General features: G+C 38.3%; 1 protein-coding gene across 1 annotated transcript; it reads right to left on the reverse strand.

Moving 5' to 3' along the window:
- Nucleotides 1–649: 649 nt before the first annotated feature.
- Nucleotides 650–46,406, reverse strand: LOC124155069 (carbonic anhydrase 2-like). Its single transcript, XM_046528811.1, has 7 exons — nucleotides 46,213–46,406; nucleotides 24,713–24,910; nucleotides 10,619–10,755; nucleotides 8,501–8,596; nucleotides 5,326–5,440; nucleotides 2,539–2,645; nucleotides 650–1,334 (listed from the first exon to the last, which is right to left on the reverse strand). Exons 1-7 carry the CDS (start codon nucleotides 46,244–46,246, stop codon nucleotides 1,161–1,163), a joined length of 861 nt encoding a protein of 286 aa, XP_046384767.1. The 5' UTR covers nucleotides 46,247–46,406; the 3' UTR covers nucleotides 650–1,160.
- Between the last annotated feature and the right edge of the window lie 25,683 nt (nucleotides 46,407–72,089).

A 72,089-nucleotide genomic window follows, 5' to 3' on the forward strand; every position in this document is an offset into this window, starting at 1 on the left:
ACAATGCATGAAGGTCATCTCATTAGTTATTTTCCCAAGAATTACATTTTTAAAACAAATATTTATGAATGTTTTGAATAATTTTCCTCATGGTAAGTTTCTATAATTTTTATGCTTTTATTCCTTATAATAAAAGGTCCTTAGGAAAATTTTTTTATCAGTTTTAGCTTCTCTCCTTTATATATTCGACGAGTGAATAAAATAACCATTTTATCTATTGTGAATTGGATGACCCAGGGGTAATGATGAACAAAAGATAAACCCTACCCCCCACTGGATCCGTCACTTGGTGGCATAATTTTTGACAGCCAAGTCACAGCACCTTCGTAGGCTTAGAGTAAGCTTTCAAATTTATATTTTTAAAATTAAAGTCATTAATTTAATTGTCTCTATTGCTGCAAATTGTCTTTCCCACTTATATCTTGTGTATCCTGTCTCATTTATTTGTAGTGAAACGTGATAAATATCTTTCACCATATACCTCCCTTTAAGACTGTGAATCTGTGTCCAATGGTGGAAATTTTCATAAAGATGCCTACCTTCCGTTCCCTTGTCACTTTGCTATTCATGCAATGGATAAGGTTGATATTACGTGTTGGGAATATAATAACTATGTATGTTGCAACTTTATTTGAATAAAAAATATAACAACCAAAAACATAAAATTTAATTTCAGTATCAAATTCACGTCAGGTACTTTCAAAGTAGATTAAAGACAAAAGGGATTACAATCTTAGTTTTACTTACTCTGGAGAATTGAAAGCACAAAATAAGCTATGAACTATCTCAGTATTATGCTTTTATTTAGTGCAAAATTAGAAGACCACGTGCATGTAGATTTTCCTTTACAAATTGGTCCCAAATCATTGGTCTTCATATTCCTGGGAATAAATAAACTACATGGAAAATATCACAAATATATTACAGTTTTTGCAGTGCACTTTAAAAATTGGTATGATGAGCTCTACTATGATTGGTGAAGTTTATAACACCTAAGAAGAATTACCAAATAAATTATCATTACTTTTTATAAAGTATTTATGACTTTGCACCTGTTGCTCTATACTCTAGAACAAATTGAAGCCTACTGTTGACCAAAGAAAAGTCTATAAATTCACTGTTGATCCACTCAAAAATTTTTCAACTTTGAAGCCAAAAATTTATCCAGAACAGCCACATTCACGGAGTTGCCTTTCACCAAGAGGGACTGTCGGACGGAAGTTCTCTAGAAGTTGACCTCTCTTTACTTGGTTTGTTTCATTTTCTTCTTTGACTGATTCTTCAGAAAGGATGTCACCAGGACAGTGGCAAAGCAATGTTCTACATTCTTCCAACTTCGTTGTTATTTGTGATTGATTAGAAAAAGAAAATATAACAATGCTCTCATTAGCTGTATCATACATAAATAACTTTACTTTTAGTTGAATGATGTTTTTATGTAACCATTGAAGAAGCTTAAAAAATTTCTTATAAACTTCTCAAGGTAAAGTTTAGGAAAGATTTGCATTTTGTAAGTATGGAAAGCATTTTGAAAGGTATCAAATGAAGAAAGTTTTCGAAAATTGTCATATCAAGAGAACCATTTCTTTTTTTGGATGGAAAATAATTACTTCTACCACTTCATATAAGATCTACGAGCTCTGAAACTACTAAAGAAATTCCTTTTGGAAATCGGAGAGGTGTAAGAAATGTGACTGGATTTCAAATGTTGTATAAAACAATTATTGTCACTTTCATTGAGTTTTTGAGAGGGTTTTGGTGAAAAGCTCTGCAATTGCCTTAAAAACTAACCAATTAAGCCTCTTATTAGCCCATGTTTTTCATGAGGGCTAAACTGGTTGATTCTTAAACTCTTATAACCCTAGACCTGGGAATTTTATCTTTAGAACATTATAGAGAGTTGCTGATTTAGTAGATTTGTTCCATAGAAACAATAAGGGCTAATTATGATGTTATCTGGCCTTTCAAGCTATTAATTCAAGGGCTACAATTTTCTGTCATTTTTTTTTCTTTTGCCCATGGTCAATACTAAATAAATAAACACCCTTTGAATATGTTGATAAAGTGAAAATTTCTTCTCTTTAACTCAGCATTGTTACTCATTATGTTTGTCTATGATAGCTATATATTTTTTTAATCATATAGGAAAATGACCTCTTTGGCATTATGATGTCCTGTACTTACCTCCTTGGTGATGATTTAGTTCTTGTCAAATAAATTGTCCTTCTTCCTTAAACATTGACATTTATGATTCAAAATCGTCTCGTTTCCCACTGTGACTCTTTACACTTAGTTCAGGGATGTCATAGCATGTGATGATGATGATGATGATATGGATAGGTAAAGTAGTGAACCTCTATGTTTTGCCAAGTGTAGGAGCTACAGTTCAATGTTTTGCCAAATTTCAATTATATATCAATAGAAGTAGGTTAATAAATATGTAAGTACCTTCTAAATTTGCTCGGGGTAGTTGGGTGCATGCTGTTTGGGTAGAATAAACAGGAAGGAATTAGAGATTAACCGTGATGAAATTCATACCTGTTCTTCTGATACCTCAATGGGCTCCTTAAAGACAATCCATGTTACACTTTCACAGCATGGAGGAGTTGTCAATGAACCCAAATACGTCCAGTACGAAAGGTCACCTGAAAATTGATAATTTTTTGAAGCAAATATAACAAATGCTTACATATATTTTTGTGTGTGAGGAAATATGCAATGAGTCAATTCATTGGCGTTCACTCAATATGTGCCCACAAAGGCTTGAAAACAATGGTCAATATGTTGCTGTCTTGGCCCAGCATGGCAGATTGCATGGTTGGATCAGTGGCGCCGACTCCATGGGGCCTGAGGGGGCCCGAGCCCCCTCAAAGATTCGTTTGGGGGGGCGGAGCCCCCTCAATAATTCAAGAAAATAATTAAGTTATATTATGCTTTGTGAAATCACAAAAATATATTGGTAATTTTTATTTCCCATGTTTGACGATAGTTATCTTTTAAATAAATTCAACAATGTGTGTTGAAACAAATAATTATAAGGTTAAGCAGGTTAACTGAATCAAGTGGTGTGAATCATGGTAGTGTTTCGGTGCTGCGACACACTTTGAGTTTAACCTCTTCCCGGGGCAAGACCTCCGATATGGGCCCCCCCAATATTTTTTATAAGTCGGCGCCCCTGGGTTGGATGGCCTTCGTCAGGTGCCCTGATGCATAGACCTTAATTGTTGGCCCATCGTGCCAGGCTTGGCCAAGCACTACTTGGATCATTTGATTGTGGTGGTATGCAATGGGAGGTAACACATAACACAAACAGTCGATCAGGCATTGTAACAAATTGACCAGAATATAATCTGATTACGCTCAACCATCGTTTGGAACCTGCCTTTGATGGCTCAAGAGCTGTCTCCATTGTGGTTTTATTTTTGCAATTAATGGGAGAAGTAAAGGGGAGCTTCATGTGTTGGAACGGACAAAATTCTTCATAACATTTCTGGTACGTTTCCTCAGGATTAGAAAGGAGATAACTCTTGGTATCAAATTGCTGGGCATTTTTCTGCAGTGGGTTCTTGAACCAATTCCAATGACATCATTGGTGTATGTTTGCAACTTTACTGGGTTGATTTCAGATGGTCATGAAGTTGGCCAACTGTTTAGAAGTCAATGACTGATCATCCACAAACCTCAGTGATATTTTAACATCAACACCCACTTAAACTCCCACCTCTTACTAACGTCCTATTCTTCCCTTACCTGTCTCTCTGCACACATGTTAAAAAGCTGAAGTGATAATAGACTCCCTCTTCTCATACCATGGCCACCCTGATTCTCCATTCTCACTTATGTACTGTCTTTGTCATTCACAGTTTACAGAGTCACTTATGTCTACAATATGCACCTATTTTCTTGAGAATGCCGATTAACTTCAGCCTCTGCACTCTATCAAACGCCTTTTCAAAATCCTTAAAGCAAGCATACAAGTCCTTATTTTTTTTGTCTTCACAACGATCATCCTCATTATTATTGCATCACAGGTTGACTTTCCCTTCCTGAAACCAAACTGATGGCTGTCAATGTAATCCTTTACCCTCACTTCCGTTTGTCTGCTTATAATTGTCGGTACTAATTTTACTGCCTGTGATATGAGACTAACAGTCATCTAGTATCTGCATTGTACAGCTTTCTTCTTTTTCAGCAGTGGAATTCAAACTGTCCTCACAAAATACTCCATCCAAGATGATTCCTCAATCAATACAATGTTCTAGTTAGTTAAAAACCTTTTCCTCCCAGCCCTCCTCTCCATAGTCTTCGGTAGCTTTCTCAGGATAATGGTCTTTTCTTGGAGGCCTCTATACTTTGCCTCGCTTAAAATCCCTTGCTTGAGAACTTCTTCATTCATGCCCTCCTCTATCTTTTAATTTCTTAGACTGTTCCTGCTTTTACACCGGTCCTATATATATTCCTTCCTCCCACACTGAATCCCTAATCACGTCATTTTCATGCCATTGGTCTGATTGTGTGTTGTGCTTGCCCTCTTGGTTTGCTGCCTTTATGTATCTTTTTTTATTTCCCTATACACCCACCCCCATTTTGCCTTGCTTTGTGTCCACGCTCCTCTGCATATTCCTCCAGTACCTACCACCATCCCGCTTCTCTTGTTGAGTCCTCTGCTCCCCTTTCAACCCTCTTCCACCCATTCCTTCAACGTCCGAACGTCCCCTGTGTACTATTTTCCACTATTTCATCATATTCCCTTTTCTTAATTCCTTTTTGTAGCATCCACATATCTGTCTTTTCCTCTCCCTTCTGATTTTTGTAATACTTTTGAACCTTAAAATACATGTCATTAGCACAAAGTTGTGGCCAGAATATGCATTCACCTTATTAGGGAGGCTATTTGAATTTTTCAGGAATATGAAATCTATCTGCTATCTCATTGGTAAATTTGCTATCAAATAATTATTTAATTTCATTAGCCAATGATTGAAAAAAAAGTCTTGATACATAGTGTGCGTGCGAGCAGTATTTCAGAAGAATACATTGCTTTTGGATAAAGATGGTAGGATAAGGCCTCAAATACAAGATGAAACAATATTGCTTTTTTAAGATACTACTGCAGCTACTTCTTCATGACAGATTTTATCCCAGCTTAGTGAAAATTTTCTCTCTAAAGGTCGAGTTTTCTCCGACATCTTTGAATGTAATTTCTGCTAGAGGATATTGTGTATTCCAAGGTTTAATAAAAATCCTTAGGGCAGTTTCTGAGGCTGCTAAGCACGTACCAGATGAGATCGTATAAGAGTGCACATAGAAAGGGATAGTACCCACTCGGAAGAAGTTTGGTTGGATCAACAGGTTCTTCAATCTCTGCACTCTCTCCTCTGTGTTTAACCTTTGAAAGAAGTGATGTCACCTTCTGCAGCTCAGGGTGCTCTTTACCGACCTGGGAATAGAATCGCATCATCATTCAATGCTTTAAACATACTATTTTTCTGGAAAAAATTGAAATGTCACCCTCTGATGTTAACACAATTTTTTATGGTCATACTTATCAGAATTTTGTACACTTTTATGTACCTACCAAGAATTGTCATGCTAGCAGGACAGCCATTGAACTAAGCTTCATCCTTTGTTCTTCTATCTAATCTCAATCATGAGATATTAATGGATACATAATTTTTATGAAAATTACAGCATCAATGGTCAAAGTTGAGTAATGGGGTTCTATGCAAAGGGCTAATTCACCAATTTTCTTTTATTTCAATTGTGATATAGAGTGTGTGAAATTATGAGAACAACAATTCCATCTCTTGATGTGTTACCTATTTTTATAGCTATTTGTGAGAAAAATCAATAGCCTTATTCCTTTTGCAGATGCACAAGTTGATGACATCATGGACAAATGCCAAGAGGATCACCACTTCTTATCTACTCCATTCCTTCTCATATTGGTCTCACTAGTTTGTTGTTGTTTATGGATTTTGTGTTCGTTCTAAATGGAAGGTTCTCTATAAGCGAGTAAATGAACTAGACCTTAAATTCCTGCTCTTAAATGAAGTAATTATTCAAGTTTATTCTGGGTACATACAATCAAAGGAATGCTTATTAGATTTTCATACACATTTTAATACTTTTATAAATTAAAAATCATTTTTATAGGCTTTCAAGTTGTTTTTTAAAAACATCTTTACATGCTCGGGACCCAAAATGTTATGCTTGGGTTTGGAAATGAAAATAGGAAAAGTCTTTGGATGAACCACTGACCACTGGCATAGCGAGAGGGGAAAGTCCGGACCCCAAAAAATATAGAAACACAATTACATAGGTACTTTCCTTCATAAAAAGGAAACAAAATATTGAAAATCATGAATTTACAATATATTTCTTTGGAAAATGAATTTTTTTTTCGATTATGAAGGGCGTTAAAATTAGTTTGAAACCCTCTACTTTGTACCCTGTTGTTTAAAAATTTTCACCCCAGGTTTTGGACCCCCCTAACGAAATTCCTGGCTACCCCACTGCCATCGACTAAATTCCTTTTCAAATTTTCCTCACGCCCATTTCCCCCGAATTATGTCACTTTCTAATTGCGTACCGACGTGTGTTTCACCCAAAAATGCTTCACTATGGTGAGGTTGATTTAGCACCTCCTCGCAATAATTTCACGCCACAGTGCACGCACATGGCATACATTGGTTCTCCTTATCTCAATAGAAATGTTTCTACACAATGAAAGACTTTTATATCAGTATATCATTAAATTAAATTAAAACTGTGCAATCAGCAACACAATTAACAGTATTTAAAACAGTATTAACATCACGTGCGACGAGGTGCTCGACCGCTCAGCATGAGGAAGGGGTGGGCAGCAGAAGGATATAAAGGAGAGGTGGAGGGGAAGGAGCGCGCTCCCTCCTTATTTCAAGCAATGAGGATAGAGATGAGGGAGTCAAGGACGAACATGTCAGATCTTACTTCAGTGACGTCATTGCCTTCAAAGCGAAGTCGGGCGTGCTACGTGATATATGCAGTTGGCGTTTCCAATCCGTCTCTACTTGCTTGAGGGGTTAATGCTGCGCTTGTTTCTTAGAAAATTGTGCTGTTTGGACAATGTTGCATATTAGTATAGTCTAATTGTAAATAGAAAACTTAGTGGCAAATCAATTAGAGCTGAAAAATAAACAGAAATATCTTGAGGAATGCTTCACGTTTGGTCAAATTCTTTTTTAAATCTTGTGCATGTCATCTAATTTTCGAATCTTTTCTGTCGAATTCGGGCCCAGAAAGTCACTCACCAAGCATTTGTCGTCTAGAAACGGAGAATTGAAGCAGGTAGGTCAAAAAAGGTCAGTTGGTGAGACCGGGTAGGGATGAAACACGATTTAATAGTTTATGTGTAATTTGAAATTTTCATTAGAAGACAATGATTTATGGTCCGTGTGATTTAAGAAAAAACAGAGGCACGGGCTGATGGACGGCCGAGGGTGGTTTTCTGAAATTGCGACATAGTTACTTTTGAAGTGGTTATTATCCTATGATGCTGAGATTACCCCGATGATTGTTCAATCTCTTGGGAAGAGTCACACTATGTGCCAGTTGTATTTTGCCTTTTTTTTATTTTCCACGGCTGAAATTCTGCTACGTAACCTCTGCGAGAGCTTTCAAACAAAATGGTTCATGAGTAGGACAAGAATCGCATGCAACGGCACATTCGAAGAAAGAATTAGAACTCTTTCTATCCTACTCACTGAACTCACTGAAGATATTATTTATAATTTCGGATCCAGATCCGATATCTTCTGCGACTTTGGATCCGATGAAGGGATCCTCGGATCCAAATATCCGCGACTTTGGATCCGATTCGACCATCCGTACTGATATTAATTACAAAGTTTTTCTCAGATAAATGAAATTAGCATATTTTTTTCGTTTAATTGCTTATTTGATTTAAATCTCTACCTATTACAATTATGTAATTCCTGACATGATAGAGATTTATTGATGGAATGTTCATCTTTTGAATCAGTTCAGAATCCAGGCGAAAGGGATGTGATTTCATTGCTAATATTGTTGGGGATGTGTTAAATTCAGGAGAAAGAAAGGTGAAAAATGTACATGATTTGGTGATGACGAGTGAATTAACCCTTGTAGTGCCCTAGTGCCTCTTTTACCCTATGCCATGCCGAAGAATGCTGTTTTTGGTGAATCTGTAGGTTTGCGCTTAAAAATTTACATAAAGCCTAATACGCATTTTCAGAAACATTAAAAAAAAAATTAATTTGCTCCCAAAACTTACGTGCATGTTAAAACATGGCAGGTACTAAAAATAGTTACCAAAGCTACAGGAAACACAATAAATAAAAGGCGTAAGTGTAAAAAATACCCGCCGATAGACTGGCTCTTGGCTCTCTTCACACATACCCCCCGGGCCAATGGAATCGCACTATAAGGGTTGAATGATTAGAACTTGTTGATTATGAATGAACAGTTCCCTTGAACTCACTTTGAGGAATATACCCAAAACAGCCAGGCCATTATCACAAGTAGCTGCTTCTGAGAATTTGGAGAAGGCGCATTTGTTCCAGTGTACCAAATGAAGCTGAGGAGAAAAATAAAATAAAGATAAATTACAGAGGTACTTACATAACTCCTTTAGCTGTGAAAATATTTAAATAGGATATAATGTAATTAAACATAGTATCTCTGAAGAGAAATGGGTAATAATGGGTGTAGGGGAGAGTGGGGCAAAACTGACCAGGCGGGTCAAACCGACCCCTTTAATATTCCCCAGTAGGTGTTGTTATCCAGCGGCAAAATATGAACTAGTTGAAGAGGCCGCCATTTTGTGCAGATCGAGCTTGGTTTCATTGGAATGCTTGACGATGTTGGGGTTATGAAGTTTTAACCAGTTTCATTTACAACTTTAATGTCATATTTATTTTGATTTGAGAAGTGTAACAACAACCTGGTTTACCGAAGGTGAGTACATGTGTTTACTTACTGTGTTGACTTATATGTTAACGTACGAGTAGCTTAGCTAATGATTTTGGATAACCTCAAATTGCCATATTTGTTTCACTGTGTACCTAGGGGCAAAACTGTCAACAGAAAGCGGGGCAGAACCGACCGGGGTCGGTTTTGCCCCACGATATTTCAACTTATCAGCTGTGCTTCACTATACCTAATAAAATAATACAACCCAATTTATTAAGTTCTAGCTGTACCCGTTGCGGCTTTGCCCTCATTAAATTGAGTTTTTAAACTGCCATATTACATTTTATATAATATTTTTTATTATTTTACATTTTATACAATGTACTTTTTCCCCCCGTATTATTATCTATTATATATCGGCGTCAAGTTCTCTCCAACCCCTTCCAATGGAAAAAAGTGTGTGGAAACAAATTTCACCCAAACCACTCATGCCACCTCCACAAGAAAAGGAAAGAGTTAAAAAGAAAGGAGGCTGTATGTCGTAACCTTATAAATTAGAACTGGAGGAAGACGAGAAAAAAAGGAGGAGAAAAAGAATATTAAAAAAGAAAGAATGAAAGCTAAAAACAAAGGAACAGTGGCGAAGAATGATAAAAATAAAAAGGGTCCTAAAAGAAAGCTTGCTTTCCAAGCCACAGCCCCCCAAATGTACAAAGTGAAGTCGAAGAAAATGAAAACCAATGCTTTCGAAGATGAGGAAGAATGTGAAGAAGACGAGGCGGCATGCATTTTTTTTTGCAATGAATTATATTCAAGATCTAAAGAGAGGGAGGGGTGGATTCTGTGTTTGAAATGTAAAGGATGGGCTCATGAGGCGTGCGCTAATTGTGAAGAAGAAGATGACAATTTCATATGTGACTTTTGTTCCTAAAATGTTAATCTAAACTTACACAGTGTTAATTTCTTATTTTTAATTAATAAATATTGCTGTACATTGTAAAAACGGTGAGTTTTGTAGTATAAATTCCCAAAAATAGCATTATAAACCTTTTTTAATGTAAAACATAAGGGTGTCGGTTTTGCCCCACCAGAGGGGCAAAAACGTCATTTTGTCAGTATTAGAAAAAAAATTCATATAAATTTAACCTGTATCAGTAAAGAATAATGCATCAGTACTTTATTTCTTTAAATAGTAAATATTGCAATTACGCTAATTTTGTGTAAATATTTGTAGCAGAAAGCCAAATTTCTCATGAAAAAGCTTAGCAGGTCAGTTTTGCCCCACTCTCCCCTAGTATAAGATATTTCTCTAATTATTGCCATGATATTTCTACGTATGCTTTAATCCTATGAGAACTAAATTGGTGGATACAAATGTCAGCTGTGGAATACTTGGAGATTTATGAAAATCAATTTGATTTCAGTTATTATTCTCTACCTATGTACAAATAGCTTAAAATTTTGGTAATTATGTAATTGTGAAATTATGAATTATAATAATGAAAAGGCCATTAAATCCAATAGGTTTTGTATGAAGTAACAAATTTGAGTGCTTTAAGATTGTACATATAATTTTCCAGAATTGTGCATGTACTTCAATTATGCCCCTAATGCTTACATTTATAATTGCTAGAATGTCAAATGCTTATTTTCTTTCCAGTCGTGAATTATACAATTTAACTTTTACCTCTCCAGCATATGGTACTCCGTCGACTGTGTGTTCAGAGCCCATGGTTGAATCACGCCCCCAGTGGCAGTGAAACTGCTCCAGGAAATATGTAGATTTCCCCAGCGGACCACCTCTTAGTTCCGTTACTGGGTGAGCTGCAAGAATTGGAGATCATATAAAGTGTGCTACAAAAATTATATATTTAAGGAGGTATATTAAATAATGAAACTTAAATATAAACTAAGATTCGCTGCATGGTTAGATAAATGAAGTACAGAATTTGAATGCCAAAAATTAAACTTATCGATCAGCAAATACTCTTGTCATGCTCAGATGTTGACTATATTATAAAATTGTCTCATTTGAAAAGCAAAATGAAACAGTCACTCACAGAAGAGTTGCCAACTACCATTACTGTTTATTGCATCCAGCGCTGCTAGCGGCCTTTGCCTCCTTTGCCTTTCTCAGTGCCACATTTTTTTGGAGAGTATTGTACATATTTTCTTCGAACGAACAATTGAGATTGAAGTTTGTATGCAACCCGTGATACACGTACGTATTGATTGTCATATAACGTTGAGGATTGTGAATAAGGTCATCAAATCGACTGAAATTTGGAAATTGATTCCCGTAGCGCAAATGCAGCCTTCGCAAATAAAATGCATGTGGCCGCTGTGTAGGTCTCATTTTCCTATGTTGAGTGGCCTTCAATGCTTCGCGTTGCTTCCTACGCAGAGCAATGGGTATGATTCGGAATTTCTTGGAATAGCTGTATATCCACATAAATGGTGAAGCATAGCTGTCTGCATGAGAGGTCACACCACGCTGACCTCAATGCAAGGAAGTTACGGTCATTTAGGAAGTTATATTGACGTGTATGTTTTAATGTATTAGAAAACCCTTAATAACTCGTTAGTCGTAAATTAGTCGTCATGGAAAAGAACCAATAATGGGGAGTTGTTTATGTTTGTTTTATGAGGGAACACGAAAATTTATGTAATCTTTTGTACGAAGGAAAAGAGGAGGAATAAATAAGTTGAAGAAAAGAAGTAAGTAGTGATAAGCTGGTTAATTCTATCGCTACAAGTACGTTAATTGGCGACCGTGACAGGACCGAAGCGCAAGGAGTTGGCGCTCGGAGAAGAAATAGAATCATATGATTGCTGAAATGAAGATCGCCCAGCTGAGGACGGCGCTGGCCCAGCGGGGACTTCTTACGACGGGAAATAAAGGAGATCTGGAAATGCGGCTTCGGCAGGATCTCATTGAATCCGGAGAAGATCACGAGAACTACGAGGTAGGACAAGAAGTAAGTGTAATGTTCATGAAATTAACGGAACAAATGAAGGTTTAATCCGGAAACATTAAATTACAAATCGAAGAAATGAAATCAGATTTAAAAGAAGATGTTAAATTTCAAATTGAATCGCAATCCAAAATAATAGAATCAAGGATTGAAGAACTAAGTGAAAAATTTAGTGCTAGATTTGAAAATCTGGATGAGAGGATTACCGATATTAATCAGAGAGTTGCTAACTTAGAAATTAATGAACTTAACCTTTACACCGACCTTGAAAAGAAAACATCGCGATTAGATGGCTTACAACAAGATGTATCTGAAAGATTATCAAAATTAGAGAATGAAGTCTTAAAAATGGTGATTTCCGAAGCAAATATTCCATCAGCTACTTCGGTAGGGCTGATGCCCGTTGATCCTAAAGTAATTAGGGAAAGCCTACCAGAGTATCGCGGTAGATTAGAAGAAGACCCGAAGGTATTTTTGATCAATTCCGATTCCTTACTTAAACGGACGAATCTGCCGGAAAATATTTATGTGCATTTGGTGGCACAACAACTGAAGGGACCAGCGGCAACATGGTGGAATAACATAAAGGGCCTGGGCCTGAATTGGAATGATTTTGGTAAGGAATTATGCCTCAGATTCGATTCTGATGGCGTAAGGTCTGCTGTTAATAGGAAATTCTTAACCGAAACGCAGCCTACTGGCATGAGGGCTGGCGCATTTATAATACAGAAATACCAACTTTTTAAAAGATTGAATCCTCAAAAGGACAGTGGTACTGCTTTACCCAACATTATTGAATTACTCAATGATAAAATGAGACCGTTAGTGAGAGTGGCTAATCCGAAGACATTTGATGAATTAAGGGAAGTCATTAGGAAACTAGAGGAGGATTACACGAAGATTAAGACTTCAACAGAAGAAAACGCTACTCCTCGAGAGACTGGATCTCAGAGGAGATGTTTTGGTTGTGGGAAAACTGGTCATATACGAGACAATTGCCCGGAAAACTACTAAGGGGCCATTCTGTCCTGGTGGAGGATGTCCCTGGATTCAACGTCACAAAGCCCCAGGTTCCAAGAAGTACAAAAATTAAACACTGGATCACTAAGAATACAATTGGACAGATTGGGATTGACCAGGACAGTTCCCGACCAGCCATAACGATCTGCATCAAAAATAAAACTTATAAAGCTATTTTAGATTCCCAAGCAAGTAACACATTTATCTCGCATAGAATAATGAACGATTTTGATGACATTGAAATTTCTCCTGGCAACAGAGTTATGGGTGCCGCAAATGATGTACTTTACATAGTACAAGGCCGAACATTCCTTAGAGCAAAGTGTTCCAATATAAACATTGATATTCCTGCATTAATTATTAAGGATTTGATCAGCGATGTGATCCTTGGCCATGACTTCTTAACTAAATATGGAGCTGTTTTAGATTATAATACTAATGAGATATTCTTAGGGAAAGGTACCAGGACTAGACTAGCTTGGAGAAACGGAAATTTTTCTAAAAGTACAAACTATTGTGGAATCAATCTGGATGAGTTGAAAGTTGGTCCATTAGCACCCGAACAGAAACAAGTATTGATGAATATTTTAAACCAGTTTCCAGAGGTCATTACAGAGAGCATTGGTTATACTTCCACCGTAAAATATGCAATTATTTGCAAGAGTAATGAACCCATTAAACAGAGACCATATCCCATGAATCCTGACAAGAGAGCATTTATATACAAGAAAATACAGGAAATGGAGAGCGAAGGATTAATTGAACCATCAACTTCTCATTGGGTTTCGCCGGTTGTGCTGCCAAAGAAGAGAAACGGGGATTACAGGCTTTGTGTTGACTTTAGAAAGCTTAATTTTCAGACTGTGAGTGATGCCTATCCCATGCCTGATTTGAAGGACTTGTTGAAGAAAGTTAGTGGTGCTAAGATATTCAGTACTCTCGACTTAAATTCAGGGTTTTGGCAGGTGGAGATGGAAGAAGGCTCAAGAGAAATGACTGCCTTTGCTACTCCTCGTGGTCTCTACCAATTCCGGGTCATGCCATTTGGATTGAAAAATGCTCCCGCCACTTTTATGAGGTTAATGGATGAAGTACTCTCTGGATATATAGGTGATTTTTGTCAAGTTTACCTTGATGACATTCTTGTCTATAGTAGAAACGGATTTGAAGAACATCTGATGCATTTATCCAAAGTACTGGGAAGACTGAAGATTCATGGACTAACTTGCCAGTTGAAGAAATGCCACTTTGTTAACCCCAAGGTGGAATACCTCGGACATGTTTTAACTCCTGAAGGTTTAGAAAGGCAACCAGAAAAGAATAAGGCCATTGAGGAATACAATCAACCAAAAACTAAGAAGCAAGTCCGTCAGTTTTTGGGACTTTGCGGTTGGTACAGTAGTTTTGTACCTCATTTTGAAGTAAAAGCTGCTCCACTGACTGATTTACTCAATAAGACAGCTCCCTTCAAATGGACTGAACGTGAACAAAGAGCCTTTGAACAAATCAAGGAAAGCATTTGTATTGCTCCAAGGTTGGCACACCCAGACCCTCGCAGGAAACTAAATCTACAGACCGATGCTAGCGATCTTGGACTTGGAGCTGTACTATTTCAAGAGACTGAACAAGGTGAGAGGAGGGTTATCGAGTATGCTAGCCGGAAGATGTCACCAACGGAGAGGAATTACTGCACAGCTGAGAAGGAGGCTTTAGCAGTGGTCTGGGCTGTTGGGAAATTTCGAGGCTATCTTGAAGGGAGGGAATTTCAACTCTACACTGACAACTCATCTCTTAAATGGCTAAATGAAGTGGCTGGAACAGTGAAATTAATGCGTTGGTCATTGATACTAGCGGACTTTGACTTTGACATTTGTCATGTCCCTGGATCAAGTAACCAAGCAGCAGATAGCCTATCAAGAAATCCTGTGACTGAACCAAATTCAGACAGGGAATTAGTGGAGAGGGAAGTTCCGGAGTTAAGAAAAAGGAAAGAAGACTTACCTGTTCTTTTGGCTGCTACTTGCGAAAGGAAACCTCTCGATATGGACATTATTAGGAGATGGCAGAATAATGATAGGGCCTGTAAGAAGATGAAATCTTGGATTGGCCAACGTTGTGCTGATAGCAGAAGTGTTCCTGCTACTTTCAAGATGTGTTATAAGAATCTTCGTCTCGAGAACGATGTTCTTTTATATGTCTCCCGTAATTCGGACCAGCCACCGGTGCCTTTGGTTCCAAGATCTGAAGCTAGGACCATATTAGAGAAGTTCCATAATGAGCCGGAAGCTGGGCATCCAGGACAGGAGGAAACATTCTTATCAATTCGTCGGCGATTCTTCTGGGTGCATTTGCGCCAAGACGTAAAGAGGTATGTACAAGAGTGTCCAGTATGTGCATGCACCAAGGCGAGCAACCAGAAGGCCAGTACCAGTTCAAGAGGAAGACGTCCATATCAACCCTGGGAAGTATTGGCTTTAGACCTGGTGGGACCTTATCCTCGGACGGCACGTGGGAAGACTGGTATCCTGGTTGTCACAGATTTGTTCACTAGGTGGGTAGAAGCCTTTGCTATTCCCGAGGCAACGTCAGAACGAATACTCTATCTTCTGAAGACGGAAGTATTCAGTCGGTATGGTTATCCCAGATGTCTTCTCACCGACAACGGGTCTCAGTTCACTTCAAGGCGATGGTCTCAAGCATTAGAGGCATGGGGAATCGAACACTGGACTACACCTCTTTATCATCCTCAGGCAAACCCAACTGAGAGAAGGAACCAGGAATTGAAGAAGATATTGCGGATACACCTCTTTAACGAGAAACATAACAGATGGGACCAGCACCTGCATGAGTCTCTTTTTGCCATTAGACAGCGAGTCAACCGCGTCATTGGCTACACTCCGGCAGAGTTATTCTTGGGAAGACCGATTCGATGCACTGGCGACTGGGGAATCGAAGCTGTTGAAGATGAAGAGGATATCCCCTATATGGCTTGGGTTGAGAATCATCAGGGAAAAGTTCACCAGATGTACAAAGAAGCAACCATACGCTCTAAAAAGGAAGCTGAAACAGTAGACCAGGTTACTGAAGAAGACTTGCAGCCGGGACAGCTAGTACTGTGGAGGAACCACCAACCTAGCAACAAGCTTCAGGGGTACCATGCTGGTTTAGCTCCAAAATGGATCGGACCTTTCCAGGTGGAAAATAAACTGGGAAATGGAGTCTATTTGATAGGGACAGACCCTCCATCCAAGGTTCACCGATCAGAACTGAAGTTAATACCCCGACAACTACGGAGGGAAGATGGAGTTCCTGAAGAGGTCCAACAAACAATACCTACAGTCACGGCAACGGTCGAACCTAGGTATAACTTAAGGCCTAGGGTTGGCCATTAGTTATTGAGGGTTTTGGGGGGGATGATTGACGTGTATGTTTTAATTTAATAGAAAACCCTTAATAACTCGTTAGTCGTAAATTAGTCGTCATGGAAAAGAACCAATAATGGGGAGTTGTTTATGTTTGTTTTATGAGGGAACACGAAAATTTATGTAATCTTTTATACGAAGGAAAAGAGGAGGAATAAATAAGTTGAAGAAAAGAAGTAAGTAGTGATAAGCTGGTTAATTATATCGCTACAAGTACGTTAATATAACGCTCTAGGCTGCTTGGTATTTTCACTAAGCAATTCTTTGAGAAAAAAAATGGGATACGTATGTTTCATCTTCCGTGAAAAAAATTCCCCTTTGAAGCAATGGACTAATCAGTTATTTGAGGACTCATGATTCCATTAGTATGAGATAGTGAATTACCTCCAGTGGGTGAAGCGGTAAAAATGCAGAGAATGCATGATGTTTGTGAACTAAATCCTAAAAAGATACAATTATTTGTTTCAGGCGTGGCTTTATGGAATCCACGTGGCATGATGAAAGGTGGAATATACTTTGTGATTCCACATAAATATTTAATATAAGACATTAGTTTCGACGTGAAACGTCATTATCTGATACAAATGCGGAGAAGGTATTTGTTAAGAAGGCAGAAGAAGTTAGAAGCAAGAGAATGCATTTGTACCAATAAACGATGACGAGCAATGTCGTAACCTAGGTCGCACATTAAATAATTATGTGGAATTACAAAGTTTTCTTTACTTTTCATGATGAAAAATAAAAATACGCAGTAATTCAATACGTGCTGTTTTCATTAGAAGGATTAACATTCAAGTTTTCACGGGAAAAACATTTGTCACGAGCTTTACATTGTTTAATAAAACGAAAATTAAAAATATTTGCGACTATAATTGCCAAGGATTTTGTTGAATTGATGCGATAATAAATTAATATTAACTGAAATTTTATAGAGATTATTATTCGATCATTACGTCAAAAATCATTGGAAATAATTGTGCCAACAATTATTATTGTATTTACCCATTTTTTTACTGTGTAATCTAGGAAATGATCCCAAAAAATCAATGTTTAAGTCGGCGCCCGTGAAAGTGAGTCTAAATGAAATTAAATAAATCGATCGAATGCAACAAAGTTTTTCATTCCATTGATGATAAAATGAACCTCCGCAAAGTTAATCCTGAAACAATGGAGATAGTGATGTACGAGTTCTTCACGCAGAATTCGGTTAGGTCGGCGAAGTCCTTGGGTAAGTCCTCTCCCATGATTGAATTTTCCGACGATTTCGATCGCTTTCTTGATGGGAATGGTGGTAAAGAGTGGTGAGAACTTCTTCAAAACTGACAAGGGAATCATCTCTCGTCACCTTGGTCTTATTCCAGTATCTCCGCGAGATGGGCGGAATTCTTCACGTGGGAATCCGGCGAATGGGAGCTCCGCCTAGGCCTGCTATTGAGTCAACCTTCTAACTGTGGGGGGCGCCGGTTGTGCTCACAATCGGACGCAGTGGTATTCGTGCTTGCGCATTTTTGGTTGACCCATCGAAGCTGATGGTTGAAGACTCGGCTTTTCTTCCTCTGGGATGAATCGGGGTATCATGATGAGCTCCGAAGGGTGATGATTTCGGCCTTGTATGTGAATCTGTGGGTATCGGGACCGTGTCGTTTTACCTGTTCGCTGACAGAATTATCTGCTGGTCATTTTCGCACTTACAATTAGTGCTCGTCTCTCCGCCGCCTTCATGTTGGGTTTCTGTGGTCCAGCATCTCCCCTCTCTCTTCATGAGCGTTTACTATTGGCTGCTTTCTTGCGGTATCTGCCGCCACCACATCGTCCTTCGGTACGGTGCAAGGGGCAATGGCGGCGAAAATCAGACCCGCAGATAGTATGGAGATAGCTATCATCGTTCAGTTGTTTCCCAGTCAAATTGACAATAATGCTGCTATTCGAGCCGTCGCACAGTGGGCGGAAATCGGAAAAAGCCGGACAAAATTACAAAATGGCTTTTTTTGAGTTATAAACTTGAAACTTCGCAGGTATACTCAGAAATGATTGAAATTTATGGATATGTACTTCATTTGACATAAGTCTTACCCGTTACTGAGATACAGAGGCTCAAACGTGAGCAAATTTCCATAAAAACGCCCGTCTTCAATTTTCTCTGAAAATCTTCCAAAGTAAGTGGATGGTGAAGTTATGGGTGGATTCTTGCGAAATAAAATACCACATAATCTGTTGGCATGGTGTTTTTTCTTTAATTTTCCGTAATCTTAAAGAATACCGTCCAGAAATTCTTACCGTGCAGTAACAAAATGGCGGATACTGTTTTTCGACAAAGTTTTACATTTAGGTAGAGTTTCAAATAGGTTTTCGGCAAGGTCGCGCGGAGTAACTTACATGAGAGCATTTGTTGAAGATTTCTTAAGGTTTTTATGCAGTTTTCTTTGAAATAAGTTTGCGTCGCCGGAAATGACATCGATTTTTCGACCGCGCGGCAGGGTTCGTCTCCGCGCGTCGGGAGTTGGATTAGCCGCGACGCGGTAAGGTTATTGAAGCTGTTTTAAGCTGTTTAGGTTATTGAAGGGTTTTAACGCTCACCATTCACCGTTTTTATGTTTTTCTTCAAGACACCGATTCTCAAATGGTCTATGGTGAAGACAGTGGAGGTTTTTCATGCGATGTAATTGCACGTTTCATCGAAGTTGATTCCGTTTTCTTTGGATACGATCGAAGACCATACTTCTATTAAAAGCGTTCAAACCTCGAAAAAGTGAGTTGTTTTCCTGGGACTCATACAAAAAGACCTACCAGAAAGATACCAGCTGAGACCCTTATACCTTCGTCACTCTCCGATCCCTGACCCTCAGGATTCTACTTCGAAAACGGTCGTTTTATGACACCGCGGAGTGGAGCCTTTGACCGTCTTAACGGGGGTATTTCCACGGGAACTTCTAGCTATTTTAAAATGTGTATCATACCCCCAGTTCTACTTTGACTTATAGATTACCATGTCTTTTACACATTTACCATACGTTCTTCCCCGTGTACTCATTAGGACATTGGATAACCATAGGTTCGACAATTTTATTTTTTCTAAAATTTACATAGGCTCCATCCGCCACTCAATAGAAAATGCCAATGAAGTAATGAAATAATATTGGAATTGGGAAAAAAATTATTCAGTCGGAAAAAAATATTTGCTGCATTATTTATCGCGGAGGCTGAGTTTAAGACAAGACCCTGATGCTCTGAAATTTCTCAATGACTTCCTGACATACAAAAGTTGGCTCGCTGAATCCATAACATTTCCAGAATTTGTTATGCATCACTTTCCCGATACTTCAATGACAGCAGGTTGATATTGTATTTTTCTAAAAATATATTCCTCTCAAATTGATTGAATTAAATAAAATTCCCCCTGTAACTTCATGTTACAAAATTCATCTTATATTTGCTATGCATTCCCGGGCGGCCAAAAAAATGTCGCACCACATATATAATATCACGCAGAAGAAAATTCAAACTTTAAAAACTACTGCTACTACTGCTGGGCTTGCTCTCGCGGCATCTGTGAGTTTGAGAGAGAGGGGAGACACTGCAGCAGCTCACCTAATTGCAGAAATAACAACTACGACCCCTACTCGGGCTATGAGAACTCTTTCAAAGTGGAGGACGAGTGAAAAGGTCCACACTGAGATGACAGTGGAAGAGGCACTGTTATTGATGATTGCGTCTGAGTTGACCAAGAGTCAATATCGGTCTTTCTGTAGGACAGCTCTGAGCCATGGGCACGATTTGTATCCCGGATACGACAGAATAGCGCTAACAAAAAAAGGACTTTTATAACGAAAGAATTAAAATAACCGAGACCATGTGCGAAGTAAACCTTCAAGCACCACTGACCCACACCATATCGGGAACAATAGCCTGCTTAGCCACCACTTCCACCTCTCAAGAATTAAAATGTGTGGTGAACCACACATTAATCTCTAAGTACGGTTTTGATGGAAGTTTGGGCCACTCTCAATATAAACAAATGTGGCAACAAGTGGATGCTGTAGACGAATTCCTATTCATGAGTTCCCTTGTATCTCTTAGTTTGATTAACGACGCTACAGGTAACGACTCAAGTCTTATTTCCACTTTCTCTTGGTTAATTACATTTATCTCTAAACTTTTGATAAAAAATTGAACTTCCACCAGAGGCACTTCTCACATCTGGGCTCTACAATTTAGGTGACACTATCTGGGAAAATCCACGGCCGACGTCGACACGATTTTGTCATTCCATCCGCTTTAGGTGAAAAAAAGAGACGAAAGAAGTTACAAAATCAGAGACATTACCTATATTGAAAGGCAAGTGGATGGCGTTAATGATCAGGAATTTACACGATCAAGCTGTTTACTACTGACAATGATCAACGGAAAAGTAATGCTTATATTGCTCACCTTATTTTCATAATTTTTTCTTAATCTTAAAACCCATATAATTTATTATCCTACAGGAAAGTATAGTCATTTCGAAATTAAGAAAAGCGATAGTTTTTAGTTTGCAACACACTGACGGACAGCTGAATCATGAGGTTCTAAGTCTGCGGAGCAAGAGCGTCGGGTATGAATAACTTAGGAGATGTAAAATATCGTACACCTGATATCGATAAATATTCTGTTGGTTTGTGTACGCTGCACTGCCACATACGATTTTCTGAATGCGTATTGTATATAACTAATAACTTCAGGCTTTACTTTGTGAAACCTCTCCACATTGGAAGTAAGGAAATAAAACTTTGTAAGGTTCACTGTTATTTAATTATGGGCACGCCCCGGGTTTTGTTACTTGGTTACATCGTCAGGTCATCGTCAACCTGACGATGTAACCAAGTTACGAAACCCGGTTCGTGCCCATAATTAAATAACAGTGAACCCTACAAAGTTTTATTTCCTTACTTCCAACATATTGTATATGTCGTATCGATTGGAATTTAAACAGTGTCATTTGATAATTCAAGCTTTAATTTATTTTAGTTAGGAAAGGAATGCTAAGACTTTTCAGCAAAAATTAGTAATATAAATTAAAATAACTATTTTGAAAAAGATGTTCGGGGATCTATTCAAAAACGTACTTACAGGCAAGTGGAAGTTTGAAATCTCTACGCTCCACAAACAAATTCAAGTCACTTTCACAAATTCTGCGCACTCAAGAGAACTTAACTTTCCTACACCACAGTCAAAGTAGAACTGAGGGTATGACACATGTTTTAAAAAAGCTAGAAGTTCCGATGAATTGTCTACCTAAACTACCCTATCTTCATCGTATCTGCTTCAACAACTTTCTAGTACTTACTGTAGGTGCCGAACATGAGATTGTCACGCGATCCATAATTTTCGTCCATAAAATTTAGATTATTTAGTTGCCATCAGATGTTATGCCCTAGCTTCATGATTAGTAGTTATGTTAAGTCACTGAACACTGTATTATTAGCCATATTTATGGACATTATTCTCTGCTTCTCAAGAAGAAAACATTTTATGGATATAAAATATAACTGAGGGTATGATACACATTTTAAAAAAGCTAGAAGTTCCCGTGGAAATACCCCCGTTAAGACGGTCAAAGGCTCCACTCCGCGGTGTCATAAAACGACCGTTTTCGAAGTAGAATCCTGAGGGTCAGGGATCGGAGAGTGACGAAGGTATAAGGGTCTCAGCTGGTATCTTTCTGGTAGGTCTTTTTGTATGAGTCCCAGGAAAACAACTCACTTTTTCGAGGTTTGAACGCTTTTAATAGAAGTATGGTCTTCGATCGTATCCAAAGAAAACGGAATCAACTTCGATGAAACGTGCAATTACATCGCATGAAAAACCTCCACTGTCTTCACCATAGACCATTTGAGAATCGGTGTCTTGAAGAAAAACATAAAAACGGTGAATGGTGAGCGTTAAAACCCATACAGCTTCAATAACCTTACCGCGTCGCGGCTAATCCAACTCCCGACGCGCGGAGACGAACCCTGCCGCGCGGTCGAAAAATCGATGTCATTTCCGGCGACGCAAACTTATTTCAAAGAAAACTGCATAAAAACCTTAAGAAATCTTCAACAAATGCTCTCATGTAAGTTACTCCGCGCGACCTTGCCGAAAACCTATTTGAAACTCTACCTAAATGTAAAACTTTGTCGAAAAACAGTATCCGCCATTTTGTTACTGCACGGTAAGAATTTCTGGACGGTATTCTTTAAGATTACGGAAAATTAAAGAAAAAACACCATGCCAACAGATTATGTGGTATTTTATTTCGCAAGAATCCACCCATAACTTCACCATCCACTTACTTTGGAAGATTTTCAGAGAAAATTGAAGACGGGCGTTTTTATGGAAATTTGCTCACGTTTGAGCCTCTGTATCTCAGTAACGGGTAAGACTTATGTCAAATGAAGTACATATCCATAAATTTCAATCATTTCTGAGTATACCTGCGAAGTTTCAAGTTTATAACTCAAAAAAAGCCATTTTGTAATTTTGTCCGGCTTTTTCCGATTTCCGCCCACTGTGCGTCGCGTCGTCATGGCCTCCGTCGTTCGTTTTAGACAAGACTACGCGGAGGAACGCCCGAAAGCCGTTTCCAGCGTGGCGAAACGCCGCGGAAACCTCGGATCCAGAAGGAAATTCAGTGCGGGAGAGCGGGCCGAGGTAATAAGTGAAAATTTCTATATAAAGCAAATATTACCGGAAAATGCAATTGATATTTGATAAAATAGTGTATAATTTCACGTGTTGAGCTCGAAAGCGTGCCGCACGCGATAACTTTTGTATCACATAATATATTTCCTTGCGCGCTCGTTTTATTTCAGCGGCCATGACTTCCCATTACCTATCTTTGAAGGCTCAAGAATGATCTCTTAAAGTGAAAGAAAGGTATCCCATTTCTTCGCTGCGTTGTATCTGCGTCTTTGTTTGTCTGGGAGCAATTTCATGGGATCGTGGTTTGAGTGAAGATGACAGCAAACGATTTTCTCCTTCGAAGTTTTCGCTCAAAATGTGTATTGTGTAGAGAATTTAAGGATGCTCATATCCTCAAAACAATATATTATAGTTGGAATTTGTCTAGAAATTAGGCTAAATGCTCTTCTTCAATCTTTCTCCCATCGGTCCTAAAATTTGACGAAATAATCAATTATAATTTTCCGATGTAACTTTATGCGATTTTCGTCATCATTGTAGCATGTAAGCTCTACTCATCAACTGACCCACGGTGTTAATTAGCATGGTCTGTGGTGCTCTAGTCCCTTTCGCCATGAAGGTCAGATGGATAAAATTTTCTGAAAGATTTTCTGAACGACGGAGTTCGGGAGAAAGGAGATGGGGAATCCGATGCTGCCTACATTTCATTCTCATTTTGTATTATTTCTTATCAATTGATTGTTTCAGAGTAATAATCGTATAATCAGATAGCAAACCATTTAACTCGAATTAGAATCGTAATAGGAAAGGTAATCGTAAATAGAAGAACTAAAATGAAGAGTTTTGCTTTGAATTTCACTAATTTTCACGTTGAAAATGTTTGAACTCCAGTCAAAGAACCCGAATCGTATGCGTTAACCAATCGAATTTCATACAAGCGTTTACATTTTTTTATACGTTTTTCAATCGCGTCTTGATTGTTCTAACCGTAAATTGTGGAAGAAGATTTCTTGGAATGAAAAGGAACGTGGACATTATATGGAACTGAAAAGTGAACTCCTGAAAACATGTTACTAAGAGTATTCAGCCCAACTCAATTTCAGTATGAAATATGAAGCCTTGAAGATAATTTTTTCGTTAATCCTAATTTTTAATTTGCCGGCCTCGGTGGCGACGGCATAAAGTCCTCGCCTGCCAAACAGTCTCCCTTGCCCAGGGCATGTTTGTTCGTGTACTTTTCATTGTTGAGTACCCCGATTTAAAATGGCCTATGAGTTATTTAAGCATACCGGGACTAGCCACGGTGATAACTTTTACGGAGTCACCCGCAGTGCACAAATTGTGCGAAAAATCATTCGCCTTGATCGGGATTCGAACCCGGATCCCTCGATTTCCAGCCGAGTGCTTTATCCAGTTAAGCTTCCGAGGCGTCATTTTCTCCTGTGGAAATTTGTGGACTATACCGGACATGGTGGTATGGACTGCCGAGCATATTATGCGACGAGCAGTCAAAGTCGGAAATCGAGGGATCCGGGTTCGAATCCCGGTCAAGGCGAATGATTTTTCCCCTGTGGATTTTTCGCACAATGGCCTATGAGAGCTGTATCATGGAGCTGGCCTTTAGGTTTCCCGCGGTCAGGAAAGGTCGGATAGCGAGGCAATTTTCCCAGAGCGGTCAAGGCAGTTTGAATGGCACTCACTCACCGTTCCAGTCGACCTTCCATCCGTGGCCCGTGTTGGAGAGGAGGGCCTGGGGCCCTTGGGAGGAGGCGAGGGCCTCAGCTGCGATCGGCGCCTTCTGCAGCGAGGGGTCGGCGTCCGCGCTCCTCGTGTCGATGTCCACTGGGGACTGCCTCTTGCCCGTGGCAGCCACGGGCCAGTGGGCGTGCCATGTGGACGGACCTGCATGAAAATGGCAACATCAGTCTCATCCAGTCTCAGATATTCCACATCCATACGGCCCAACGAATTCAATAATTATATTGACAAAAACCATACCATGTTTCAGCCTAGTTCTTGAGCATTTACGTTGCCAATGGTTGCAAGCATAAATTCGAGACCGATGTGGATATGTTGTGAGAGTGGGTGTTGTATCAAGTGATCCAAATTAACTTCTTTTTCCAAATTTTACAACTCGATGTCATCCTCAACATGCCAACGCTTCTGTGCTGCAGATAATTCAGAAAAAAATTCAGCACGCAGCAGAAGGTTTAATTTGTGATTTCAATCCAGCTAATGGCCTTACTATAATGTTGACACCAATTCCATTTTCTAATACTCTCGCCACTCTTGCCGTCGTTTCCTGCCAGAATCGACAAATGGAATCGACCGGGAGGGCAGACTTGACTCCGCCTTCGACGTGATGGGCGTCAGCGTCTGCAATCTGCTTTTTACAGCTCATCACTTAGATGACAGTGTCTATTACTGCTCGGTGAAGTTCTATATCGCACCATTTGATTGATAGACATTCCTAGTTGGTTTCCTTCTTGACCGCAGTGTTTTTTTGTTCAACTTCCCTTACTCTTTGACAGTTCTATTCTTTTTTACCCATTCTCTGCCTCTCTCCACTAATTCATCTCCCTCAGTCCACTACTCTGTCTAATTCCAAGAGTAGTCATATGAATGCATTCGCAGTTATTCTGCGCTTGGATCGAATAATAAGCATACGAGTTCCCGAGAGAAATCCAACAGCTACGCTCGTCAGATGCATCACTCTCTTCGCATGGAATGGAACTATCACTCAACCTTTCACTCCAATGGGGAGCCTCGTTTACTGTGCGAATGATTTTCCCTTGGAAGATGTCGTTGCAAAGTGAGGAGTGCCTTTTCAGTGAAAAATATCAACCGCAAATACGCAGCCAGCGTGTTTTGTTCCGACGTATTCCTCCGCTGTAAGCTCCGATCGTTCACGGCTATCCCGCGGAACAGTCTTAAGTCATGGCATTGATTTCAGGCTTTTAAAATGATTGGAAGGGAATATCGAACGGGCCATGCTGCTGATCCAACCCCTTTCGGGTACTTGCTGACCTCAAGACGATAAGGAGTTTCCTTTGTAGCGAACACCTATTTCTTTGATCTTAATGCCACCTCCTACGGAGAAGTTACTGCAGCACATTGCCAACTGATGTTGGCACGAATACCTTTAAAAAATTGAATGACGACAGGCAACACCTCTACGACACCCCATTACAAGAATTCGATTTTTCGCTGCTTAGATTCAACTTGGAGTGCGAAATAATGAGCCTCAGTCTCTTAACTTTTCAGTGATGGCAAAATCTGAAATTCATCTAAACTGCTTTCGAGAGATGCGCTAATGTGGGTCTGGATCATCTCTTTAACGTAGCCGAGTTGGAATGTATAGGGATAGAAATTTTTCTGGAAAAAGGTTGTGAAATTGAATTGATAATGCACTCATGGTAAATACACATTAATAATTCCCGTTTATTCCCAGCCGGAAGCTACCTTAATCAAAATATTTATTGATCGATCTATATTTGAATAAATATGTTTAAGGCTTATTTTGACAAAAACGTAAGACGGAACATATTTCCGTCGCGTTGCGGTTGAATGTAGGCCCGAGACTTATAGCATGTACAAAAGAGCTAATGAGACTATTACGTCATTGTGGAAAGTGCAGTAAAATTAATTAACTATGAATTGATTTGCTGGACGGATTCGGAAACATAGCATGTCGTCATATCAGTCCAAACAGCAGTCGATTTTCTTCTCTTTAGGGCTTCGAAGTTGTAAATTGCATTTTTAAAAGCCCGTGTCAATACTTGCTGAAGGGTTAGAGATTTTATACTTAATCTCCTAAATGTAATATATTTCGATTGTATGGTGGGAAGCATCGATCAGATCTATGATTAGAATGGTATTATCTTATATATTATCCTTTTGGTTGTTGGAAAGGTGAGTTTGGAGGTAACTTCGTATTATCCGTTGAAGTTCTGAAAAGAGGTGCTTACAGATTGACTGGGAAGGATTGTTCGAAGGGCGGAGGGAAACTAACTGATTCGTCGTGAGCTGATGTTTAGGGAGGTTGAGGGTCACTTATGACGCGACGGGTCAGTTGCATGCAATCAACAGGCCGCCGGTGGAAGCGCTACCCTTGGGTTCCTCCCCTCCTGCTATCCAGGGAGGAATCGAGATTCTTGTGATAATCTTTGGCGCAGCCTCAAATCGAACTCATGGTTGCCGAGATAGGAAGCTTGGATTTTCATTTATTAGTCACTTTTAAATATTCTCTATTATAAACTCTTCCTCCTTGTGGGTCAGTAATCTGATAGATTTCGTTCGCCAAACACTTTCCTGGAGGCAATACCTCCCCCCGTAGACTCAATATGCATCTCTCCACCTCCTCTTCTCCAACTATCTTCAGATTCACCATTTTCTACTTTTCAATCCATATTTTTTTATTTCATGCCGAATTTTCTGTCAGTAGATATCTTAAATGATCCGTCCCAAGAACTCATCCTTTGTACTTATTGCGAACAAAATATATCTGCTATAGGAGGCATATTGATCTATAGGTATATTAGCTTTGATTTTATCTTGCATGGAACTCTCTGCTAATGCAGTTAACAGGTTCAAACTTTTCCCGAGTAGGTCGCATGACTTTGAAAACTGTCGGGTTTATCATAAAAATCATTCGGGGAAAGGCACGACGATTTTCTGCCTGGGAAACACTGAAAATGGCCGCCACTGCTTTGTTTCAGGTTGATGCAACCATGTGCAACGATAAGTTCTGTCATGTACCCAATTCAAATTAAACTTCCTCACAAAGGTAGGGGTTTACAGTAATGACACTGTTGTAGTTGCTGGTTACGGCTACCGTAGGTCTGAAAACCGTAACCTTCCTCTTCTTATGTTCCCCTTTAATGGCTGTATGAATATACAGTTTAAGTTTTCCTAGATACAGCACAATCACTTCTTTTTTTACAAAGCGCGACCAATGAATTATCATCCAGGAAAATTGAACTACAATTATCGCTTTTACTTTTTTTAATTTTAATTTTTTCCATTTTCATCTAGTTTTGTTGTTGAATCTGGTAAAATAATTCTCACTCAGTATTATTTGTTTCTCATTATAACCAGCGTAAAAATAGTTAGACTTGAAAGCTGTTTACAGTTTATTCTGTCTTCTGTATTCGTGCCACCTATCTAGTACTAAACTAAAAGTGGAAGCGTTCTTTTCTCCTAGGCCTCATCAGCACTTTTCTTCAGTGCTCGCGTGAGGCCGTTAGAGCTCGTCACGCCACTTGCACACTAACGATCGTGCTTCCGACAAGGCCTTCGCCCTCCTAACGATTGAAATTGTCGCGAAAAATCTTCCCTAGCCCGCAGAATCCTTAAAATTAACGTTTATTTAGAAAATCACGCAGCTAGTGTGGTCTCAGTTGCATCGGAATACGCCGCTCATCATCGCTCGTTAAGACCAGTGGAACCGACATCCAGTAATTTCCTTTGAAGTGTCACTTCATTCTACAAATTTGAGAGACCTCTCGGGAAGGCGAAAGCGAAAAGACACTTTGTTGGATGTTGAATTCTTTAATCAAAGAATTTCCCTGTGCCTTTAATGAAATGAATCCGCGATATTTGTCCCTTGTTGAGTTGTAACGCTGGGCGCAAGCAGTTTGTGGCGTAAATTTGGGAGTGTCCTTAGCCAGAGGTCTAAGTGGATCCAGCTCTACAAATATCTTCTCATAAACGTCGTTCGCGTTTAAAGCATGGAGCTGGAAGCATGAAACCCCCTGCATCATTTTCTTATATGAGATTTAGTTCATTGGTTAGTTGTCGTGATGATGACGGCGGATTTTTACTGTTATGAGTTGTTTTTTTTTGTGATTGGATAACTGTTACGTAGAGTCCCCGCCTTGATTGATTTGCACAACCGATTTCAGAGCACGCGCCTCATTATCGATGGAATCCCCTCATTAATTCCCTGCGTGGTTAATGCGTATGTCCGGAATTCCTCTAAGTAATCGGCCAAATCGAGGCAAATTACATCGTGTGCGCACACATTTAACGGGCGTTGTTCACGATGGTGAGGCCATTAAAAAAATTGGTCCTTGGATATTAATTTACAAACGAGTGTCCCATCTGCTGTGGCTGCTCTCTTCCCGTAGCCTTTAGTGATCTGAAGATGAATTATTTTGACACCATTTCTTTCCAATAGTCTTCTCTCCGCTTGTAGAATTCGTTTTCATCTTTCTCGCCGCGAGCGACCTCCACGGCCGAGCTCCTTCCCCGCCCGCTTGCCTGTTGTGAAACCTCTTGGGTCAAATAATGTCGGGAATATATTGAATCAAGCGCCATGAATTAATATAAGCGTTCTACCCTCCCCCCACCCTGAAGTCCCCCTCCCCTACCCAACTGCCTTCCCCTCCTCCCGACTCATCAACTCCAATTGTGCGTGCCCTCATCGACTACATCCTGCCTCCGACAAGACAACGGCTCCCACAATCTCTCGCTGGGCGTGAATTTGGAAGGACGGTATACGTTCCCTAACATGAATATCCAAAGGTACGCTCAAAAGGTGTCCGCAACTCAGTTCCAAGTTAAGTGAGACTTCCCGAAGACCGAAGCGATTGAACTTTTCCCTGGTGTGAAGCCTGGTTAAGGAGGCCGGCCCGAGAAACGAAGAATATGTAATTCTCAAAAGAAAATTGAAAGTATGCTGTCCGATTAGAACCTAATCAAGTGAGGCCCACCAAAAGATGCTTTCTGTGGTGCCTTCTCTTGAAATTGCTTTCTGATTGGCCCATTTTATGCACGCTCTGTTGGCGATATTTCTGCAATACGAAAAATATTGATGAATGCTAGAATGTATGTTTTGCCAATTTTTTTGAAATTATAGAAAAACTTGAGGCGATGAAAGAAAAAGAAAAAAAATAATAAAATCACGATTGCAAATAAACAAATCTTAGCTTGTCACCGGATCACTTTTTGATTTATTGACGAATGAATGCTGTAAATGAAGTAAAACGACGTATTTTCACGTGAAAATTGCGCTATGGTCGGCTCAAATAGGAGGGGAAATGGTGAATTATAAGGATTGAACTATCCACTTTCTCTTTTCCATTATTTAGCTTTTGAACGTTGATGGATGTCGTCTTTGATGGCGAAACATTCTTTGATAGCAAATGCGCAAACTATTTGCTTTGCCTATTTGAGCCTAGCTCTTTGAAAGGTCCATCTTTTTTTTACAACATATCGGTTCCTGACCGAGGCAACGTGCGTCGTCATAGAAGATTCTTCCTTGGTGAGCGTGGGCGAGTAGTGACCAGAAATGGCTTCTTCGCTTGTGGTGCCAACTGGAGAGCGGAAAAAAATATATATCCGATGGTTGTATTGCGCGTTTATGCACGAGCCACGATGAAAAAAATTCTGAGGAAGTTGAGAAATTCTAACGCTCGGCTAAAAATTGAAAGGGAGAATTCAATCCCTCGTTTGGAGAAAAGGGCCTCAGCAGCGGGAATCTCTTGTGTCGCGGAGAGAGGACAAAGGAAAGATGAAAGAAGGTCGGAAGGCAACAGTGCCGAGTTGATGGAGCGAGAATCAAAAAGAAAGAAAGGAAAATAGTTATTAATCGAATATCACACTCTCCTGAAGGTTTTAAAGTATTATAAATTACAATTAATTATTGCGATACAAATAATCATGTTTAATTATTATGATCAGAGGGTAATTGCCACCCTGCCAAGTATGTATCCATATTTCCATTATATTCGCTTACATTCGTGACCGCGAACATTTTTATTACACTAATACCAGATTTATTAAATGAGAGATTAAAGAGCTCCGTGAGTAAATATGCGCTATGAATCATGCATAACGGAAGGAAGAGACTGAAGGAACCTGGATTTACAAGGGCGCGTGTTGACATCAGAGGCCAAGTATTCTTGCTAAGAAGCAAACTAATGGCTTAAGTAGCTGTTCATTCCACCTTGCTCGCGGTAATTTCACTAATGATCAGTCAAATGCGCGTGCGACCTATTGAGTTGCGTAAGCTCAACCTTCTTGAAGATATGCAAATGAGTTAAAAAGGAAAGACAAAGATCGAGTCTAATTTTGGGTACCGTTCAGTCTCTAAACCTCTCAATCACTGGCTGCTTCTTTCTGAATATATTCAAAGAGCTAAGTGTACTTTCCTCAGAAGAGAGCGATGCGCGGAACGCCTATTTATGCTCTTTGTATTTACACGCTGCGAGAAAAATTTCTCTTTGGTCCCGCGGCTGAAAAAGTTTTCAAAAGTGATTGATAGAGATTTCCTTCACCTCACCCTTTTCACTTCCTCTGAGAACTATATTTTGGTACTTATGTGAAATATTATATGACTAAAGGCAAGAGTTAGTCAAATAATTTATTGAAATGAATAATTAAATGAATCAATCATTAATGTAATAACCATACAAGAATAAAGTTGAATAAATTTTACTGTAAAAATCCTACGTATTCGAACTAAGCCATAATAATCAGATCAAAATTTTCATTTGTGTGTATATTTCAAGCGGAATATTTGTTATTCTGAAAAAGTTACCCTGAATACGGGTAGCTTAATATTTAAATGGTAAAACATTCATTGAATTAAATGAGCATGCTGAAAAATGATTTCTATCCGTCTATGACCGAGTATCGCTCTACGTCTAGACGTATGTTTGGCGCGTGAGTTCATGCTATGCGTCTGCTTTGCGTCTATTTTGGACTCAGATGTCAAATGCTTTGCCATCCCTTCATTCATCACAAGAATTGAAATCTTAACGTCTGGTTATCACAGGTGTGCAGACTGATCTTACCCCTGCAGACTGTGGGCCTTGAGAAATTGTCGTCGTTGAGACATTCGTCTGCATTCTGCAGCGATCCGATCCTCCAAGGTTCGTGCGAGGACTTCTTACCTTCCAACGACCAAGACATTTTCCGAGAGAAATTGATGGGACACACTCGTCATACTAGCCTGCCGCGTGATGCTGAGGGCGTTTTCTCTAGATACCTCTCATTATACCGCATTTCTCAATCAATCTAAAAATGGGGTGATTTGCTGGTGAATTCACAGTGCTTTTAGCCAGGCCCCCAAATAGCCCTAATTCTCTCGACTCTTGCTGAGGCAGTGCCTTGGTGCACTCAAATACTCCCTCTTGAGCATCGGGGCGTGTCACCCGCGAAATATTCATTTGAAAATTCGGTCCCTCCGAGAACTTTCGAGATTGTCTTCGTCCTGGAGGCGGAGTGCTAATTACGGAGCCAGCGTTAATGAACAGGTTAAGTGTTTGCTGTGAAGAAGGAATGTTTAGAGGATCAGGATTAATGAAAACAGCGTGAGGAAACTTTTGGTGTAACACCTTGGAAGTTCTTTCCACGTAGAATTATCGCTTCAATTAGCATCTCGGGTATTATGAAAGGAATTATTCATTGGAAAATGAAGCTCTTTCAAACGCCAGCAGTATTTTGCCTCGAAAGCATTGGCCTAGGCCAAGCTAAATATATTTTTTCCTTAAATTTTTACTTTTCTTGAACTCCCCACCCCAAAAAAAAGGAACTATGAATGGGAGACGTTGAGGAAGTAATAAATATACACTATTGCAAAATTTATCCATTTTATTTAAATGTAGAAATTACATGAGTGAAGGAAGTGTTGAAAGAGGGAACTTTTTCATAAACCCTGCACGTCATCAAAAGAATTATTAATTTTCAACAATTTTCAGTGATGCAAATTAGGTAGCCTTCATTACTGAAGGCGATTTGAACGTTTGGTTTCATTTTCAATATTTCGAAGGTGTATAAAAAGCATATTTCCGTAATGGCTCTTGCAAATCGACTTATGGACAGGTAACTCCAGTAGGCGGCGAAAACTATTTTAGCAGCGATTTTACGAGCGGCTCCCTGATTGAGATTTTTATCTAGCTGGGTAGATGCCTACAATAACGAAGAAGTATTAAGATCAGTTTTAACAGTAACCCGTATTTGCCACCTGGATCCTGATAGATGGATAGATTTGCGACAAATATAACACATCAGGTAATAAACGTAAGTCCCGTCGAGGAAATCAGTGACCATACGGTAGTAAAAAATACGTTTTCTTTAAATATTGCAAAACATTTCAAACCAGAACGGCAAGTTTTCATTTTGAAAAGAGCTAATCTGGATGGGTTTAAGAGTCGAAGGAACGACCTTGCTGCTATCCATGCGTGGTGCGATGCGTGGCAGTTAAAATTAAAAAAAAATCGTAGTTATGAATTTCTGGAAAAAGAAGAACTCCCCACAACATAGATATATCATTCGGGGTACCCAATTAGTGACTGTTGAATCCGTGAAATATCTAGGAGTTAGACTCAATAATGATCTATCGTGGAATAAGCATATTCGGCAAAATAACAAGTCAAGCTCATCGTAAAATGGGTTTTGTTAAAAGAATATTAGGAAAGTGCGACGACAAAGTGAGAGAAATTAGCCACTTTTCCCTTGTTACCACATTTAGAATACGCTGCCAGTCTTTGGGGCCCTTATATAAAGGCTTCATAACATAGATAAAACGCGTGCAAAGAAGAGCTGCTGGGTATGTGAAAAGTCGTAACGATAGTCTTGTTATTGATACTGACCTCTTAGATAAACACGGATGGGAATCTCTGTCAGACCGTAGACTGAAAAAAAGACTAAGCATATTATGTAAATTCAAGAGCAGTGTCTTTTATAATGAAGTTAGCCATATCTTACGGACGCCAACGTACTACAGTCGATCAGATCATAAAAATAAAATAAGAGAGACTGTAGAACAGATTGATTCAAATTGTCGTTTTTTCCACTATCAATGCGACACTAATACGGCAACGTTGGAACTTGAAAGTAGGTTAGTTGACTAGTAGGATAGCCTACCAAATTATGTATGCCTTAATGCATATTCCTGAATTTTATTATTATTTCCAACAGCATGTTCTGTGAATTCTAGCGTTCTTATCAGATCGCTTTCATGACTAGTTTGCAAGTTTTGTCTTTGCATGAATGTGGAAGTATAATTTGCTAGTATGCGTAGGAAGGCGTTTGTGTCCATGCGGCGTGTTCGTGTTCTTGCATGCTGCATGTTGGTGATTGATCACCCCCTGCTAAACACCCTGGAGGTGGCTCGAAGGGTATTATGTAGATGTATGTCATTTCATTCGACCGCCTCAAATCACTTTTCCCGCCGAGGCACTTCTCATAATCTCTCGCACTCTTTTGCAGCCGTTGCGAGGGCTTTGGTGTTCGCCTCATTGCAGAACCTTCCGTGAATGAACACTCTTAAGTACTTATGTGAATTTCGTTCCCAAGGACACGAAATCAGAGCATCAGATGTGCCGCTCCCTCGCTCCACTCCCTGTGGGAGAGCTCACGGCGCCTTTTTTAGCTGACCAATCGAAGCTGTCGCAATAGAGTGGCGAGGAATTCTCCTAGAGTTAGGGATCAATGCTGGCCATCATGATGTGTCCCACTCTCGGGTCAGACGGTCTCGAGACGAGTCGCGTGAGGCTACCATCGGCGAGGCCTTTTGAACCAACACAACTAATAACTTGTTAACCGCTTGGATGACAAACGATTCAGTATTTACTATAGTTCTCTCGATTCTTTTAAATGCAATTAATAATTGTATGAGAGAAGAAAACATGTGTTAGAATATAGATATCTGGGAATCGCGATAACGTATGACGGAACGAGTAAAAGGGAAATCGTAGCAGAAAGAGCAAAGAGTGCCTTTCACGGAAAGAAGAATCTGTTTACTTCTAGAAATATAGCTCTTAACAAAAGGAAAAGACTTTGGAAGATTCATGCTTGGAGCGTGGCTATATGTATATGGAAGTGAGGGAAACATGGACAGTCGGAAAGCTGGAAGAGGTGGCTTTCGGGACTTGGTGCTGGAGGAGTATATCGCCTAAGATCAATGGGCTAGATCATGTAATAACGAATGAGGAAGAGTTCAGAAGAGCTGGAGAAAGAAGAGGCTTTATGAATGGTCATAGAAAAAGAAAAGCAAATACGATTGGACATACATAATAACCTATTGGCTAGATTCGTTGAAGGGAAGATAGAAAGAAGGAACACAAGAGGAAAACCACCACTTGTATCAATCAATCAGATCATGAGAGAGAGATGTGATCATTACAGCATCATCACAGTGGCGTAACTAGAAATATGCTTTCGGGGAGGATGGAGGGGCCTTGGGGGAGGTCTACCCCAGGCAACGGGAAATTTTCGAAAAATGACTCATCTCAGTGACTCAAATAACTTACTGGCATGATATTAATAAGCGATCTTTAACTTGAAGGATATGCAGCTATTATATGTCAAAACTACACAAAAGTGTGAATTATTTTGTTTCCCTTCATCCCCCTACAGTTACGCCACTGCATCATAGCATTTCTAGCTGAAGAGGAAGAACAGGGAAGAATGGCGAGGTGCTACAATCCAGTCCCATGGCTGCTGCTAACTGAAGAAAAAAAAAGAATTGCTATATTTATTGACAAGGGTTATAATCGCTTTGTTGTATAAAATACTATCGCAAGCCAAGTGATCGCGTAGTTTTCTTTATTTACTTTCTATTGATAATCCTAACCCACCAAATTTGCAATTCTAAAATCAAAAAGTAAGCATCTCCATAGAAAGTTGATTAGCTCTCGGGCGAGTTGTAACTATTGTCCTTGATATGTATTCACCTTACAGATAGATGTACGTGATCGAATGTGGTAGGAGCGAATTTAAGTTTGAGAAGTATTTAATTCGACTATGACTTTCGCTTGGGTTATAGGCGTTTGGGAGCGATTTTTTTTTTAGTATTGAATGAAAGGTAAAACATATTTAGCTAATGTTGAAAAATTTCTCGCATTGATAAAAGTATTGTTTTACAAGCGAAGAGCTTCAAATTGAAAATCTTGATTGTTTTTTTTCATCGCATCGACGAATGTTACAATTACTCCTGGTTAGGACGATTTACTTCTGCAGAGAATCTACACATCGCTACTAATAGAGGGAGTATTCTGAAGGCATTCACATTCCTTGCCGTCTAAATCATAGTAGCCCTTTCTTAACAGTGATAGGTACTCCATATCTTATAGATATATACTTACAAACGACTCACATGTTTAGGTTCTGCCATGCTAAGGACTTTTTTCTAAATGTAGATAATTGATTGTTATAAATCTGAAGTCTTCTCTTAAACCTCGGAGTCGCTAGGAAAAAAGCGACTTTACTCATTCGTTCAATGACAAAAGATACATTTCTTTAAAACAAATAAGTCTTATTTGCCTGACTGTTAACTCAAGCTCGAGAAATGTGACAAAATTGTCTTTGGTGGGACCCAAGACTTTAACAGATATAGGTTTTTCTCTTCGAAATATTCTTTCGATTATTAATAAAAGAAAGACATGATATGATATAAACTGAAAATAGGATTGTTCCCAGAAAGTTTTAGGAAAATACTGTGTAAAATAATGTGGCAAGAAAGAGGCCAATTGCGATAAATCAAGTGATCTCCAGCAGAGAAATTTTGTGATTTTAAAACTGAAAAAGAAATAATTATCTCCGTAGGAAGCTCATTTTCTTCTGAGCGAGTCGTAATTATTTCCTTAAACAGGCATTCAAGCAATGACCTGGTGAAATATAATTATGTAGTGAATAATCAATGGCGTTATTACATTCTTCATAATATTTGGTTGGTTTTATCTCGAGAAAAAGTGTGTTTCGGCTGGAAAATGAGCTGCTGGTGATTTTACATTGCTGGCCAAGTTATTTATTTGTTGATTGTTATAAAATCTGCTAAAAATCAGTAAATAGGTTAATGGGAAATTGGGTTAAGGTATGTTTCATTCGCCAATAAGCAGCATTTAGTTATAATTATCGCATCAGCTGGCAAATGGTATTTATTCCGAAATTCCATCGCACTAATCCATCTTTATTTCCCTTCAAGAACTCAGACACGCGATCTCTCTTGGAATAGCTCTCGCACCCAGAATTCGGGAATATTTTTGGCTTTTCTTGAAAGAATATCCCGTGAAAGAGTCTAACCGTCTGATCACGATATCTAAATGGAATTGGCGTGGGTTTGTGTCGGCTTTGAGATGTTGAGCTGCTCACTGGTGATGAACTGATTCTCAGAGTCACTTCTTACTTGTCTCCTCACTATCTCATGATTGTTGCGTCGTTCGCAGCAGCACCTGCTAAATGAAGAATCCGAATGTTGTCAATTCCACCACGGGTAAGTTCTTCATGCTGCATCATTCCTCTTCAGTTAAACCCCTTTCCAAGTGCCAGCGTTTGGCAGACCTAAGTTTGTTATGAATATTTTTGCTTCGCATTCTACCGGTCTTGTATGTGTCTTTCGGCCCTTTGCCGGTTCGTTATTCATTTTACGTCTCCACTACATGATTATTTCGCCATCCACGAGGGATTTCGTCTGCTTTTCTATCGCATCGCAGATTTCTAACTTATCCTCTCATGCTTATCGTTCACCATTCCGCCATCTTCTACTTTGAAAATACCGCTTGAAAGCGTAAATGTCTAGCGCTAGAACTAAATATCTTATTCCTTAAAATAATTAACACACGAAAATGTCATTAATGCTCTGCAACTCCAAATTTATTATCTTCGCCTTCTTGGCATAAATAGATTACTGTTACAGTGAAAATTTTGGCAACGCCGAAAATATTCTGGAGGCTGATGTCCCTTCCGACTCCATATCAAGTGTATCAATGCTGTAATTCTTCCACAGTGTCTTATCTTGTTGGTTGAGTTTACTTCCGTCTAAAGTGATAACTTTCTTTTTATGGGAGTTCCTTAAGTCATTTCGGTCGTAAAATTTCAGTATTAAAGTTGCCAACAGTTAGTTTTATGGTTTTGTTTGTGGGCATATTGTAAGTGGCTGTAATTTCAAAATACGTAGTCAGTGGGTATGGATATTTCTATGCCACGTCGGATTCCGATTAGTTGGAATATATTCACGTATCTATGAAATTATGACCTATTTTACCTATGACTGAATTTTTAACTCGTTATTGATATTTGCTCATTTATTTAAGCACGTGCGAGTAAGTTTTCAAATCGTAAAATTTTGGTGTTATTTCTTTGTTTTATGGCAAAACGATTATATTGCACTGCACTTGAAACACTTGTAATCATTAATTCGTCGATATGACGGCAAATTTTCTTCCTGTGGCATTTACTCTTCTGTAATTATCAATTTAGTGAAGGAAAGAAACATGTTAAGGGCTGACTAAAAGTGAGCGATCTGCGATTGGTCAGACACACGAAGCTCTCCTCTCCCGGAGTTCCGGAACCCACTCACATCTTGTTTCCGACGGCAGAGTATGGAAAAGGGAGGAATTAAATCAAAAGGCTGTGTACATCAAGACGCTAGATAAGCTGTGATTTAAAAATGAAGGTTTACTTATCCTAAAGGTTGTTAAACTGAGCTGGCAGATTAGATAAAAAATGTATCCAATCTTATCTTCGGAGAACAAACAATTGAAAAGCAAACCGCACTCGTTTCGTTGAAAACGCTCGTGAACTATTTCACGCGTCACCATTTGTGCTTCAATTGTCAATTTCGAGTTATTCTCCTTCAATTCCAACTCGAAGATATTTAGATCTCTTTCTCTTCCCTTGAGGGAAATATGTAACGATACCGAGCCCGTTTTGAACATCAGTTGCATTTGACATGAAAAAATCAGAAAGGTTACCGCTTTTAACCATTTGCCGACGACTTGGTGTAAAAATAACTATTGAATGTCTTCAAGGTGCGCAAAAAGCTGGAATTTTGTAAATGCTATCAAAATAACTATCCCTCATTATTCAAATGAATATGTTTTTAATGTGTCTTTGTAAATTGTGCCATTATAGCAACACCTCCGTGAACAATGAGTAGGGCCGCTCAGAGATATTTATGGAAAATATTTAAAATTCTGGTACAATGTTTCTTGTAGGTTCTTTTCTTTGTCCCTTTCCAAGTTTTAAGATAAAAAAAACTTTGGGTGGATGTGGGTCTCATTTAGCAGTCAGGAAGTCGTTTGGCTAAGGCAATTACTTCATGATATGCGAGAGGTACGGTATGTACATTTAACGAACAACTAAGGTAACCAAAGATGCAGAAAGTAGCTTCAAATGAAAAATAACCGTCAGAACCACCATCAGATGTGCGCCATCACTACGTAAGAGATTTAATTAAAGATAATATTATTCAGTTTGTTTATTGCATGAGTGAGGACAGTGTGGGTGTTGAAAGCATTAGTAATTGTAAGCATTCTGTACAATTCCAATAGGTTACGGGTCCAGCATCCAATAATAACGGAGCTTAATAAAGATGAAAAAGAATTTCCTATAGCAATATTTACACGAAGACTCTCACATCTCCCGATTACTAAAAAAAAGACGATATCGATAGTACCGCTACCAGAAAAAAAAACTGATGTACAAAACACCCTTTATCAATAAAAAGCTCGTTATTAGTCCAAAATCACCGAAATATGGATTAGAGCTCTCGTCATTCGAAGTATTTGAGCAACTATTGCTTGCAAGTGGGTTCTATGCTTCAAGATCGATTAATCCGGTAGATTCCTATCATATGATTATAATTAATTGTCTAGATGCGAGAAAGACTACTCTAATTAATGATGCAATTGCTGAAAATTTCTCTCCATCTCACCGCCCAGGATTCGAATACCAGCGCAGATTTTCGCAGTGAAGGTAAATAGTGAAATGCATTTGTCAGCTTGTAAGGCTGACGAAGGAGAAGGGAATCTCTCGTCGTAATCAGGGCTGAGACTGAAAAGCTAATCTCATCCAACTAAGCAGTATTGGCCCTGATGGTGACGAGAAGATCATTCTTCGAAACGTAGGCTTAAACAACTTTACACGGCGCTTACCCGAGGAAATTTAACGAATATTAATCGTCGGGAAATCCAACGTTGTTTTATCGAGGAAAACAATAAATCCAGACTGATGGCTCTCATTTTTGGTCAATCATTGTAGAACTCATCTCCCGCAATAGCTCCAAAATATATCTGAGGGGCGCCATGAAACTAATTGCGCGATTTCTTTTATTGCTATTTTATTAATTTGAAGTCTTCATTTGTGCATAAAAATTTAGTTACATTTAGACCACGAAGAATCTGCACGTTAGGCAATATGAATTTGTCCAAATCCATGGTTTATCAAAACCATTCATGCATAATTCGAACCCGCGACCTCCGAGCGATGACTTGACCTCTCCGTCAGCGACACTGGCACTTCATTTAGGAGCCTTTAATTTAGGTTAGTGATGAAAGAGTAGGGACTGGAGTGCACTTATAATGGCCAAATGATATGTTCATAATTGAGAGAAGGCGCGATATTTTTGGAGCGATTCCTGAGGACAAACAGCATTTTGCTATGTTGATGGGTGCCCGTATAAAGTGTTTTTTATCGCAGCTGTCGCACTGCAAACATCTGTCCATCAGATGTGTGTTTCTCGCATTCAGACGAATGTAGGCACGTGGTACATGCATACCAGATATCCTCGCGATGAGTAACCATTTCCAAGCAAAAGCTGTTCAAACATTGAAGCGACCTACAGCGACGTCGATGTAATGATTCCCTCCAACTAATGCTCTTGGAGCTTCAGTCCAATTCGTTGTGCCTGATAGAGGGGATAAAAGAAAATTCATCAGACACTTGATGGCCGGAAAAACCTCGAGATAAGAATTGAACGAGCGGAGGGGGGGGGGGGGGTCCAAATAATACAAGTCGTGAGGATAAGCCGTTATTGGAAAATACATGATTCCACGGAAATCTAACAAAGATCATAACAACTCGTCGATTGGCCTATATTGACAGATCATACAATTCATTTTCCAGCTGGAAGCGCATTAGGGTTAATTAGTAATGCTATTAATATTTGACATTCCAAGGGACTACCTAATTTTCGCCAATATGTACGGTCCCGTCAAAATTTGGTGTCCTCTGAATGCGCAAAACTCCATTTAGGGGAGGAGAAAGTGGGTTTGGAGGGGAGGAGGGGAAGCGATCCGAAGTCAGCGAAGACCTCGGATGGAGTCAAGTTCATAGCAAAAATGGCAATTTTAACCTTCACCCCAAGCACTTACCCTAAATAGACTCGTCTATGCCCAAGACCGACGTCTTCTCAAGGGGTCACACCAATTTTTAAACAGATCGTGCCATCAACACTAGATATCAATGAGATGAACGAATAAGTGAAATTTCTCGCATGAATTATATACACGCAATATAAATGACATACTACCAAACCCACCAATTCCAGTGGTGTTATGCCTTGTGTTACGCTTATATGTAATTCAAATTATCTACAAAACCTATTAATTTAGTACTACGCCACGACCACGAAGTTAGATCATTTGGACGTCAAAAAGACAGCCAATCAGCGGAGTGGGGTACCACAGGGGACCCTTACGAAACAAACATTGTTTTGCTTTTGTTAGCATCAGGTGATTATGTCGACATCGATAAGTGTTCATTGGTTTATTGAGATTGCAAGAGCATTTAGTTTAAAATTCATTAAATTGCTGAAGAAATCAACTTTGCATACGTCTGCTAACTTTAAACAACTGCTTTCACATCCCGATTTACATATTCTGAAGACACCGGACATTGGAATGGTTCCTACCTCTATTCGTTTTATTTACTGTTTTATTAAGAGTTTATCCCTTTACCTGCTATAGTTCCTCATGTATTAATATTCTTGGGTGTGGCGTGAATATCCTTTGCACTAGGATTGTCTTCTTTATAATTTGATAAGTATTAATGCACTCACTTCCGATGGGATGGATATCATCATATTTACTCTCACCCATTAGCATCACATATTCAATGGTTTTTGTCGACATCTAATGAATCCTTCGATTTGAGTAGTTCGGTGCATCGGGCGTGTCCCTTTTTTTGGAACACACGATCAACGGTCAAGGGATTCGCTCACCGCTTCTACGTCACTGTTGATTGTGATCTAAAATGAATGAAAATGGCCCATATTCGTCCGTTGCCTAGTTTTAGAGCTATTTGCGGCGAAGATTCGATGGTCCTTTCGCAGATTAGTTGATGACGTCAGGCGCTCCCATTGACTCTGAGCCGTCCATCGCCTATCAGCTGCGCCCCGCGGTTCGTTTCTGTTTGCTTCTGTTTTTGAGGCATTCCTTCCCCCACAGTAAGCGATTCTACCTCAGGTGTTGTGTGCGATGGTGATTGAAATTCAGATGCTCAGTCGCCGCAGGAAAGAGTGGAGCTTTATGTCGAGAAGAAAGTGTTGCCAGTTGGTTCCCGGGTATTCTATTTGCTGGTGTACGAATGGCATTTTGTTTAGCACTCACGGGGTGAATTAAACTGTGGATATTTAAATGTGGCTAGTGTGTTTGAATGCTTTCTCATGAAGACAAAATATATTGGTGAGGAACACAGAGATCGTCACAAATTCGTGAAAAGTGGGCAGTGGCAACTCTCACGTTGTTTTTTTTAAGAAAAACTGCAATAGCATTGAAGTTGGGGTTTCAATTAAGTGCACAGCTTTTGGCTTCTGCACAACCGTATTGAGCTCTCCATCTATATTCACTATTAGCCTTCATCCATGTCTGAGGGACATGAAAACTGAAATTTCAGGGTTAAATGATAGTTTAACTCGTCAGCTGAGCATTATGCAGGTGCAAGATCAAGGGTGTCGCCGGTTGGAAAAATTATAGCTCTGAAATTATGCTTCCAAAATGTTATATTATTCGGACGCGTGAAAGGTGGTTTTCATATGAAGAGAGATCGGTGTTAAGGTTAGTATTTTAAGATATTTTTTTTTTTAATAAATCACTATAGAATAGTGGAATATCGACAGTTAAAAATAAGTCTCAAATGGCCGTCACGAGAGACAAAAGCACTTGCCGTGTTGGTTAGCGAGAATGGGGATTCCACGACAGAGAGAGACCAACGACCCCGCGCCCTCTCCACCACAATACTCGCCTGCGGTGGCTGACGGGAATGCAGGTGCCAGGGACCACCACAGACACACAATCCGAATAGAAGGCTAATGGGACCTCGCTGAGAACACCTAGGTAATAACCATTCGTGACATTTGAAGGTCGAGAGAACGCTGTCGCAACTTTAATTAGTAGCTTTGGAGAATCGGTTTTTGCTTTCGAGTAATAGATGAATCCAAAACTTTTATTCGTATCACTTTCGGTTTTTGACGGAAAGATTGATGAAAGTATGCGGCCGTGGCTCATAAATTATTCCGAGGAAACCATAGAGAAGGATTCGGTGAAAATGGTACTTCGGTCAATGCTTCTTCATTTACTGCTGATTTGTATCATTGAACCTCCTAGAGAGAATAGGGAGCTATTAGAGCTAGTTGTGATATTTTACACAAGAAGGGAGAGATTATCTCCATCGTGGTAGTCAGAGGAAATGGGCATCGCCTGAGACATGAACATGTTTCTCTTGCTTCCTATTCCACCCTGGAAGTGACCCAGATCTGCCGAGAGCTCCTGTGTGACGCTGCGATGCCTCGCGGCCGTCATATCACTCGAGTGCTCGTATCTTCTGGCACGCGTCATTGCTGTCACAATATTTCATTACCACGACTCTCGTGACTGGTCGTGACACATGCCGTTTAATCTCGAGAAAAACGATGATGGAATTTCTTTTCGTTGAAATTAATATGAGCCTAAAAGAGAGGCCATTAAATGCCACCGTCTACAATCATTCCAAAGAAGAAGCCCATATTACTTGCTTCCAATTATACATTATTCAGCATTCGCTGATGATTTGATTATAATATTTGATCCTCGTGTTTGCACAACCTGCAAAATGTATTTCATTCTGCAGTACTCTTCACTTTTCACATTAGGAATTATTCATTATTTTCGATATAGGTATTGTCGATATTTTTACGCCATAGACTTACGATCAATCGCTGCTAATCGCTGCTGAAATTTAGATTATCGAAACTTTTTCTTGTAGAAATAGCGACTGATATCCTGCTGACGGATTACGCTTCGGGATGAGACCACTGACCAGTCTAGAGTAGCAACGCCTTGGGATTCGACAAGGCTTTTGCAATTTCGTCCAGTTTCAACGGGTTGATGCATGCATACAGAGTGACTCCAAAGAATTAGCTACTTTCGGTTTTTAAACAATAAATTAATGACAAATGAAATCTAAGTCAATCATGAAATTATGTGGATAAATTTTTAGCATTAAAAAATAGAGCAGAAAAAATTGGAAATATCAAATGCATGCCGAGGAGTTGAGCTTTTTTTAACGTTTGATTGCAATTACTATTCTGCAAATGCCTGAAAATCTACGGATAGCTCGCACATAACATTACCATAAATATCACTCATTATTTCTAAGATATTCGAACTTTCAACTGCGGTTGGAATGCCGACGAGCTTCAGGAAAGAATGCCGACGAGCTTCAGGGAAGCACTTGTGTCTGAGGTTTTTCCATTAAGTGGAGCAAAAGACACGTGGAATATCTTTGTTTATCCAATCTTTGGCGACTTTTGATTTCAATGAATCTTATTAAGATTGCCAATAGTGAAGTGTTCCATGCTGAGAGAATTTTATCTCGCCAATGATTCAACGCCGCCGTAGGAAAAGATTTTGAGCCTCGTGGATGAGCGTTATCAGCGAATGAATTCAATGAATGTGAACGATGGAATCGCCCTAAGAGCCGGGAAGAGAGGGGAGGGCCACTTTTAATTAAATTTCACAGGGATTACTCAGTGAATCAAAGAGTGAAAGGAATTTACCTACTTCTATTTTCTAGACGCAGAAACGGAAAAGAACCTCATTTTATGGGACGAAAAAAACTACAACCAGACGCGTAAGATTGGACATTATACTCACCGATCAATAGGCTTAAACAGAGATTTCAACAAAATAAAAGTCACGTATTCGGCACGAAATATACTGTGCGTGTAACGTCCTTCGCTTAAATGATTTTCAACCTGGATATCACACCTTAACAGGGGCGCAGCTAGGAATTAAGGCTGGGGGGGTTTAGGCGTAACTAATACTGGGAGGTCTGGGGGGTATGGAATACCCACCAGGGTAGGTGCGTGGGCCCTCCCATGGAATTTTTTAAAAGATAAATGGTTCGAAATGGTGAGTTTTACGGCTGTGTGAACAGTTATGTGTTTTTTGTGAGTCATCCGTCCCCCTAATGTTAATTACTAAATTTGTTAAATGAAAATATTTTTATTTAAAAAATTCTCTGAGGTCTTGGGGGGAGGGAAGTTATTCCCCCAGACCATTCTTCGCTGCGCCACAGCACCTTAGGTACATTTCAATTGGCAAGACATCTTGATGTCCACAGCACAACGCTTGTTGGGAATCCTTATTAGGGGAAAGTAACTATAAAATTTCGTAAAATGGTGAGGACACTGTACTGAAAAAATGCACCGACACTCCACACAGATGATTCCTTGAGGAACGAATACCCAAATGCCAATTGAAGTAGGAGATATGATCTCCAAAATCGGGTTTTCGGTCGAGCTGAACCGTGGCCAAAAATGACGTAGGTTAACACAATCCTTCCCTCGTCGATGGCAGCCGAAAACGCGGTTTTGGAGACGTAAGTACCCAATCAAATTAGCAATTGAGTATTCATTCCTTCGGGAATATTGGCTTTAGATGCTCACCTTAGCCCATGAATGCACAAGACTTTGCCATTTGCAGATTTCATCAGATACGAAAAAAAGACTATTACATCTATAAAGGGAAGGTTTGAGCTCAACTTACTCTCAAATGCGGCAAGATAAAATGAAAGGAGGGCCTCGATTGGCCGAAACAAAATCCCTCATCAACTCGTCCAAGTGCCTGACACAAGTCGGGTGCGAATGGGAATGCAATAATTTCACCGCAGTGGCAAAAGCGCAGTCTCTCAGCTGGAAAATCCACACTTACACATTAACCTAGTGGGAATCCTTTTTTTAGGGTATGGGCTTCACTCGGGAGATAACTTGTGCTTTCCTTTCGTTGTATTAAATCTGAATTGGCTGCGTCGACAGCCTCGCGAAAGAGCTCGCCCGTTTACTGAGAAAACAAAAGAACGATTGGAGCGGCGCTCGGCCGGAGTCGTCTGCCGCGCGCCGCCCCCGACCGCAGAGAAAGACCACGTGTCGTAGAATGAGCCCGGAATGGATTGGTGTGGGCCGACAGGGCCGATATCCCCTCCCGTGCAAAACTCACCGTTGGCCGCGGTGTATCCCCACTGGGCGGACATGGAGACGTTGGGCGCTGGAGAGAGAATTTGAAGCGACAGCAGGCGATAAATGTGTTCGAGGAGAGCAGAAAGAACGTGTGGCTGAGGAAGAGGGAGAGGAGTTGTTGAGACCAAAGGCGAAAGCTGTTTGGTGTCGGAATGCAGAAAGAGACAGAAGAAGCCATAGAGGTTCGAATATATGGGGGCCCATCAGCAGTGTGGGGAGGGGGGAAGGGGGGTGCTCTTCTTCGTCGGGTTATGTCAAACCAGGTGCTGAAAGGAATGGGAGGAGTAGTGCGGAGGAGGAGTGGGTGCGGGGGAGTGATTAGGAGGAGGGGGGGGGTGGAGGAGGAGAATCACGTGGGACAGTTACGTAGATGGAGGGGTCTCTCTCCCCCCCACCTCCTTCCCCCTCCTCCCCTCCGCGGTTTCCCGAGTGATCCCAATAATCGCCTCCCAGCAACACATTGTCCACGCCACAACCACCTCTCCACGGGCCCATCGCTTCGTCCGTCCAGTACACTACAAGCATCCCATCGCGGTGGTTAAACACTCACATTCATTGCGAATCACTCTTTGCCGGAAATATATCCGCTGATTAGGAGCCAATGGGTGTGCCCTGCGTATTTATGCTGAACAATTAACGTGCTGTAAGTTTGCTGCATTGTACTGTTTGTGCGCATAGGATGTCATGGCTTTACATAATGCGGCTCGTGTAAAAATGCGTACGAAGGAAGTGATTCCGTTGTGACCGCGAAGTGACTTAGTGTGTGGCTTTGGGGTCATCACCCGCGGGGAAGTTCCACATTTTTTTAAAAATAATACCACATGAATATGCCTCTTTATAGGTTTATACTCCGAATACGACCGTGAATTTGGATCTAAAGAGGAGACTCTCGCTCAAACAAATGCCATTGACGGTCATGGCTATTTTATGACAATAATATTCTTTCATTTTGAATGGCTTGCTGCTGTTTTATTTTTTATCGACAATCATGCCAATACCAAAAGATAACGTACGGAACGATTTTCCATTGAGTATGTACTACACATTACATATTATCCCTCTATTATTTAATGGGTATTGATATATATTGATATTTTGAAATAGTATTTGAAATATTTGCCATCATTCCCACTCATTCTTTCTCAAACCCAGCCTTAGTTCGGTGTGAATTCCGTATATATGTTGAGGATATCAAGGGTATAATATGAGTAATCTCTGCTCATTATATTTGCTCACAAAAATACCATACAATGCAGCGTTACGTTTTCCATAAAATTTATTTTTAAAACTTGTTAACGTCTCGGCTTTATTTTAATATATTTGGTTAGAGCCAAATAAGACCTAGCAGAAGGGCCTTCTTCAAAGCCTGTAAATTAGGCTCGGCTCTTAGTAGACCAAATGGTATGCTCTGATCACGCAACTCCCTTGGGAGTTGTTCTACAAATGTCGTCTTGTAAGGGAGAAGCTGATTGTGTATGCGAAGAGACAGATCGCCCACCTTCAAGGCCAAATTTTCATGCGTCTTCAGCCAAACATGATCGGTAAACGTCGAATTGCTCGATTAAGTTTAGAATACGTTTCGATTGGTAGATCTCAACACTCGAAATATGGACAGCGGTTCCTAGGCATGTTATGAAGCATTAAATAATATTTTCAATTTGGTCAACCTCTGGTCACTTATATGTGGCCCATATATGGCTCCTCATTTCACCGATGTACCCCAGAAATGATCTCGCGTACTCGAGACTACTCTTTCAAATACACTTAGAGAGTGAGAGAGAAGCGAAAAGGGGCCTCAATGATTGTAACGAATTTTTTTCAAGCTGGCTCTCGCTATCGCCTCTCATCTCTCGATCTCCAATTGGCCAAGACGATGTTTACAGTTGCTATGGCATTGACAGTCTCATTAATGGTGGATGAGCAAAGGGATGATGGCTAGGTCGACATGCCCCCTTACCCCCCCACCCCCCACGAAATGAGGAACTGTATACGGCACTGGTGGAAAGTATTGGTGTGCCAAGTCGGTCGTTCTACGATCACTGTTCACCATTCACTTGAGTGACTCAGTTACCTATCCCTAACAATCGTCGGTCACTACCTATGTCTATCACGACCAATGTCGGTCACAACCAATTAAAAAAAATGTTTTTGGCGCCCATTAATGAACATATGCCAATTAAAAAAATACGAGACGATGTATAGCCTTTAAGTAGATTGATAATGAAATAAAGTGGTTCTTATGATAATTTATAAACATACAGAACTCCACAATTAGCCGCTGACAATGAATGAAAAAACACGATCAGCAGAGGCATTCGCGAATGACCGCTTTCAATTGACTTGACTCTGACTTCAAAAATTGACTCTGACTTCCATTGCGAACGATCGAGGAAGGGAAGTCTGCATCGTGAGTCAAATGGCAGCGGAATCAGACTGGCAAACTTCGAACTGGCAAATTTCCTAAAACTGTCGAGCACCTGTTTTCCAAGAAAGGACATCCACAAATATCCTCAAACGGTGTCACAAAAAGATTGATCACGTACTCGTAGGCAAAAGACGCAAACGTTGTATAACTAATGTTAAAAAGCATTGGGGGAGCAGAATGTGGGACTGACCACGATCCAGTTTTGGTTAATATGACCCAAAGAAAAGTAATTCAGAAAAGCAAGGAAGGGAAATATAACAGGATAACAGACGTCGAAAAACTCACAGATAAAGGCGTAGCTGAAGAGTTCTAGCTCAAAATCGACAACAGACTCTGCAAGGCATAGATACAAAGGACAATAATGTTAACGGAAACTGGTGGAAATTCGATGACGCAATCTTAGAGACTGCAGGGGAAGTTTGTGGTGAGGAAAAAATAAGCATTAAACGCTGGTTCGACAAAGACAGCAAACAGGCACTATAAGAACGAACCAAAAGAAAAATGGTCAGGATTAACAGCAGTAGCACAGATATTAGGCAGACTTATGTAACGATAAACAGATAAAATAATATAATTTTAAGTAAGAAAAACGAATATATAAAGAAATAACCTGCTAGACAAGGCATAAGAGGAAAACACTAAGAAAAATGCAAGCTATTTTAATAGGAAAGTTAGATTCTTTAAAAAAGGATATATTCCAAATCCATATTGAGTAAAGAATAGAGAAGGACGTGATTATAATATAAAACCAGGAAGTATTAGAGAGGGTACTTCAGTGATCTACTAAATGTTGAAGAAGTACCAAACCAAGGCAGCGAGACCAACTATTATCAAGTTCAACGTAACAGAGAACAGCCAACCAGAGTGGGAATGCGGTCAACTTCTTGAAAAACGACAAAGACAATACCCATTACTCCAGGAAAATACGAAATAACAGATGAATTCTTGAAAAAAAAACTGGTAAAATAGTAATAGATAGATTATGGGAACCAATAGCAATATATTATAATAATAACATATGGGGGTAGTAATAAATGCGAAAGGAAGGGCGAAAAACGATAATAAAACCCATACATAATGAGGAAGGGATAAGGAAAAATGTTATAATTTCAAAGGAATTGCACTAATAGGATATGAAGTCCTCTTAAATCACATTGAATATTATACGAAATAATCCAGGAACGCCAAGCAAGATTTATTGAAGGCAGATCAACAAATGACCAAATATTCACAATAAAAGAAGTGATGACTAAATACTAGGAGAATAACAAAGAATTCTATTCAATTTTCATTGATTTTCAGAAATCATATGTCAGTGCATCTATAGAGAGACAATAGATCATTTTGGACATGTTTTGAATACAAAAAAATTGATTAACCTTGCTAAAATGATCATTACAGAATCAAAGGGCTCAGTACTGGTAAATGGCTACACCTCGGAGTCACTTGGAAGACATTCTGGAGTCGGACAGGGAGATGGGCTCTCCCCAATCCTGTTTAATATTGCGATCGAGGAACCCTGGAAAAAGTAACGGAGACGGACCATGGTGCCAGAATTGGTACGAAAATAATTGTTTTAGCTTTTGTTGATGATGTATGCAAAACTATGTTTGAACTTAAGAGGTAAAATTGACTTGACCAAAACCTTTCCTCTCTACGGCCAATCCGTAACATTTTGCGAAAATTTATTCTTGATATTAGACGGAAAGATATTACCACTTTAAGAAGCACCCAAATCTTTTCAAAATATGGTGGTATTATCTTTAGTGATATCCTAGAAGGTTATCAGGCACTACCCAAAAGTTAGCAACAGCTTCGTTGAATAACTGTATGACATAATATTTTGGGATCTTTTTCTCGTACAACTATCCTTTGGTGATCTTAACTCCCAATGGAGGGCGCTCCCCGCTAGAGCGATAAAAATCGCCGAAAGTTTGGAAGACCTCACATGACTGACTAAAATATTTACGGAAGAGACGGAAAAAATGGGGCTGACTCAAAAACCAAATACATTCATTTCACTAGAATTCCAAACAATATAAGCCTCATGCAAATAGGAAAATATTTCGAAAGAGTAGACCTATTACAATACTTACTGTTCGCACCAAAAGCATAGAGACTCGAGTTTGAAGGCTTTTAAAAACCACACCCTGTAAGCTATTTTCATGATAATGGTACCAATACTTTTCTTTTTAAATTGCGTTTTGATTATTACGGTTGGAAAAAATTTACCATACTTGTTTAATGGGTATATATGGGAGCTTAAAAATACCGGTTTTTTTAAAAGCCTTTCTAAGTAAACCTCAACTTTAAAAATCGGTCAACGTTAAGCGCGTATTACTAACTTTATTAAATTTATGTATGTTATTTAATAAGGCTCTTTTAGCATTAATATTAGGTTGCCCCACAGTTAGAACAATTGTTATTATTATGAAATAGCATTTTATAAGCAACGATTGCACGTGCCTACGAGGTGATTTTTGACACTGCTGTCATTATTACGGAGGCTTCCGCGGTGAACTTCACTCACTTCCCCCACTGTTGTCATTGGCTAGTCTTCCGCATGTACATTCGTTATCAATCGTTTACAGTTATGCGTTGATTTTAGTAACGATTTTCATTTTTTACGCGAGGCGATGGATAAAAACAGCGGCTCCTGTCATCACGCCGTTCCCGAGTCGTAGTGAGGGCTCTCCCCGGACATATGTGGGCAGAGTAAGGCTTTTGCGTTTCATCACCATGTATTTAGTCATGAGGGATTCATAACACTTCGTGACTTCCACGATTTATTTAAATAATTTCTACCGGTCTCGGCTATGAAGACATTATCAAGTACATAAATACCAATTTCATTTTGGTTGTATGATTGGTATTTATGCAGGTATTTGGTAATGGCTTCATAGCCGAAACTTTATTCGTCATCTTCAGAATTATCCTGTATTCAGGAGTGTCAGATTCCGTTTTCATTGATTAAAGCATTGGTTAAATTTGTGGAGGGTCTTCGGGTATCTGGTTGCTTTCCCGATATTTATTTGCTGTTTTCTCGCAATGCTGGATACATTTCTTCCGCAACCCTGGAGTTACTGAGCGCAATGTCTTTTAGCACAGCTCCAGCATGACTTCGCCCTCTCTTCTAAATCAATCCTACTTAGGAAAGCATCTCATTCGCTTTGACACTATTTGGGAGAACGATGTTCTTGGACTACGCCCACTAAGTAATTTATTCTATTTTACACGACTTAGCCAGATTTTTTGATTGCATCTAATATGTTGTGATGGGGGTTTGATTAATGATTACAGCTGACCTTGGGGGGAGTAGATCACTCGGTGAAGTGAATCGAGTTCGTATTATTGCGGTAGTCATTGGTTCTCTTTTCCCAGTGAATCAAAGTTTCGATCCTGGTAAGGAGTCATTTTCACTTCCTATGGGGAGAATAATCAATCAACCGTTTTCCAGCTCCTGAAGGTGTTTTAAAGCCTCCATGCCATCCGTAAACCTGTGGTGTATGCATCCTAAATTTGTCATAGTTCGAGAAATTTTCAACCATATTAATCAACGCGCAATATGGCAACAAAAATAATGGAACCAACATCATGAAAAGAGCTTTAAGGATATGGATTTTATAAGCGTTCTATCTCGAGCGTCAACACTTTTGATACGCACAGTGGGAGTAATTATTTCGCATGATACGTAAGAGAGAAAAAACTGAGATCCAAATAGACGCAACTTAGCAAACAGATGCGTGCAAGCAATCCATAGGCCGTTCTCTTCAAAATTCATAACCCGCATAAAACAAAAATTAGAATGTCAAACAATTATAATCTACCCAATTCTGATCTATGGGTCAGAGAAGGGGATACTAAACTGATGAGAAGTGGATGAGGAGAAATGTGATAGCATTTATAAGGGAAAAGAGCGACTACAACTTCTGACTTATTCCTTTCCAATAACTGAAATTCCGAGTGTAATGTACACACGTCATTTTGCATGGTATGTCCAAATTTCAGAACCCTAAGTCGGATACATCAATCACATCAACAGTTTCCACTAAGGTTTAACCTAGGATTTATGGACCCACTTTTGAGCAAAGGAGGTGGAATTCAATGAAGAAATCAGAGAACTCCACAGGAGGAATGATATTATTGGTGAAATTAGGGGCGGAAGAATAAGACGTTTGTCCATGTGCCGAGACGTTCCCAGATGAACTAGGGGCGAGAGGAAAGCCAAGCGCTAGGATAAGAGGAGGAGAATGTGGTTTGGATGAGGTTGGAGAAGAGGAAGAAACGGACGGAATGAGACGGAGGGAAACTGTTAGTGCGACTGTTAAGTGTCAACTAGGACTTAAGAGGCCCTGGAAGTGAGTGAGAGCCCTAATTACGATGGCTGGGATGAACTTGAGAGGAATGATGATTATTTTCGTGTTTGCGTCTGCTGAAAACGCATATTAGTCATTAATTTATAATCTACGAATCAATTATAAAAGAATAGACCCACATTCCTCATTTTACTGTAAATATAATCGGTAATTGTTAGTGATAGTGTTCGTTAATGTCCTGAATTTGGGGAGGAACGGTCGGTTATAAGAACAAATGACAAAAACAAGTGTCGGATATGCATTCGGCTATTGTCTGCAAGTTATGCGTGGACCTGCAGTATTTTTAAGTTTGAAATGGGAGAAACTATACTTAAACTCTAACAGTCTTACAAGGATTACATTATTAAAGGAAAGAAAGTTCAGCTGGTATTTACGGGCAGTAAAACACGGATGTGATAGTTAACGCGGTCTAATTTTGTGAATATCGCTCGATAAGCGGGTTACACACTCATCTTCTCCCTATTTTATCACTTGTCTCCGCACTTTCACGTACCAAATATATATAGATATATATATATTTCATGCGAGACCTCATAGCCTTTGAACGAAAACCTCTGTAATCATTGCCAATATAATTATGTCACGATGTTCCTGAGGTAAAATAGTCTAAGTACTGGACGTACTGGACTAGTCTAAATATGGACGTGAAGCGAGTAGCTGGAAAACGAAAACTCCATTGAATCAAATGGGAGAGCTGTGGGTGGGTGGGGGGCCAGAGCCTCGATGGAGCTTGACTACCCTCTCATACCAACTGGGGAAAGCAGAAAGACGCCGTTCAGAGTGCGGTCGTCGGAAATCTCATCGATATTCAGATGTTTAGGGGGAGGGGAGATGTGCTTGAGATGGGAGCCTTCCTTCGTCTTCAATTCCACTCCAGGAACGGGGGCTTCCCTCCTTCCCCCCTCTCACTCAGCACGACTCAAGCGGACGACAAACAGCTGAAGTGCGAGGGGGCGCACGGCGAGGGGTCGCCAAGGCACACACACCCTCCCGCCTGATTGCTCTTTTTTATGCGAAGAAATGTGTCCTCACCATCTATGCGCAGCGAAATTAATCGATCTCAACGGATTTGTTTACCAATTCACGCATGATGCATCTGGATACGACAAGGCCGTTAACCAGCGATGGGGTCCACCCAATTGTCTATTGTCTCTTAAAATTTTTAATATCATTTTTAAAATTTCAAACTTATGTAAAATATTAGGTTTCGGTCAATTTTTAAAAAAACAGGATGATAGAACGTAACAGTACATACATTTTAAATTAAGATAACGATTTTACAAAAATAAAAACTGGAGATATGGTTAAAAAACTAAAAATCGTGTTTCAATTTTTTTGGGTTTAATTTCCATTGTTTAGACCTGAAACTTTGGGGAAACACATAACTTTTATGTACTTCAAGTGTATATTTTTTATTTTTCAAAATATCTGGGGGCAATTTTCGCCATCTTAACCTGCTAGACCCTTTGGTATGAATGTAACTTCTCCAAATGAACCTTCCAAAATGTACTCCGTCTCCAAACTGCCCTAAATATTGTTCGATGCGGCCCTGACATACCATGAAAGCTAAGCAGAGCTTGGTTCCTGGATGTTTTGATGTTAACCTGAGGAAATATGCAGTAAGACTATCAAGTATTGTTTTGCTTTCAACTCACGACCACTGTCGTAATATTGACCTCAGATCTTCGAAAACAAAAAAGCATTGAATAGAAAAACGTTGAGATTCATTGAATTCGAGTAATCATGCCTATTGCTCCTCTATGCTAAGAACTTGTCGTATTCTCCCTGTGAACTTAAAATATTCCGGTGACGGGGACACCAATTAGATTTTGACCCAAAAACATTTTGACAACAAATCAGATTTTTTACTAAGGCTAGTACATTTATATTGGCATCCATCATCAGTGGTTTTGGACGCCAAGACCACTGTACCTTGAAGTATTGTAATTAATGATATAAGACGCAGGTTAGCACCCAACGGATTGATAAATATTTGTCTTAAATGCTTGTTTTCAGTCTGATGTTAAGCAGGTACCTAACACCATTAGGCTTGGTTAGACTGCATAGGTCCATCAAATTGGAGTGGAAGCGGACCCGAGAAGTGTGCTTAATTAAAACGGAAGCCTCTGTGGCGCCATTTTACAGCAAGTCGATTGCGAGACAAGCAGGCATTTCGATTATTATAGCTCGGGCAGTTAAACGGAATTCCCATTGACCCTTCGTAGCCCAGAGCTGTTTCTGGGAGAAATCAAATTTCAAGATTTTTCATTTTGAAAACTTGAAAATTTTACGCTCAATGATAATTATCGTGGCAGCCAACTATTTCATCATTAAAATTTACACTACAAAATAATGGGTAGTTTTGATATTTCCTGAATAGAGCTGAAAGTTTAAACATTTTTGATGCTGCTTAGAAGCAACATTGGGTTATGAAGGTTTAAGAAGCTCACTCTATCCTTGTCCGTACCAAGCTTGGTACACACACACACACACACAGAACGGATAGAGAAGTATTATATTTTTATTTACCACACGCCGGGGATTTTACTTGCGCAAAATTCGCACGATCATTTTTGCCGTCCCTTTTGAGCTATGGCTCTAATGATCGTGAAAAAATGACCGTTTCACGCGATTTTTCGTAACGGCTCCAGTGATGGAAATCCAACATTTTTTCCATTACGCCCCTTTTTCTCTCGCTGAAACCATCGGAGTACCCTTGACTGATACCGTCGTACAGCCAATCAGAACAAACGGCCGCTAACGACGATTGTTGCGCCACGCTTGGCTTTTAATTGCATTTAATTGTAAATACGGAAAATGACGGAATAAGTGATGGCAAAAGGGACGGTGGAAATGAGCGCGTGATTCAGAAAATGATGGATTAATGAGCGATCATTCTTTCGGTCCCTGAAACCTATCGCCGAAGATATCCCTCTGAGGGATGGACAAAATGATCAAAGTGTGATTGAGACGTTGAGCATGAAGAATTTTGTTTTATTCTAATAAGCCGATGAGATGGCAGTGACAGTGGTCGTCCGTTCAAATTATTATCAGTGTGTATGGAAGGAAATCATTCGTCAGCGCTTCGACTAGAAAGCTGGTTTGCTTGGGCTACATTGGAAGTCACCCCAGACTAAATGAGCCTGTAAGTCTTGCAATGAACACGTAGGTGACATACTATGTGACAATACTTTTAACAGGCTGGCCCTACTCGAAAGAAGTCGAAATAGTCTGCCTGTCGGCATTCGCCTTAAAATGTTCACCGCATTAATATACTCGCATATTATATTGACTACTGTTGTGTGGTTGACTGTGGTAATAAAAAACTATGAACGCCCGTGTTATATTTATTCACGGCATTCATGAAAAAATGATCATATTGCTGGATATTCAGAGAAAACTAAACTTCTTATAGTTAAAACTGGAAGAAAATATTTTTTCGCTAATTTTGCTTGTAATACTTATATTAATAACGAAAAAACCTTCATACGAATTTCAAATATTCGGAAGAAATCAAGTAAGGCAAATGCGCTTCATTTGACCTTGCGCTTCACCTATACCTGTCTAAGCGTGGATTCAATAACTCATTCCTGGTTCATGCCTCTCGTATTTTAAAAGTGAGTATTTATTGACAGCTTCTATTTATCAACATGGAATTGAAATTCCATCCCTGAATATTTTTAATTTGTTCATTTTTTTATGTCATTTGTGAATGACATGAACAACTTTTTATTAACATTATCTGCTCTGGTTGTGCTGTCGGTAGAGAATTATGGAAGTATTTTTTAAAACTTTTTACGTCTTGGGGTTTAGAATCTGGTGTTCAACCGGCTTTGTTTTCAGTTGATGGTTATATTAATGACGTTTAATCTGAAGTCATTGGAGTGTGAAAACATTCAGGACCTCTCTCCCTGGGCCACTTCACTCTGCGAGAAACTTAGTCGGTGCGTTCAAACGCCTCCTGCGGGATTCGATCCCGATACCCTCCTGATAGTAAACAAACGTCCTACGCACTACAACACCGTCTTTTTTTTAGAATATAATTTTTTTAGCCTTAATTTCTCTTCTCACTCCACTCTCCAGAACTTCCACTACCCTGCAGCAGCTGTCGAAACAGCGATTAAATCGATTAGTTACAATAGAGATAGAGTCATATCCAGTTTAGATATTGATCTATTACAATGATTAAGATAAGTTAAATCAAGTCAGAAATTAAAAAAAAACACGTTCTCTTTCCAAACAAACTTTAAATTCCCTAAACATAAGAAAATAATCGATCGTTTAACTCTCAAAATTGACGTTCGATGTACATGAATTGGTTCTGTTTTGATCATGGTTATGAGTGATGGTATAGTTTGGTTGCTGATATGAGTCTACCGGGATCAAGTATTAGGTTCAGCAGTCTTTACGATTGCTGAATTTTTATTACTAAATAAAATTAAGTAAAAACTCGAAAAAAAGTGACTTGATCTTCGGTCCTGGTTAGGTATTTTTCTCGGCTCTTATTTCGTCGGGCCTCTCATTGTGCCGTTGTTACGCCCAACTTTTTTACAATGTAAACGTTGAAATTTAGAGATTAAATTCTTGTTTTTTTTATTGAATTACTGTCGTGATTGGTCACTTTTTCTGATGGCCCCCCTCAATGGCATATATAAAGAATGTATTCTTATATTTTTTACCTCAATTTTAAAAGGAAATGTAGTTCTCTTATGTTTGCTATATTGATGCGTTGGTCTGAAATAACTAGGAAAGTTGATTCGGATATTAAGATGCTGAAATTCCCGTAAAATTAATGTAATACCTATTATTTTAAATTCAGATTGATTAAAATTTCGTATTATTGCCACGCCACGTGTACTTTCACGAGCTCCTCTAAAACTCCTTTCTCTTTATAATCGATTTTCAGTCCTCCACAAAACACACTTGTTAGAGACTTGGCGATGCAATTGAAGTGATTCGGAGCGGCCGGTTCGTTCGCGCGCAGAAGAGAAGAAGAATGCGAATTCGCCTGTGCTTCGGAATGAGCCATCCTCACTGATGTGGCTCACTGATGACTCAATTTTCATTTCAGTACCAAGTAGAAATGGGTCGGGGAAGGGCACCCCCAATATAAACAAAACGTTTAAAACATTTAAAATATGTGAAAAAGTTTTGTTCGTTCTATTCGGCAATAACGATGAAAAATGCCTTTTCATTCATTTGATAAAGGACACTTTTCAATGCATGCACTATTGATTTAATATACTGAGTGGGATTTCTTGCCTTTTACCTGCTTCAAAGTGGAATGGTTTGGCTAGAGAGAAAAGACTTTAATTTTGAAAAGTGGCTGCAAGCGTGGTTTACTGATAACCGCTTAGTTTCCCACTTCTGCATGTAAGCGAGTGCACGTATTTCTTTGCTGGACACCACGCAGTCACGCTTTGCTTTCACCTTAATTCAGTGCTCCGCTTAAAGTCCGTAATTCTAGGGTCGTCAGCCACACCAAGTCCACCTGGCGGGAAATTGGGACAAACATTTTTTATATATATTTTCAAGGCTGTCAGAGCTGCAGTTTTTATTTTTTCTGTAAATGGATGATTTTCGCGTATACTTATCTATTCATGGAGAGAATTCAAAGTGTGGTGATGGTAGGATTCGAAGTCGTGCCTTAAAGACGCTGACGAAGACACGGAAGAGGAATTTGAAGACGCCGACAATGCAAAAATACAGGGAAATAACCCAACGTTGTCTATTTGGTCTTGTCAAGTACTTTATATAAATATTTTAAAGGTACACAACAACCTGTAGTTAAACTTCCTCATGATATGTCTGAAATACAGGTTTGGCCACAAGTAATGATTTGAATAAATAACATATGGCTAAAAGAATATGTAAGAGCGATTAAAAATCTTGTTCATTGGAGAAACCCAAGAAGCTTCTCTATCTGTTATTTCTTGGATTAATGTCGCGGTAAGTTAAAGGGAAATAATAAAAATAAGGAATAAATAATAAAAATGGCAGAGAAAAGATTAAAATCCAATACTTAATACTACGAGAGTGTAACTCAACCTATCCTTCTTAATTCCAGTCTGCATAGAAATTGAAAGCAGAGGGCGGGAAAAGGAAGGAACTGCGCCATCATCTCATAAATACGCTGCTGATGTTAAAATTAATGTTTTAAGATTAAACTAATCCTGTTCAAGGAAAGCGTATTTATACTTAAAAAATAGAATCGTCCTTCCGATGCAAGAACAGGAGGATTCCATATTATTATTCGATAAAAGGTTTCGTCTTTTGTATCCTATCGAATTTTTGGCTCTAAATTACCGAAGAAATTCAGTTACTGTAGAGTAAAACACATTGTTACCGTAACTTATAGGTATACTTGCTATAAATTTTACATAAAATGAATTTAATCCCTCAAGTTCTCTTTGAATAAAAAACTTTGTAAATTTCACATGATATGGTTTTGGTAACAACCGGTTTCGTCGCTGTGCGAGGTCGTCAAGTTCTAACACAGGAAACCTGTATTTGCACCTAACGATGTGACACAGGGATGAAACTGGTTGTGACCAAAATCGTATCATGTGAAATTTACAATTTTTTTATTTTAAATGAAGAAATTCCACAAAGTCACGCCTCAAACCATCAACCTAGAGTTTTTCATTCGCTAATCAAAATAACCCCTATATTCATGTGCTGGAGACCAATGAAAGTTGATTTCCAAAGAAATGAGCTAACAATGAAAGTTGATTTTACGGACGCCATATTCTTTTTTTTCAATTTTTTATTAATAATAACAACAATTTATTTATTTATTCATTTAACTATGTACAAACAAGAAATAATGTTTATACAACAGTGTAAATTTACAAATGAAAACAAACATTCTGGTCCCGCTAAGCCGAAATTGGCTTGTCAGCAGGTGCCAACTTAAGCATTACAATTTGTGTCTTGTAAAAATTACTAAATTAACAATTTCACTAACAAACAAATTTTTACATTAAAAAAAACATTCTTAATAGCAATTAAGCATATCAATATATAAAATACTGTTACATTCCATTATCAACAACCAGACAATATCCATGTCTTAATTTTTCTTTTTACTTCACTCAAAGATTTTAACTCTTTAAATTCGCTCTTCAAATTATTGAACAGTTTAGGTACAACAACTTTCAATTGCCTACAACCCTTATGCGTATAACATCGCGGAATCTCATACATTCCTAAAGCCCTTAAATCGATATAACTATTAATATTTCTTTTCCATTTGTATCTATTATTAAAATAATTATCAATTATTAATATGTACTGATACAATTTATCAAGTGGTAATGTACCAAGGTCTTTAAAATACGAGTCACCTGAATATCCACCATTTTCCTCAAAGTTAGTTTGATGAATCATTTTTAAAATCCTTTTTTGGTTGGACTTCAATCTTTTCATATTAGTCACACCACATGATCCCCACACAGTAAGGCCATATCTGAGAAGGCTCTCAAAAAGACCGTGATACATCATTTTGAGTACATTTTTCGTGACGCTGTCCTTCAGATAATAAAATTTGTACATAATGCATCTGAGCTTTTGGTTCAATTTTGATACATGAGAATTAAAAGTGAAATTACAATCAACAATCAAACCCAAATATTTATATTCGTTCACTTGTTCTAAAATATTACCGTTACAAGTTATCATGTTGGAATGTAGACATTCATGACCGTGAGATTTAATATTTATTGATTTAATATTAGAAGCAAGATAAGCAAGATGCATTGTTTTAGATTTTTTTTCATTTAAAATTAAATTATTGTCATGGGACCATTTTAACATATTGTAACGTCTGATGTTTTGTTTGATCTGAGTTGTTATTTTGGTTGTGAAGGGTTTGTTTTGGGAGAGGGGATTGTTGAGTGAGATGTAAAAAGGAGAGGTTTTGTGGAGGATTTTGGAGATAATAGAAGGAAATAAAAAGGGTTCTGAAAATTAATAGTCTTACGTTACAATATTATTGATATCATTCTGCATATTATTGACGGCATTTTTGAAGTTGACATGACTAGATATCAAGACTGTGTCGTCAGCATACAAAAGTAAATTACAATTTTTAATACATTCATGCATATCATTAACATAAATTAAATACAAAATTGGCCCCAGAATCGATCCTTGGGGCACTTTATGCTGGTAATATCACTAACAACATTTTGAACTTTCACTACCATCTTTCTATTAAATAAATAATCTTTAAACCAATCAAGCAACAACCCTCTCACTCCAATATTGTATAATTTTTTAAGCAACAAAGTGTGATCAGCCATATCGAAAGCCTTTTTATAATCAATGTAAGTTATTACAACATTCTTTCCTCTATCTAAATTATTTCGAATATTCTCTGAAAAGTATTCTAAGGCATCCTTTGTACCTTTCTTTTTTTGAAAACCATATTGATGCTCAAAAATTGCTCTATTTTTGTCCAAAAAATTTAACAGCATATCTGCCACATATTTTTCTAATATTTTACTCATACAAGGTAAGATAGATATGGGCCTATAGTTCTGTGTTTGAAGGTGATTTCCACTTTTATAAACCGGACGAATTTCCACTTTTATAAACCGGACGAACGAGTCGATTGGGCGCTTGAATTCATCAAGCGGGTAATTAGGGGGGTGGGAACATTGTTGTGTCACGTGTTGTCGAGCATTGTGTCCATAAGTGTTTAAAATATTCAAAAATTTGCCTGCCGGTTTTTGAAAGGGTAAGACACTTAATTGTTTACTTTTAATATTATTTGTTATTTTCAATATCATTTCATTTGACGGATAGTTCATTATTTGAATAGGCTAAGTTTAGCATTGAGACATAATTGGAATAAGGTTTTTAAAATCTCAAAACAGTGATGATTTTTTGGTTATTTTTCAACTCTTAAAGTCCAAAAGCGTTGTGATAAGCGAAACTTGAAAATGAAACGCAGATACGTTAGATAAATATATAAAGATATACCACTCGCAAAACATATGTCCATAATGTAGTGTGTAAAATACTAAATTGTAACGATTCCCCAAATTTCTTTGGTACTAAAAAATAGTTATTCTCAAGATATTCCAATTTGAAAAAAATAGCTTTGGCATATTTGCTATCATTATCGTATCGAATTATCAAGTATACTGACACGTGTATTGAAAATTCGCAATCCTGTTCCAGTCTTCGATCATCAACCCTAAATTTCCTGGTCAACTATGTACGTGGATAGAAAATCCTGTATGTAATAACGATTCGATATATTTTAAGAAAAAGCATATTCAATATATATAGATCGTGAGATTACACGCAAAGCATATTTCCATTGGGCATTGTAAGGAAGACCAAGATGTACCCATTCACCAAATTTCATTGGTCAAACGGATACACTAATCAAGTTATGCCAATTTAAATATTTGCTAAAATAATCAAATCGATTTTTCAATTATACTGACATCTGTACTGTTAAATCCGCAATGCTATTGGTTTAACTTCCAGTGTATAAGTATCTACTACATAATTCCTGGTCAACTATGTCCTTGGATGTAAAATCCTACATGTAATAGCAATTCGATATATTTTAAGAAAAAGTAAATTCGATTTATATCGAACGTGAGACTATAAACAAAAAATATTTCAATTGGGCATTGTGAAGAATACCAAGATGTACCCATTTACCAAGTGTCATTGGTCCAACGTAAATACTAATCATGTTATGCCAATTCGCGTATTTGCTACAATTATGGAATCGATCTTTCGATAAAACTGCAATCTGCACTGTAATATCCGCAATGCCGTGGATTTCATTTCCAGTTAATAGAAATCTTCTCTATATTTCCTGGTCAACTATGTCCTTGGATGTAAAATCCTATATGTTTTAGCAATTCGATATATTTTAAGAAAAAGTAGATTCGATATATATCGAACGTGAGACTAAACATAAACAATATTTCAATTGGTCATTGTGAGGAATCCCAAGATGTACCCATTCACAAAATTTCATTGGTGCAACGTATATACTAATCAAAATATGCTAATTTCAGCATTTGCTATAACTATCGAATCGATCTTTCGATTATACTGACATCTGTACTGTAAAATCCGCAACGATATCGATTTTATTTCCACGATATGGTCATCTTCTATATAATTGCTGGTCAACAATGCCCGTGGGTGTAAAATCCTAAATGTTATAGCTATTCGATATAATTTGTGAAAAAGCAGATTCGATATGTATCGAATGTGAGACTACATGCAAAACATATTTCCATTGGGCAATGTGAGGAATACCAAGATGTACCCATTCATCAATTTTCATTGGTCCAACGTATTTACTAATTCAGTTATGCCAATTTGCGTATTTGATAAAATATTCGATTCGATCTTTCGATTATACTGACATCTGTAATGTAAAATCCGCAATGACATTTTTTTAATATCCAGTCTATGGTCATCTTCTATATAATTGCTGGTCAACAATGCCCGTGGGTGTAAAGTCCTATATGTTATAGCAATTCGATATATTTTAAGAAAAAGTAGATTCGATATATATCGAACGTGAGACTACATACAAAACATGTTTCCATTGCACATTGTGAGGAATACCATGATGTACCAATTCACTTAATTTCATTGGTCCAACGTATACACTTATCATTTTATGCCAATTTCCGTATTTGCTATAAAAATCGAATCGTACATTCGACTATACTGCCACCTGTATTGAAAAATTCGCATCCTATTGATAACCCCTCCATTCTATGGCCATACCCTTATCCCTCTCTTCTCTACTATCCCCGCTTTCAAATTATATTGGTGACGTATATAGGGCGATGCGTGTATTTCTTATGGGGACCTAATACAAAAAGATATAAATTCATATTGATATATCTTCGTTAGGAAACAATACTCATCTAAATAATTAATGTGTACGCATAATTCATTTCTTCCCTTACATATTTTTATAATTTTTATCCCCGTAACTATGTAAATAGGTCTGAAAAATGGCTCAATCGAATGCAACCTTTTATCGATCATAACTTCGACTGTAATCGCTCGATTCGCTTGATTTAACTTTTGTCGAAGAAAAGACATTAACAGTAGTATTATATATGACTTTCACATTCATGCCTTGATTTAGAAAAAAGTTATTAGCGATTTAAGCGTAACCAAGGAGATTGGTATCGATATAACTCGCACATGAATCGATCGATCGGAATGGTCGTCATTGCAAAAGTTGACCATTGTGATAAAAGTATTACTCTGAAAATTTCATTTCTCTAGCTTAAACGGTTGCTAAGATATTCAAGATTGCATGCTCCACAAAAAAATGGCGACAATGATTTTTCGCGTGCAGGACATTTTTCGGAATTTAATTATGAATTAACCAAGAGGGTTACGGCGAACGTGAGCTCAAACGTGAGGGTTCGGAGAACCCTCTAACGGTTTTTCTTGGAGATTCCAAATTTTCATATGGCACATGTCTCAAGGCTGAAATCCGAGTTTGAAAATTCGCCCATCACGACAATGTTAAATCGAAATCGTTTATTCCTCGGAATTGTTTCGACGTACGAAAATTCCAAGATAGCCAAAAAATTAACCAAAGAATTATCTAACTTTTTGGCAAAGGAATTTGTCGTACGATTATTGAAAGTTGGTCAAAAAAATTCCTAAAGTTTTCCCATAAGAAAAGCATTGAGAGCATTCAAACAGTAATAAAACATAGTAAATATCAATTCGTCGCAATGGCAACCACACCAAAAAATCGACCAAAAAATCTAGTCCATGTCCATTGAAAAACATGTTCCTCGGACGTTTAAAAGTACAAAATTAAAGCGATAAAGTCGTAGTTCCATAAGGCTCCCATGTTAATTCAAGTCGATATATCTCGAAAACTAATCGACTTTTTCAACTTTTCAGATTTTTCCTCCCGATGAATTTTTTTTTACTTTTACGTCCAATATTCCATATACCCACACCTATCACAGTTTGGGCTACTAATTTGTGTCAATCACCCAATCAATCAATTACTTTCCCACTTTAAATATGTAAACGAGTCGATTGGGTGCTTGAATTCTTCAAGCGGGTAATTAGGAGGGTGGGAACATTGTTGTGTCACGTGTTGTCGAGCATTGTGTCCATAAGTGTTAAAAATATTCAAAAATTTCCCTGCCGGTTTTTGAAAGGGTAAGGAACTTAATTGTTTACTTTTAAAATTATTTGTTATTTTCAATATGATTTCATTTGACGGATAGTTCATTATTTGAATACACTAAGTTTAGCACTGAGACATAATTGGAATAAGGTTTTTAAAATTTCAAGACAGTGATGATTTTGTGGTTATTTTTCAACTCTTAAAGTCCAAAAGCGTTGTGATAAGCGAAACTTGAAAATGAAACGCAGATTCCTTAGATAAATATATAAAGATGTACCACTCGCAAAACATGTCCATAATGCAGTGTGTAAAATACTAAATTGTAACGATTCCCCAAATTTCTTTGGTACTAAAAAATAGTTATTCTCAAGATATTCCAATTTGAAAAAAATAGCTTTGGCATATTTGCTATCATTATCGTATCGAATTATCAAGTATACTGACACGTGTATTGAAAATTCGCAATCCTGTTCCAGTCTTCGATCATCAACCCTAAAATTCCTGGTCAACTATGTACGTGGATAGAAAATCCTGTATGTAATAACAATTCCATATATTTTAAGAAAAAGCAGATTCGATATATATCGAATGAGAAACTATACACAAAAAATATTTCAATTGGGCATTGTGAGGAATACCAAGATGTACCCATTTACCAAGTGTCATTGGTCCAACGTAAATACTAATCATGTTATGCCAATTCGCGCATTTGCTACAATTATCGAATCGATCTTTCGATAAAACTGCTATCTGCACTGTAATATCCGCAATGCCGTAGATTTTAATTCCAGTTAATAGAAATCTTCTCTATATTTCCTGGTCAACTATGTCCTTGGATGTAAAATCCTATATGTTATAGCAATTCGACATATTTTAAGAAAAAGTAGAATCGATACATATCGAACGTGAGACTAAACGCAAACAATATTTCAATTGGGCATTGTGTGGAATCCCAAGATGTACCCATTCACAAAATGTCATTGGTGCAACGTATATACTAATCAAAATATGCTAATTTCAGCATTTGCTATAACTATCGAATCGATCTTTCGATTATACTGACATCTGCACTGTAAAAACCGCAACGATATTGATTTTATTTCCACGATATGGTCATCTTCTATATAATTGCTGGTCAACAATGCCCGTGGGTGTAAAATCCTAAATGTTATAGCTATTCGATATAATTTGTGAAAAAGCAGATTCGATATGTATCGAATGTGAGACTACATGCAAAACATATTTCCATTGGGCAATGTGAGGAATACCAAGATGTACCCATTTACCAATTTTCATTGGTCCAACGTATATACTAATCCAGTTATGCCAATTTGCGTATTTGCTACAATAATCGATTCGATCTTTCGATTATACTGACATCTGTAATGTAAAATCCGCAATGACATTTTTTTAAATCCAGTCTATGGTCATCTACTATATAATTCCTGGTCAAGAATGCCCATGGGTGTAAAATCCTAAATGTCATAGATATTCGATATAATTTGCGAAAAAGCAGATTCGATATGTATCGAATGTGAGACTACATGCAAAATATATTTCCATTGGGCAATGTGAGGAATACCAAGATGTACCCATTCACCAATTTTCATTGGTCCAACGTATATACTAATCCAGTTATGCCAATTTGCGTATTTGCTACAATAATCGATTCGATCTTTCGATTATACTGACATCTGTAATGTAAAATCCGCAATGACATTTTTTTAATATCCAGTCTATGGTCATCTACTATATAATTCCTGGTCAAGAATGCCCATGGGTGTAAAATCCTATATGTTATAGCTATTCGATATAAATTGTGAAAAAGCAGATTCGATATATATCGAATGTGAGACTACATGCAAAACATTATTTCATTGGGCATTGTGAGGAATACAAAGATGTACCCATTCACCAAATTTCATTGGTCAAACGGAAACACTATTGAAGTTATGCCAATTAACGTATTTGCTATAATAATCGAATCGATTTTTCGATCATACTGACATCTGTACTTTAAAATTCGCAATGTTTTTGGTTTAATATCTGGTCTATGGGTATCTACTTTATATTTCCTGGTCTACTATGTCCTTAGATGTAAAATCCTATATGCTATAGCAATTCGATATATTTTAAGAAAAAGTAGATTCGATATATATCGAACGTGAGACTACATACAAAACATGTTTCCATTGCACATTGTGAGGAATACCATGATGTACCAATTCACTTAATTTCATTGGTCCAACGTATACACTTATCATTTTATGCCAATTTCCGTATTTGCTATAAAAATCGAATCGTACATTCGACTATACTGCCACCTGTATTGAAAAATTCGCATCCTATTGATAACCCCTCCATTCTATGGCCATACCCTTATCCCTCTCTTCTCTACTATCCCCGCTTTCAAATTATATTGGTGACGTATATAGGGCGATGCGTGTATTTCTTATGGGGACCTAATACAAAAAGATATAAATTCATATTGATATATCTTCGTTAGGAAACAATACTCATCTAAATAATTAATGTGTACGCATAATTCATTTCTTCCCTTACATATTTTTATAATTTTTATCCCCGTAACTATGTAAATAGGTCTGAAAAATGGCTCAATCGAATGCAACCTTTTATCGATCATAACTTCGACTGTAATCGTCGTCATTGCAAAAGTTGACCATTGTGATAAAAGTATTACTCTGAAAATTTCATTTCTCTAGCTTAAACGGTTGCTAAGATATTCAAGATTGCATGCTCCACAAAAAAATGGCGACAATGATTTTTCGCGTGCAGGACATTTTTCGGAATTTAATTATGAATTAACCAAGAGGGTTACGGCGAACGTGAGCTCAAACGTGAGGGTTCGGAGAACCCTCTAACGGTTTTTCTTGGAGATTCCAAATTTTCATATGGCACATGTCTCAAGGCTGAAATCCGAGTTTGAAAATTCGCCCATCACGACAATGTTAAATCGAAATCGTTTATTCCTCGGAATTGTTTCGACGTACGAAAATTCCAAGATAGCCAAAAAATTAACCAAAGAATTATCTAACTTTTTGGCAAAGGAATTTGTCGTACGATTATTGGAAGTTGGTCAAAAAAATTCCTAAAGTTTTCCCATAAGAAAAGCATTGAGAGCATTCAAACAGTAATAAAAAATAGTAAATATCAATTCGTCGCAATGGCAACCACACCAAAAAATCGACCAAAAAATCTAGTCCATGTCCATTGAAAAGCATGTTCCTCGGACGTTTAAAAGTACAAAATTAAAGCGATAAAGTCGTAGTTCCATAAGGCTCCCATGTTAATTCAAGTCGATATATCTCGAAAACTAATCGACTTTTTCAACTTTTCAGATTTTTCCTCCCGATGAATTTTTTTTTACTTTTACGTCCAATATTCCATATACCCACACCTATCACAGTTTGGGCTACTAATTTGTGTCAATCACCCAATCAATCAATTACTTTCCCACTTTAAATATGTAACGAGTCGATTGGGCGCTTGAATTCATCAAGCGGGTAATTAGGGGGGGTGGAAACATAGTTGTGTCACATATTTTCGAGTCATGTGCCCATAAGTGGTATAATTTTCAAAAATATCCCCGCCGTTTTTTGAAAGGGTAAGGAACTAAATTTTTCACTGCTAGAAATATTTGTTATTTTCAATATGATTTTATTTGACGGATAATTGATTCTTTGATCCATTAAGTTAACCATTGACACATAATCGGAATAAGGTTTTAAAAATTTCAAGAGAGTGTTGATTATGTGGTTATTTTTCAACTGTTAAAGTCCATAAGCATTGTGATAAGCCACTCTTGAAAATACAACGCAGATTCTTTGGAAAAATATATAAAGATAATCCACTTGCAAAACGAATGTCCATAATGCAGTTTGTAAAATACTGAATTGTAACGATTCCTCTAATTTCTTTGGTCTTAAAAAATAGTTATTCCAATTTGCAAAAAAGATTTGGCATATTTGCTATCATAATCGTATCGAATTATCAAGTATACTGACACGTGCATTGAAAATACGCAATCCGATTGATTTACCTTCCAATCTTTGATCATCAACACTAAAATTCCTGGTCGACTATGTGCGTGCATGCAAAATCCTATGTTATAACGATTCGATATATTTTAAGAAAAAGCATATTCGATATGCATCAATCGTGAGACTACATGCAAAACATATTACCTTTGGGAATTGTGAGGAATACCAAGATGTACCAAGCACCAAATTTCATTGGTCCAACGGATACACTATTCAACTTGTGCGAATGTTATGTATTTGTTATAATAATCGAATCCATTCTTCGATTATACTGGCATTTGTATCGTTGAATCCGCAATGCTATTGATTTAACTTACAGTCTATGGCTATCTTCCACATAATTATATTGGTCAACTATGTCCTTGGATGTAAAATCCTATATGTTATAGCAATACGATATATTTTAAGAAAAAGTAGATTCGATTAATACCGAACGTGAGACTATACACAAAATATGTTTCATTTGGGCATTGTGAGGAATACCAAGATGTACCCATTTGCCAAATTTCATTGGTCCAACGTATAAACTAATCAAGTTTTGCAAATTTGCGTATTTGATAGAATAATCGAATCGATCTTGCGATTACACTGCCATCTGTACTGCAAAATCCGCAATACTATTGGTTTAATTTTCAGTCTATGTATCTACTATACAATACCTGGCCAACTATGCCCTTGGATGTAAAATCCTATATGTTATAGCGGTTCGATATATTTGAAGAAAAAGCATATTCGATATATATCGCACGTTAGACAACATACAAAGCATATTTCTGTTGGGCAGTGTGAGGATTACCAAGATGTGCACATTCGCCAAATTTCATTGGTCCAACGGGTATACTTTTCAAGTTATACCAATTTGTGTATATGCTATAATAATCGAATCGATTTTTCGATCATACTGACATCTGTACGGTAAAGTCCGCAATCCCATTGGTTTAATTTTCAGTCTATGGGTATCTACTATTTAATACCTGGTCAACTATGCCTGTGGATGTAAAATCCTACATGTATTAGCAATTCGATATACTTTAAGAAAAAGTAGATTCGATATATATCGAATGTGAGACTACGTACAAAACAAATTTTCATTGGGCATTGTGAGGAATACCAATATGTACCCATTCACCAAATTTCATTGATCCAACGGTAAATCTATTGAAGTTATGCATATTTACGTATTTGCTATAATAATCGAATCGATTTTTCGATCATACTTACATCTGTACGGTAAAGTCCGCAATCCTATAGGTTTAAAACCCAGTCTATGGGTATCTACTATTTAATCCTTAGTCAACTATGTCCTTGGATGTAAAATCCTACATGTTATAGCAATTCGATACATTTTAAGAAAAAGTAGATTCGATATATATCGAATGTGAGACTACGTACAAAACAAATTTTCATTGGGCATCGTGAGGAATACCAATATGTACCCAACCACCAAATTTCATTGATCCAACGGTAAATCTATGGAAGTTATGCCCATTTACGTATTTGCTATAATAATCGAATCGATTTTTCGATCATACTGACATCTGTACTGTAAAATCCGCAAGGCTATTGGTTTAAAATCCAGTCAATGGGTATCTACTATTTAATCCCTAGTAAACTATGTCCTTGGATGTAAAATCCTACATGTTATAGCAATTCGATACATTTTAAGAAAAAGTAGATTCGATATATATCGAATGTGAGACTACGTACAAAACAAATTTTCATTGGGCATCGTGAGGAATACCAATATGTACCCAATCACCAATTTTCATTGATCCAACGGTAAAACTATGGAAGTTATGCCCATTTACGTATTTGCTATAATAATCGAATCGATTTTTCGATCATACTGACATCTGCACTGTAAAATCCGCAATGCTATTGGTTTTACATCCAGTCTATGGGTACCTACTATTTAATCCCTAGTAAACTATGTCCTTGAATGTTAAATCCTACATGTTATAGCAATTCGATATATTTTAAGAAAAAATAGATTCGATATATATCGAACGTGAGACTGAATACAAAACATACTACCATACAGTATCGTGAGGAATACCAAGATGTACCTGTTTACCAAGTTTCATTGGTCCAACGTACACACTTATCAAGTTATGCCAATTTGCGTATTTGCTATACTAATGGAATCGTACTTTAGACACTGCTGACATCTGAACTGTAAAATCCGCAATCCTATTGATATCCCTTCTATGGTCACTCCCTTATCCCTGCCTTCTCTAATATCCCCGCTTTCAAAATTTAGCCTATGTTCTTATATTGGTGACGTAGACAGACGGGATGCGTGTATTTCTTACGGGGGCCTAATACAAAAAGATATAAATTCAAATCGATGTATACTCATTAGGAAACATAATTCATCTAAATAATTTATGTGTGCGCATAATTCATTTTTTTCACTACATATTGTTAAAATTTTTATTTCCGTAACTATGTAAATAAGCCCAAAAAATGGCTCAATCGAATACAACCTTGTATCGATCATAACTTCGAGTCTAATCAATCGATTCGCCTGATTTAACTTTTGTCGGATGAATGACATTTTCAGTCGTATTTTGTATGACATTCATGTTCAAAACTTGATTAATAAAAAAGTTATTAGCGATTAAAGCGTATCCAAGGAGATTCGTATCGATGTAACTCGCACATGAATCGATCGAGCGGAATGGTCATCATTGCAAAAGTTGACCATTTTAATAATATTATTACTCTGAAAATTTCATTCCTCTAGCTTAAACGGTTGCTAAGATATTCAAGATTGCATGCTCCACAAAAAAATGGCGACAATGATTTTTCGCTTGCAGGACATTTTTCGGAATTTAA

The sequence above is a fragment of the Ischnura elegans genome, chromosome 1 (assembly GCF_921293095.1).
Source record: "Ischnura elegans chromosome 1, ioIscEleg1.1, whole genome shotgun sequence".
Taxonomy (NCBI): Eukaryota; Metazoa; Arthropoda; class Insecta; order Odonata; family Coenagrionidae; genus Ischnura; species Ischnura elegans.

What these genes read in the sequence shown, in the direction of transcription:
- LOC124155069 (XM_046528811.1), bottom strand. Translation starts at nt 46,246, where the DNA reads ATGTCCGCCCAGTGGGGATACACCGCGGCCAACG. An exon ending in TTTTGGGTATATTCCTCAAA is followed by an intron (nt 5,441 to 8,500) that starts GTGAGTTCAAGG and finishes TTCTATTCCCAG; the next exon opens with GTCGGTAAAGAGCACCCTGA. An exon ending in TCCAACCAAACTTCTTCCGA is followed by an intron (nt 2,646 to 5,325) that starts GTGGGTACTATC and finishes ATCAATTTTCAG; the next exon opens with GTGACCTTTCGTACTGGACG.